The sequence below is a fragment of the Aptenodytes forsteri genome, unplaced genomic scaffold (assembly GCF_000699145.1).
Source record: "Aptenodytes forsteri isolate BGI_AS27 unplaced genomic scaffold, ASM69914v1 Scaffold346, whole genome shotgun sequence".
In the NCBI taxonomy this organism is placed as follows: Eukaryota; Metazoa; Chordata; class Aves; order Sphenisciformes; family Spheniscidae; genus Aptenodytes; species Aptenodytes forsteri.
Genome location: NW_008794078.1, coordinates 1,508,008 through 1,579,794, shown reverse-complemented (window position 1 = coordinate 1,579,794; position 71,787 = coordinate 1,508,008). Strand labels below are relative to the sequence as shown.

Here is a 71,787-nt window from a genome sequence, read left to right as displayed (position 1 = left end):
AACCCTCACTTCAAAGTTTTCTGTGCCACAGCAACTACAAACTGCAGTGGCATATTTTTGTATGAAGCAGCTGGGTTTTTTGCAATTAAAATAATATTAGTATGGAAACAGTGCTATTGGTACCTAGAAATATGTCTTATAAGCTAAATACAAGCAAGTCAGTTAAGGCTTCTTTAGAAAAGTATGGGATATAATAGGGAGCAAAGATAAGACGTTACTGTGCATACTTCCTCTGGGAAATACGTGGGAAAGGAGAAGATATGATGCTACTAATTTGAATGTGCAATGTTTGCATAACTAACTTTAATAAACAGATTGCTTCATCAGTGTGAAATGACTATACAAATTATGCATTAGTTGGTTGTATTTGTGTAAGAATGCATTACTGGGGTTTTTGGCTTGGGACTTTTGGCATGGAACAGACAAGGGTATATTTTATATTTAGATGTGTCTCTTCACACCCTACTGACATAGGCAATATGTAAACCATTGTTTCTTTTAATGTCTAGCGTGGAACTCCTAATCTCTTATTTGCTTTTGCTACTGTTCAGTATGCTTATTCACCACTCATTATTCCTTTTTTGGTATTGTGCACAGAAATTTGCAACATGCATGGAAAAATATTCTGCCAATCCCACCTACTACCCTTATGTGCTATTTTGCATCTCAGCCCTTAGAAATTAGTATTTGATAAAAGAATTTTGGAGGTGTCAGTGGAGAAACATCTGTACTTATAAAGGTCTTTGCAGTATCTAGCTGTAACAGGGTTTATTGGATATTTAAGGTTAATTGGAAAACTGAATTAATAAAGTTTATTTTGGAAAAGGTTTGGGATGGGCAACAGCCAAATTTAAATACTACGTGAAATATATTCTACTTCTCTCCTCTGTACCTGAAAATGATTCTAAAATGTGGGCATTGTTTAAGAACACAGTTGGACACAGGCTGGAGCAGTTCACTGTCATTCTTGAGGATTTTGGTGTTTAGAAAACTTTGCAAGCACTGATATGTTTCTATATTAAAATTTTACAGGATCTCATGGTTGGTGATGAAGCAAGTGAATTACGCTCAATGCTGGAAGTGAATTATCCAATGGAGAATGGCATAGTTCGGAACTGGGATGATATGAAGCACCTCTGGGATTACACGTTTGGACCAGAAAAACTTAATATTGACACAAAAAATTGTAAAATACTACTCACAGAACCTCCCATGAACCCAACTAAAAATAGGGAGAAGATTGTGGAGGTATGTCTGTCTAGTAGAAACTGATATATACTGTCATTGAAGCATCACTAAGAGATTTTAACTTCTTGGAACACCTGGTAACTGTCTGAGGCAAAGCAGTTCTCCTGTTTTCTAAGCAAAACTCATCCTCAGCCATAGTCATGAAGGCTACTGTGGTTAAATTCAAACAAGCTGATCTCATTCAAAAGCTAAAAGCAGACTTCTTGTCTCAAGCCATATCACCATTAAAACACAGAGTTGGAAATATATGTTTATCTTCATGTATCCAAGATATATTGATTACTAGCTATTGGACGAATGTTAATTGCTTTAAATGACTTGGACTTCTGTAAGCCAGTAATGCTTCAGAGGAGATTGAGGCTTGAGCAAGATGATGCTTACCAGATGGAGCAGTGTTGTTGGAGGTAGTTGAGACAAAGGTGTGATGACAACCAATTCACTAATCTTTGCTTAATGCTAGGGATTATCAATGAAAGCCTTCTAAGAAGGAAAGTCTGGTTCTTGGATCCTCGATCTCAGAGTGCTGCCCTGGGTGACCCACGCTCCGTCTGAACCTTGTGTTAACGTAGGTTGTCAGATGTATATTGTTTAGCTTAGAGCTAAAGTACCATGTGACAAAAGACTCGTTTTTGAAGAGCAGTAGTGGTTGATGAGAACAAAAAGTTCAGTTTCCCGTTTTGGTTTTTTTTTCTCAAGCATCACAGGTATTTTCAATTAATGTAAGTATTCAGTATAACAAAAATGTAGTTAAAAAAATGTGTTGTTAGAGTAGCTGATAGGGCAGGAAAAATGGATTCGAAGTCTGAAACCTTATCCGTTTATCAGAACTTTGAATATGAAAGCTTTTGTGTGTGTGTATATATATTTTTTTTTCTTCCCCCAAATCTGTTGCTTAGTCTAATAAGAATTTACCTTTATCATTACCTGCTGACCTTTCCTTTAAAATCCTTTTGTTGTCCCAGCTACAACAGTGCTTTCTGCAACGTGGCAGTGAATATATTTGCACTAATCTTTTTCAATGACTTGGGAGCAGGTGAAGTATAGCAAAGTCGGAAAAACTTCAGTGAAAAAAATCAAACTGCACAATCTAAATTCAGCATTTCTTAGCAATTGTGGACATTAGGGACCTATTACCCGAGTGTTATGTAACGCAACATTAGTAATACTGTCTATTGTATATCAGTCAGCTGTGGTGTGATAGACATAGCAGATTATTCTGGGTGGCCTCCATGTAGCAGGAATGGTTGAATTTCCTGTTCAGGCTTCTTTGCTTTTCAGCTGTCTACAATAGTGTTCTTGTTTCTGTTTTCCGGCTAAACACAAAAGGCTGGGTTTTAGTTATTCTGGGATTGAGTAATTTTATACCATAAACTGAAAAGCCTTGTATGGCTTCTGAAGTCTGATAAAATATTTTTATTGCCCCATTTGCTTTTTTAAACCACTGTAGAGATTGTAGATACTTAATCATGATCCAGAGGATTAGGGAGAACTAGAACTCATTTTTGTAAATTTAGATTTGAGTTAAACAGGAGTTCATTGTTTCTATTAATATTTTTAATGGATCACAGTGTTAGGAGGACTAGCAATATTTAATTTTTAACTGCAACGTATTTATACTCCTTTTTCTTCCATTTTTGACATGGACTCCTCCTTTTCAGGGAGGCTAGCCCAGTATGAAGCAGAGGACCGAATTAAGATTTTTCCTAAAGCCTGCAGTAAACATAATAATGTCTCTGCATTTTCTGATACAGTGCAGTGGCATTTTAAAAGAAAAGCTTAGTCATCTGGACCATATCGAGATGATAGATAATTATATACGCTGTACTTCATTCTACTTCCAGTAATTCTTTCCTCACCCCATCACTCCATCAAACTCAGCGACATAGTAACAGCAGCAAGTGTTCACGACAGCTATATTGTAAAATATGTATTTAAAAAGTGCTGCTTGTTTCATAGCATGTACAAGACACTGGTTGCTCCTCAGCTTAACTGAGTGTTTGCTGTTTGTTTGTCTCTAGTTATCTGCTGCATTCTCATTCTGTAATACTCTCAGGAGCAGCCAGACTGTAATGGCATCCTGTAGCTGTAGAGATACTCTAGCACAGTCACTTCTCCTCATCCCAAACTAGTATTCTTTATCTTTTTTCCCAATTTTTAGTTCTTTTTTTTCCTATGCCCAATTAGAACATCACTTTGTAGGTAATCCAAAAGCTGCTGTCATGAGAAGTATGTTTTCAGAACATTCTGCTCAGTGTTTACATCTTAAGATTCGTTAACATATACGTCCCATGTCAAGGCATTTTTCATGTCAAATAGAACAGACCTAGATGTCTTGAAAGAAAGAACAACAACCCCCCCAAAGGCCTGCACGTAGGTTATAAAAGGGTTTTGCAGTGGCTTCTAGGATTTAGTACAACATGTGAAGGTGGTAACTAATGCCATTGGAATATTCATTTTGTTGTATGAAGATGATAATTTAGATTTTTCTTAAATCAGTTTTTCATTTTGTAAGCACTTGGGTTGTTTGAAAGACTCGTCCATTGGAATAGTGCTGGTTTTAGACAATGACTATTCAAATGGAATCTCTTTTTGAGTTGCTGCCCTTTCAACTGTTCCTTTTCTGGCAGTCACTTCTGCTTCTTGTTTCTGAAGGTATTGTGAATGTGCTAAATTGTGGCCGTTACGGAAGTTACTAGCCAACCCTGTAATGTCTTGCTCATTCTTAGCCCATGCACCTGACTACTGTATTGAATTTCCTTTTATATTACCCAGTTCACATTGGGGGTTTATAAAAACCCAGAGCGCGATGTTCTCATGGCAGGGTGCTCTGCAACTCACCCCCTCTTGTGTTCCTTTCTGCTTGACTTCTGCTATACTGTGTGCTCACAGCAAGTATCCCAAGAAAGGTGGCATCAGTCTTCCCAGGGGTTTTGCGGTGTGTTCAGTACAGCTATGAAGTAATTAACTTGACTTCGCAAGGATCGGGTTTTTGATATGGGCCAGCCTTTTAAAATCACGCTGTTCTAACAGAGGAGGTTCTTTAAATAGTTCGGAATTCTAAAATTGTCAGGCATCAGCTTTTTTTCCTTAAAAATATTTAGATATCTTTTACTTGAGCTGTGGGAGTACCTAGGACTTAATCAGTTTCTAATCCTAGAAGTCGCAGAAGTGCTCAGGAGGCAGCAGAATAGCAAAAGCAAAACTTCTGTATCTGCTGTGGAATAATCAGAGTTCATCCGTTTTTCCTGGTAAAGCATTTTGAGGGGAAAACTGCTGTACAGTATGATTTGTTTACTTGGCCTTTTCTGTGTTTATAGAGAAGACAAGATCCTATAAACTCTACATCCTTTAATCTTAGACTCTTTCTTCACTGAAACTAGTTTAGTGGTTAGGGGAACCTAGTCTACAAGACAGGCAGTCACTTTTCATGTTTCAATAAGAGTTCTGCAATCCTGTGGTTTTCTGTATGTAGTAACAGAGTTAGCCTTACCCGTACTATTTCAATTGTAGTGGATTTTGCACTAATTCTAGAAGTTTGTCATCAGTTGTGCTTTAAAGAAGGATAGAAGGCGGCCCAGATGCAGAGAACAACCTGTGACACTGCACTTATTCTAGACCCATATGCATAGGAGTCTGTTTGTTTGGTCTTTACTTGACATAGTCTGCAGTTGTACAAAGTCTGTAGGGCTTGATATGAAGAATAAAAAAACCCTCTGAACCTCATTAGATTTAGAGCATACACCTTTGACAAACATTTCATTCCCAAGTCACACTTCAGTAATGAAGTACCTGGCTGGTCTACAAGTACTGCCTCCCACTCATTAAGCACTTTGGAAAATGGCTTAGTAAAGCTGCAGAAATTGGTGTGCGGGTTTCTTGTAAGTATTCACTTTCATTGCTAAAGGGATGTGGAATATTTCATATGGCTTGTCTTGTGTGAACAGGTAAGGTATAGAACTGAATGTACTACTTACTGCCATAAAGCAAGTAGGTTTCTCATGTTTGTGTAGAATCTGTGTGATGAAACTTCTTGGAAAGTGTTTTTGATTAGCAAAAATACAGAATTCTAGAAATACAGTTTTCAGGACATCTATGAAATTTCTTTTAAGTATTTGGCCTGTTTTGGACGTTAATTTTTGCTTTCGTCTTACAGGTTATGTTTGAGACATACCAGTTTTCTGGCGTGTATGTAGCCATTCAGGCTGTTCTTACTTTGTATGCTCAAGGTAGGCAAAGATCACTTAAAATCTGTTTAGTTTATAAATGTGTTGCTGAGCCAAAGTACTAATACGGTATTAATGGGTCTTGGGCTTAATTCAACGCTGTTGTAAGTAAGCTCAGCTCTGACTTACAGGCTTGCTTTTGTTTTGAGGAACTATTGATAGGTACCGCTGCCGGTGTTATTTTCATGAACCAACTGTGGAGACATGCTTGTAAATGCAAAAACCTGGTTTATCAAAACTGTCATTGTTTCAGGGTGTAGACATTTAGCCTTTGGCATCAAGTCTTAATGACATGCTTTTGATTTTCTGATAACGGAAAAATTTATTACCATAAGTGAATTTCAAGAAGATGACTAGGTGACTTTTGCACTATTTTCAGTTAAAAAAAAAAAGTTGATTCTTTTGCTGTAGATAAACTAGAATAAATGATGCTCAGCCTGAGGAGAAAATAATGGATTCACTGAACTCAATAGAAATTCTACCATTGGCTGCAATTCATCTAGGATTTTAAGAAGCTACTCAAGCACATCAGTTCTAATAACATGACTCCTTATATCTGCTTACTAGTGGCTTGGTGTATTTAGCTGTCACATAGCAGGACATAAATATCCTTGTCCATTAACACGTCACCATAGTTTCTATGTCTAAGAGCAAAAGTGATGTGGTACTGGAAGGGTGGTTCTGTTATGCAACTCATCAAAACTAGTTGAACCAAAACCACTTTTACAGACCTGGATATTAATTTTATTTGCTGCAATCTGTGCTATTACTTCCCTTCCCCCTTGTTTTTTCTTTGGTTTAATTCCTTATAAGTATTTAATTGACTAACATACATAGTATTAAATTCTGCTGTAATTGTACACGTATTTTACTGTATAGTGCTCAATTACTTTGTGAATAACAAAATGTGAAACAACTTAGAGCAGTCCACAGTGTTTCTACATACTATCATCTAAAACAAAGTTGAAGACCACCTAAGATATAAAAACCAAGTGGCACATAAACAGAACATTTGCTTTTGAAAGTAAAAAAAAAAAAGCCCTTTAAAACATCCTACTTATTTATATTACATTAAAGATTAAAGTAGTGGCTAAAATTACATACAGAGACATGCCTCGTTTCAGTGCACCACAGTTTGTTGCTGCTGTTAAAACTCTTTTAAGACCAATTGTTGCTTTTACCTGGAATTCTGTGTGCTCGTGTGCCTTTTAAAGGCAAAGGGGTTTATATATCAAAACCTAGTTCTAATTAGGAAATTGTTTAGCAATTCCTCACAATAGTCTTCTGGAGTTAGGTGTAGTCCCTTGTGACTGACTATTTCCTTTCTTACTGCGTGTGTCCGATCGCAAGACTTGTTGTGTTTGCATAGCGGTTATTCCAGTTCACTAGTAAATCTGAAGATCTGATCGCACAACTGAACCAAGGTGTGTTCTTTGGTTCATTCGAGGCAAATAACCAATTTGTTTGCCTTCTGTTTACAAAGCTTGAGCAAATTACACTAGCCAAACCAATGCACCTTGCCATTACATATTAAATATTCCTTCATTATTTTAACATCTCCCCTTAAAATACACTTTCTTGCTTTAGGTAGCTTGTGAGAAACTATAAAACTGTTTTCTAATCAACTTTCACCATTAATTCTGCTTCTTGTTTATTTTGTTAGTGAAGTATAGAAACTTCTGTTTCTACATGCTTATGATATCTCAGTTGTCTGCACCTTAGAATTTAACGGGTTTATGGTAAACTTTTTTCACCGGCGTTAATTTCTTTAGTCTATGAAAGTGGATCTGATTCAGCCTAATGCTATTTCTGTGGGGGGAAAAAATGAGGTGTGCTGTATAGTCCAAATACTTTCTACCTTATGAAAGCGTTGTTTTGGTTTTTTTGAATACCAGTCAAAATCAACAAGTCCTAATCATTGTAACAAGTTTACCTTGTGGCCTGAATACCTCTAGGTTTTTTCATATTTGAGAAATTAATATAAGGTTGCACATATACAGCTGAATCTGAGGAGGAATTTGTGCCCCAACAAGCATTTAATGATCTTAGACATTCTCTTTAATTAAAGTGCAATTTAAGATGTCAAAACACCAGATAAAATTGTGAACAGTAGAGTTATAAGCATCTAGAGAAAAGCAGAGGTAATACTTTTAAAAAATGTATATCAAAGCATTTGTTACTATGAAAACCTTAAGTTTAAAATCCAGCTGAATGGACATAACTGAATTTTAAATTGTGACTACTTTTCCCAAAACAATGACTGGGGGAATAGGGGTTGTATACTGGGGAAACAGAGGTTGTGTTAAGATTACAATGAAAAATCCTATCTTAAACTCACTACTATTCTGCTCTATTTATGAAGGTGCTAATAAAAGTTGTACACCACCCCCCCCCCATTCTTTTAGGTTTGTTGACTGGTGTTGTTGTGGACTCTGGAGATGGTGTAACTCATATTTGCCCAGTTTATGAAGGTTTCTCTCTCCCTCATCTCACCAGACGGTTAGATATCGCTGGGAGGGATATCACTAGGTACCTCATTAAGGTAAGGTGGAAAGAATTGGTAAGGTTGAAGCTGGTATCTGTGGTACATTGGTTCAAGTTAAAATCCCTTGATAGCAAGAAACCACTATACGTTTTTCCCTTTATTATTCATATGTTAATTACATAAAGAACTCCTATATTCTCTGTATTGCTTCAGTCTATCCTTATTATGTTTCCTCATCTAAATCACATGTGATTTTATTATTCAGAGATTTCACATTTTCTTAGTGGCAGTCTCGTAGGAAGGGCTTTTATTCCATATTTGGGAAGGAAAAACTCAAAAGTTGGCTTTCTTGATACATAAAATGAAAACAAAATTGTATTCTATCAGTTCTACTCATCTGTTTTCAGAAAGACTTTTTCTTACAGTGTGGAAAATAGTGTAGTGATTCTTCCCCGATCATTAAATAAGACAGTATGTTTTATAGACTGTTGGTTGTTTTTTTAATTAAATATAAGCAACATTGTGGATTGACAAATCTTACGGTTAAACTGAAATACTGGAGTGTTCTGAAGTGAAGTCCTAAATATAAGAATTATTTTGGTTATCTTTCGCTTGTCGTTGTAATGGTTACACTGAAAGTTGTAATGACAAAGAGAATTTCCCACTTGGAGTAATGCTGCTGCTATTCTACTTTTCTGGTAATAATGGATACACTGTGACAGATTTGACTTAATACTAAATTTGCAGTTAGAGAGAGATGAACTTTTAAAGATACGTGTTTGAATGTACCCATCTACTGATAAAGAGATCTGGACTGTTCCTCTCGTTTACTGCTAACCTAGTATGTTCCCTCTAGCTCCTCTTACTGCGAGGGTATGCTTTCAACCATTCTGCTGATTTTGAGACTGTTCGCATGATCAAGGAAAAGCTATGTTATGTGGGATACAACATTGAACAGGAGCAGAAACTGGCATTAGAGACCACAGTACTAGTTGAATCCTACACGGTGAGTGTTTTGAGACAGCTTTTCTTGTCCTAAACTTCATAGGCTTAAATTCAGGTAGCATTTAGCTTTGATTCCTTCTAAATTTTTCTTGGGAGTAGCTCACTTCCCAGACATAGGAGTCTGTAGAATCGAATTACTTGGTTTGGGAAAACTTTTGAAAGCTTTTTTTTTTCTTTTCAGGTTTTCCATAAGACTCTGTACTCATTTTTTTCATTGTAGATCCTTGAAATTTGAGTCTTATAGTACAGGAACTTGTAGAGAAAGTGGACTTACTCTAGCACATCAGATTTTCAGCTTCATCCATCTAGCAGTACATGTATGAGACTGATGACTGATTACCATTCTTGTCACCAAGAATGGTAAACTTGCTCTTAGTGGAAACTTCCTGTGATCACACACAGAAGGAAAGAACTTGCAGGAAAGCATTACTCTTGCTGTAAGATCATCTTTTAAATCAATAGTAGGAGCTGTGTTGCAAGGAAATGTTTGGTACGTCAGTATCGATGTATCTGGTCCCTGATGTCTCTAAGTAAATTGCATAATGGTTGAAGAATTTGTATCTTCTTTCAGTAGTACTGAATGACTTGCAGTGGTGACAATTATCAACAATTTCCTGTTTTAAAACATTAGGGAACAACGTAGGTCATTTCCTCTTGGTTTGTTTAGTGTCCAAGTGGCTAAAAGTAGTCTTCTAAATGGTGTTTTTGATTCACTAGCTCCCAGATGGCAGGATTATCAAAGTTGGTGGAGAACGGTTTGAGGCACCAGAGGCTCTCTTCCAGCCTCATTTAATCAATGTAGAGGGAGTTGGTGTGGCTGAACTGCTGTTTAACACCATCCAGGCTGCTGACATTGATACCAGGTAAGAGCAGAACACTTAAAATCCTCTGTCAGGGTGCAGGGGTGATGTGAGAACTGCATTCAAACAAAATAACATCTTTTGCTTTAGACACTAATATGTGCACTGCTGGGGAGGGTGTATATTGGGCGTGGGGCTCAGTCTGAGATCTTGGAGCTTAACGGGTTGTCTGGAGACTTGACTATTTTGGTATGAATGAGCAAGGATAAAATCTCGAAAGCAGAATATTTTTTTACTGCTGCTTTCTGGGATGCCTGGAAAAGCATGAGCAAGTCTGCCAAACTCGTGCAGTCTGTCTTTGTGTAGTGACAGTTTTTTAGATTTGTATTTACTCCCCTGTACGTACAGGTACCTACTTGTACTACAGAGTATACTATACAACACTAGAAAGACTATTTTCTTGGTCAGGTCTGAATTCTACAAGCACATTGTGCTGTCTGGAGGGTCTACCATGTACCCCGGGCTGCCTTCGCGACTGGAGAGGGAACTGAAACAGCTCTACCTGGAACGAGTTCTGAAAGGAGATGTGGAAAAACTCTCGGTAGGTACCGAGTCGCTGCTTTATTTATGTGGGCCCGAGGTTTATCCTGAATCCCCACTAGAGGGAACCAAGTAGTCAGAAATGACAGAAGCTGCCCTCCATGTAACTTGCAAAATTGCTGCCTCTCGGTTCTTCACACCCCTGCGTTTCGTATAGGTGGCTTGTGTGTATATACTTGCAATAAAGCCACCTTCTAGTCGGTGCTAATAGCAAGTAATTCCTGAAGTCTTGGGTTAGTTTGAATGTAAAACGGGCTGATAAATGCTAGGACACAACTTGTAATGCAGGTTAAACGAAGCTAATGAGTTTTTGTGTCTTAAAGTAATCATTGAGCAAAAATGATTTTTTTTTTTGATCTGTGAAAGTTTTGGTACATGCTGTAAATGAAATACTCAAAAGTAAGAGGCTAGAGTTCTCACACACCTTCAAATGGAATAAATTTCCCTTGTTCATTGGTTACTGTGATAAGCAGACAACAACCACACACGTTACAGAGGTAACGCTGCATTGTAATGCTATCTGCTTTTTAAGGAGGAGATATTTACAGAGAAAATTCCTTTGAGTGGAGTTTCTAATGTTGAACTGAATTGAACTTCCCTGCTTCTGTAATACAGTGTTCTCTAAAGATCTTTTGCAGCTATATGGAATGACTCAATTGTACAGGATGTTTTAAGTCTAAGACAATATTTCACACATAGTTTTGACTGTACTCATTTTAGCTCTTGAAGTTAGAGCTTTAGCATCGAAGAATTTAAGGGAATATTAATTCGTTACGCTGGTCTAGATTGTGTAAATTTAAAATCTGTTCCATCTGCCTTTCTAAAACTTGGTATAGTTCTAAAATATTTTGTGATTTGATGATCTGGTAACTTCTGATCATTTAGCCATCGAAGCTTAGGAAGTATTTCACTCTTTACGGTGTTCATGAAATGCAGAAATACAGTCTTTAATTTTGTGTTCTGAGTCCTGTGCTTTTTGTGGATACACTGAAAGTATAATTTTGGGGAAAGTATCGATAGCTGTCTCTAATTTCCAGTACAAAGTAGTTATTTTACTTTGGTTGTGCAAGCGGGAAGCTCACACGGAGTGCCCTATGCTAGCATTTCAGTTTTTTGGTTGCATTTTTCTCACTAAACAGTGTCCGTTTCATTGTTCTGGTGGAAAGCACAATTTTATTTTGAAAGGCTTTGTTTCAAGAATCCTAGTAACAGTTTCTTTTCTTTTTCTTAGAAATTTAAGATCCGAATTGAAGATCCACCTCGTCGAAAGCACATGGTGTTTTTGGGTGGCGCGGTTCTAGCAGACATCATGAAAGACAAAGACAACTTCTGGATGACCCGACAAGAATACCAAGAAAAGGGAGTGCGTGTGCTGGAGAAGCTTGGTGTGACTGTTCGATAAATCCCAAAGCTTGTTCCCATCACATGTCTAAAGCTTTTCTTCTTTCATTGCCAATCTCTGAACACTCTCAGCTACATGCTATGGAAAGGCCTGTCTGTGGCCTTTTGACCCAAAGGTCAGGTTTTGTTCTGGTTTCTTGGGGTAGCTTTTGTTAAATGTTTCTTAATGTGGCTAAATTTGACTATTAAATTTTGACCACTTCCCTGCAAACAAAACAGAGCAAGAGCAGCCTGTCTACTTCATTGTTCCTTCCCAGTAGGCAATTGGGTAATTCTGGTAGGCTTTTTCTTCTGGGTTTATTGCTGTAGTACTGCTAGCTTTTGTCTCTAGTTCACAAGGGGTTTGTGCCTTTTTTAGCATAAGAAAACCTTTAAACAGGAGTTTTTGCTGTTGGATCATTGTGGTGGTTATCTTTGCATCTTTTTGCTTCTCTCTACATTAAGATTATTTTTTTTCTTTCCTGCAATTAGGAATTTTGATTAAACATTGTTAGAAACTAGTTTAACTAGCTGGAATGGCTTTAACACACTGTTTCGATGTAATGTGGTTCCATACGCACTGCTGCCTAAACTGGCTTCTGAGGTGGTTTGTCCTTAAAGGTGGCAGTGGGTCTTTCATACTGTATTTCTCTAAGTGGGCATGTACACAGTTGCCACAAACAGAGAAACACCTGATATTCTGGCAAATGTAAATTTGTGGCCTTAGGTATCTCTTTCTGGAGGGAGGAGACAGGTTTGAGCTGTATTGCTTTTCTGTTAAGGGACAGTTGGGGGTCAGTCTGACCAAAAATGCCTCTTTTTATAGCTAAATTTTGGTACCGTGTTGTCTCAGCATAGGGAGCAAGAATGTTAAATTAGCTATTCTGTAATTGTTGAGAAACTTAAGATATGCCCAGACATGAGCCTCTAAACTTCCGAAGAGATTTAATACTTTCAGAAACGCTTGTGAAAACTGTAACTATAGATATTAAAACCCCCAAAACTAAGTTTTAAAAGTCTGGTGTTTTAAGTGCTTGTATGTACATCAGAAGCACTTCCATTAAACTTTACAAGTATATTAACCTAGTGCCAAGTAGTTACTGCAAATGAATATTTCAATGACCAATGTTTATTGCAGCAAGTAGATATTTATAAACAACCACTGGCAGTAGGTTATAAAGAATGACCTATATTTGTTCCAGTTAAAAATAACATTGGAATATGAGATGATGTTGGTTGGTAAATATCCACAATTCATTTTGTCCAGTCTTGAGTTTTTGATACTTAACGTGGGATGGGGAAGGAAGTGAAAACCAGTGATGAAAATGCTGTTTCCAGAAAGTACATTAAAGCTGAGTTGTTCTGAAAAATAGAAGTTGTCACTAGTAATTATCAGTCATCTTCTCTGAGTATAGTTGCCTGTATTTTCTTCCTACTAGCAGACCGGTAACTATCTTTGCAATAAAATCTGCCTTACATAAAGCATAGCAAAAACTGCTTGCATACGAATGCCAGTTAGATTTAGTTCTACTTTGCTTTTCGTGGAAATACTATATTGCTGCTTACTGGTTTTCCAAGCCTACCATAACACTTAAGCAAAAGGAAGTTAAGATCTGCTTCTGACTCCCAGACCTTGGAATGTATGAGATATGCTTTCATGTACTTGCCATTTGTCTACATCTTTACATTAATAATTGACCCCAGGAACATGGAAATATTAAACTCCCTTGGATTCTTAAAATTCGCTTTCTTTCTAAATCAAGCAGACAGCTTCCTTTTGGCTGAGCAAGCCAAACAGGCAGAAACCATGTCTGCATTTCTTTAATAACAAGACAGTCGCTATAGTATTGCTAGTAATGACCATTTAATTATAGGTGGGTGGGGTTTTTTGCAGCTATATTTACTCTTAACTTGAAAATATGAATTTACAGGCATGCCGGTCATGCCTCAGTGCATGCACTTAAGCAGTTACTAGATTTTTGGGGACATGAATGTAAGGGGTACTCTGAATTCGTGTAGTCTTCTGAACATTTAATACACAAGATTTAAAAATGCTGTGGGCTTGCTTTAGAGCTATGGTTTCTCATGCGACTGTCTCTGGGCTTTTCGGACAGTGTTGAGAATCATGGAAATAAACCAAAGAACGACTTAAAAAACTTTTTTGAATGACAATCTGTCATGTGATTCCCCCCCCCCCCAAATCTAGACCTTGACCCTGCAACCCCTTTCTAAACCATCTTCTCCCCTGTTAATTGGCTTCAGTTAGGTATGTGCATGTTTGAGTAAAGGTTTTGGAATTTGGCCCTTTCACTAGAGAACTTCACAGCACCATGAGTAATAAATGTCAGTTGATTGTGCAGAATCTTGGGTTTCCATGGAAACCGTGTATATATTTTAAAAAAAAAAGGCAACTAGCATTTTAAATTACAGCTATCATGGATTCAGAAGAACGCATATGTAATCCAAATACTGAATGGGGTGTTCCAGTTGTGCTCAGTGTGGTTCTCCATGTGTGTGTTTGCACACACGAGAGTGTATGTGTGTGTTCTCTCAGCTGACAGCTTCAATATTGCTATGAAAGCAATCTGGTTTTAAAGTTGGTTTGTTTCTTTTTTTTAAGACCAAATAACTTGAGTTGTATTTGCAATATGCTTCAGCTCCTATAAAATTAGAATAGAAGATGCCGCAGCAGTTGTAAGTTTTTTGGGAACATCCTATTTTTAATGTTAAGCTGCCTTCAACCTGCCCCCCCCCCAGTGTTCTAGGATGTTAACCAATGTAACACAAATGGCTTTTTATACAGTTCTGAATAATGTTAACACACAACACTGGTTGAGACCATGAATGGAAATAAACATCTATTTAAATTGACAGGTCTTTTCAATACAAAAATAAAATCAGATTTTTTTCAAAGTAGATTATGTTTGCTTTGTTTCCTTTGGGAAATCACAGTTCTGTCAGTTTTTCTGTAACTTAACTTCTATCACAAAAGTATCACGAGCTGCTTATGCTAAGGAAATCTGACATGACAAAATAACACATTCCCTATTGATTGCTGTCCTAGAGTGAGAAAAGCACTCCTACTCCATTCTCTAGCCAAGACTCCACTTCCTCCATCCTAGTTTCTTTAAAAAGAAAATAAAATCCTTATCCTTGGACAGGAATCTTTTCTAGTTCAAGCTCTAAGCTCAGTATTGCAAAATGGGAAGAGCCCTCAACTTGTATTGACTTCAGCATCCCTGGCTAAGCTCAGAAGCCATGTAATGATGCTGTGTTTAGGAAAAATCTTGGCATTGCGACCTCATGTGCTACTTCACCTGCATCCTTCATTTTAACTGACAGAAGAACTGTATGAAGGGTTAGCGTGTAGCGTTCAGAAAGATGCAGTGGTTTGAAGCAGCTCTTGCATCTGAAATTTTGTAATTCTTAACTTGCTGTGTGGATTAGTGGCTGGCCCACTAATCGCGATGCATTTATCTGGCTTTTGAAATGAGCTCAACCAGCCTCTTTACCCCAGCTCATTGTACATGCTGTTCTGTACGTATGTTCCCCAGGCATCGTGTCCCCAGTAGGATAATGGCTTTGGTTTTCTTAGAGTGAACCAGTATGTGCAGTTTGGCTCTGGGTGCGTCTGTCTCAGTGGCTAGGTCAAACTCATGCCATCTTAGGTACAGGTAGACAGGATTTTAATAGGAAAAAAAAAAAAAAAGCCCCCAAATCTTTATTCGATCACTGTGCATTCTTGGGGGAAAAAGATAAATAAATCAGGCTTTACCTCTGCTCAGTAATAATTCATGTTCCCCACTCCTCCTCTTTGGCTCGCTTTGCCTGACATGGCTTTTGTGTGGAGAGGACTAAATACAGCTCAGTCAACATTTGCTAGTCAACTTTTTCAATAGTGAATTCCTCCCTGCGGGCACTTCATCTGTTTTCCACAAACAAGCTTCATTAGCTGTTTCCATACTGTGAAAAATCAAGTTTTGGGGTTGGGGTTTTTTTTGCCTTTTTTTTTAATCCAAATATATCTCTTCCTGTGTTCTAGCAACCAGGAGAATGGTGTAAGAAAAAATTGTTTTGGACCTTTTCAGCAAGTATTAAAATCTAAACTAAAATTTTGCTTTATTTGAGCCCTGCCAAGTCATAGTTGTTCCTCTCTAATGGGTTGGTTTGTTGTCCTGGTGGTATAAGTCACTGTCACTTTGCCATTATAGGCCTCAAGAAAAAAAAAAATCTTCCATTCAGAGTAGGCTGCTGATTTTGCCTCTTACCTTCACTGCATTACAACATTAAGATCAGCTTTAAGTAACATCCTCCGGATAAATATAGCCTACCTTTCTGTAACCTGTTGGTGCAACCTATTGTCACAGCTAACAAATGCATAAAACAAGATTGCAGTGCACATCTACTTATCACCCAGACAGCTGGAGAAGGGCTTCTTGCCTTCCTTGTGCCAAGTTCTGCTCTGGTGCTGCTGAAACAAGGAGGAGAAGTTCAGGGAGGAGAGGAGGCGTAGGGCTTTGCCTCTCAAATTTTTTTTTTTCCCCCCTTTGAAAGCAATTCCTTAACATTAAAGATTAGGGAAACAGTTTCTATTCTGGGTGATGAGTAAAGCATATTAAGAGTCTTAGAAGAGGATGATGCTAAGGGGCATCTTCCAACTGCAGAACTTGTGTTCCTTGACATACCTTTTTAAAAAAAAAAAAAAAAAAAAATCTCTGTTCCCCAAAGCACAGGAATGGTAATTAAATTGTAGCTGCAGGAATAATGACAGATATGGGCCCCTTGCCTACACCTTTTCATCACCGCGCCCATCTCCCATCTGTTTTTTGTTTGCCCTAAAGCTTAAGTGGTTTCAAGATCTTCCTCTTGCACGCATGTTCTCACCATGTGCCCATTTTAAATTTCTCCAGGTATTTTAACGAATTAATTAATTGCCAGTTGCTGACCTCAACACAAGTACATCCTGTAAGTCCTGACTTGCATCAGGCGCTTTTCTTAGCACAGCAGCCCTTCTGGGGGCTACTCCAAATCTAAACCTTTGTGTTGTCCAATAACTTTCCGTTCTAAACCACTCTGTGTAACCCTGATGTTGGCTTTCCCTGCCAAAGCAGGAAAAGCAAGGGTGGCATTAAGGACACGAAAGGCAGTATTTTGGGAAGCACCCAACCACATAATCTCCTTGGAATATTTTAGGGTTTTCCCATTGTAGTGAGTATCAACACTACTTCAAACTACCATGGGGCAAGTCCAGTAGGAGCAGGTGGGATTTATGTTAGCGCCTGTAATACTAGTAGATTGTCCCCTCTAAGAAAGCCGCCTTGTAAAGGGGGTGCTAGTACTTCCCATAGCGTTACTGAGTAATAATCTGGAACACGAGCCCTTGAAACGTGGTCAGTGCTGGAATCCATGTATTTCCATGTGAGAACAAAACGCTGTAATGATAATTGCTCATTATCTAATTATACAAGAACTTACAGCCCCGGAGGGTGAACAACTAATTAGATGGTTATCCGCTTTTAAAATGGCAACAAAGAAATGAGGAATATTCGTTCTTTTGGCTCTTGTTCCAGTACTGTCAGCAAAGTCACGTGTTCCTTTAAAGGTGAATGAGGCAGTCCAGGACGGACAGAGCTCTCCCCATCCTGATGCTCTGACTGCCGCAGGGGGTTACTGAGGCAGGGAACTTGCTTTTAGGAGAGTAGACTGCTTACTCAAAAGCAACTCAACTTTTGAGCTGCAACTCAACTTTTGAGCTGCAACTCAAAATTAAGGAGGACTCACTGACCCGGGTTATCCAGGAAGGCAGCTGATGCTGGCCTTCAGAGTAGTATGGGTCACCTTTTACGTTCAAGGATTTGCTTGTGCAGAATTTTAAAGAGAATCTATCTGGAGCACTTGGTCCCTTGGTATGGATGCAATGTGCTGGGGACAGGCCTTGGTTTTACCCCATGTTGTGGCATGCTGTTACCACCTAGGAAAAGAGCTGACTCAAAAAAAAAGCAGTGGCGTTTCTCTGTATGATGAAAGACCCTGCAGCTTTTGCACCAGCAGTAGTAGACCTCTATAAAACTTTTATCCTGAGTGCTCAATCCACCAATGGTTAGCACCCTAGGCTCTAATTTAACTTTCCAAAAAGTACCACGTAGCTTCTACCTCATCTTGAGGCACATGCCTGCCTTCAGAGCCCTCATTCCTGCCCCTCAGCATTTGTACGCTATTGCCTCACTTGCAAAACTACCAAGCACCTCACTGCTTAAACCAGGCCCCCAAAATACAAGGGACATGCCAGCCTTTTCAGAGCAGAGCAAACACCCCTGTCCTGCTGTTCTTCACTGTTGTGGGATGAAGGCAGGCAGTAAGCGTGGCTTGGCAGGTATCAGCAGGATGATACACTTCTCCCTGTGTCATAGTGGTGCTCCAGCAAGCGACCAGTGCTGCTCTTCCGTGGGATTTGGAAACGAAGCGTTCCTCTGCCTGTCCTGCCTATGAAACCCAATACTGTAGGCATTCTCAAAGCACAGCCTGTAGGCTATAAAACAACTGCGCAGTTGTGGTGCTCCCTGGTAGCTCACAGCTCGCACCTGGGACACAGCAGACAGTGGTTTAGAGCTGCTGGCTTTGGAGCGGGCTGCAAAGCCCAGATATCTACCCCACCAGAAAAGCCCCCTCAAACATAACCACCAAACACGGAAAGCAGAACTTGTGCCCTTTCCAGACCCAGGGACTAACGATTTTAATCAGAAAGGCATAATTGCAACTGGGAATGAAATGGCAGCGACCGCAGTGACACCCAGGCAGTTTCTGGGGAGCAGCTGATGCACTCTTGTCCACATTCTTGCAGTAACGAGGGTGCGTACATTTTTGGGTTGCTGTTGATTACAGAGCTGTTAGCTGGATGTCTTTTATATTCAAGCTGGCTTTTTCCCCACTTTCCCCAAATACATGGTGCAAGTTTCTGCTGTTAAAAGGGGGTACTAACTTGGGGGGTAGGTGGGTCCCTTACAAATCAGAACGCTTGCTATTTTTGGAGGTTTTCTTAAGGAGTGGCGTGGGTCAGAAGGAAGTGACTCCTTTTTTTTAATTCCCCATCCCCCCTGACATTGTAACACAGTTGTTGCTTTCAAGAATATGCATGGTCTGTTTTCTTCAGACTGTTGGCTCGTCTGGTAAAATAATTAGCTGTTAGGCAGACAGAGGGAAAGGATCACATCTGCACAAGACAGGAAGACTGGGACAGTAGAAAGGGGAAAAAAAAAATCCCTGCTTGAATCACAGCTGCCCACCATGCATAGTAAGAGAGCTCGCCAAGAATATTCAAATTGATTTAGGGAAAAAGGCTGAGGAAACCGTTTAACCCCAGCCTTCTTGGATCCGTGACAGTATCTCTATGGGCTGCTCCGCTCCCACTTTGGGCCGAAAGAAGGGTTTTCAAGCTGTGTGTTTCACCAACTGTCCATCCTCCATCCCCCTTCCTCTTTTGCAACAGGAACACAAAACACAGACTAATTGCCAGGCATGAGGCTGTGAGCAGCTTTCCACACCAAGAAAATAACCAAAGGTGGGAACATTTATTTCATATTGATGGGATTAAGTTGTAATTGGATCATGTGATTAAAACCAAGAGCCAGGCAAATTATTTGTGACTAATTTCGGGCAATGGGAACCTTTTTCTGCCTGCCATACACTCTGAATTAGGCCCCTTCTCAACAGAAGTGGTCGGCATGTGCATCGTCTGCAAACAACCTTTTCAAGTGTGTGAATCCAAAATTACTTGCTCAAGAGTTTCCGAGCACACACATCCGTTGCAGATTGTTCGCAAGCAGTTGTGAGGGTTTTGCATCAAAAAATATGAGTAGCAATTAGTTTGGACATGCGAGTCATACGACAAATCCCTTTCCCTACTTAAATAAATCTAAATCTGTAAGGATATGCTCATTTAATGATTAAAAAATAGGGTGTTGGGAGTATTTGTTCTCAGAACCTGTTGTCTCTGGGACTGTCTTTTCCTGCAGGAGCCCCAGGCTCAGGCCCAGCAATCTCTTTGGGATAAATCCATGAAAAGATAAATGTAGAAAAGCACAGAACCGTATCCAAATAAAATAAAAGGGCTATAATGCAGGTGTTTCAATACTTGATTTCAGGTGCTGGTGCTTAGGTTGAAATCTGGAGCCCTAAATGCCACCTAAGCTTTGGCTGGGCCTTCCTCGCCAGCTGGAGCAGCAAACTCCAGCGTTCAGCCCCCCCAAACCTCTGCTTAGCTGCAACCTCGCTTACAAGGGGAGGCCTTTGGCACATAAGCTTTTTTCAAGTTAAAACACAAGTTCCCTGGGTACCTAAATGTCTGCTGTGAGGCAAATGCAGATCTGCTGAGACCCTGACAGCACTGAGCAGCTATGTGCTGCGTCCATGCCTAAACCACAACAGGCCTTACCAGCAAAGCATTCTCCATCAAGCTCGCCTGCGGAGCCAGGCTGGAAGATGTGTGCGCAAGATGTTTTTGGATCAGGTCTCACACAAAAACAGCTGTGGGAGGAAATGGGCCCAGTAGTCAGACCACATTCACCATTAATATTCATTTATGCACAAATACTAACACAATCACAGATGACTTCTAAAGGAATGGGCCTAAATACCTCCAGGAAGAGACAGTTCTCTGCTCTGGACAAATGATTTAGAGGCCACTGAGAGGAAATCCAAACCCTCTTCCTCTTTTTCATGAGAAGGGCCTCTCTTGCAAAGAGTTCCTGCCCAGGCATCCTGATGAGGAGGAGACATCTCCTTATAACACAGGATTAAGCACCTGAATGACTTCGAGGGGCCGCAGCAGTGTCCTCAGCCTCTCCTATTTGCCAGGTTTTGGCAGCTCCTTACACACAGCTGACCAACTCTTGGGGTTCCTCTGCACACCCTCCCACATGCATCAGCATAAAACAGGGTACCTGACAGCCCCTAGCACTGGCAGCTCCCCCAGGCTGCAGGAGAGCCACATCCTTGCATAGATTCAGGTCTCCAACTGCTCTGTAGCTCCTGAGGGAGAGAGATGATACTCCCCTCCTGCAGCACAGGAGCACTAAGCAGGTATCGGATATAAATGTACGTTGCAGAAGGCTCAGATACAGGAGTAAAGCAGGCTGTATCTGTAGTTAGGTGGATATGTTTGAGGGGACATGCTTGTAGTGTAGTAATAAAAGGAGGAAAGAGGTGTAAAACAGAATTACATATTTTTAATTTTGAATGTGGTTAACTGGAAGCCCTGAAATGACATCCCTGAGCAGGCAGGATTAAGCACGGCAACATCCCAAAGAATGACAGAGATCTAGTGCCCCAAACTTACAGCAGCGAGTCAAGTCATCAGCTCATGGCAAGACAGAAATAGAATAAGGTAAATGCAACTCAGGAAAAGAAAACCAAACATATTGGGAGAGAGACAGAGAGAGGGAAAGAGGAACAACAGAGAGGACCAGGGTAGGTGGAAAGAAGGAAGGAAGGCAATGAGATGGATACCACTGGCTTACTAACCATAATTACACTGTCAAGACCACTGCCACAGACACATTTGCTGGCCCTTGCTGGTGACCATGCAATCAAGCATGGCCCAAGGATGCCCTTCAGAGGACGTGGTCTGTCCCCCCTCATTTTGTGCAAGGTGACAACAGTCAATGTGCAAACGTGTGGCACTTTTCCCAATGTTTAGAGTAGAGCCGGTGCTCACCCCTGGCCAGACTCCTTCTGAAGTCAATGAAATAAGCCCTGGATGGAGTAAGAGAGGTGTTGAACAGTGCTCTAGGGGTCCAAGGAAAATTTTTACTTGTTCTAGCACTGTATTTTTATTTAAAGTACTTGATGCATCAAGGATTACACCCTGCTGGAACCAGCTATTTCACAGGGAGCACAGCAAAGATGGAAGTTTGGATTTTCCTCAAGGACACAGCTCCGCTTTAAGGGGCAAAACCTAGAAAAGTGCACAAGAGGGAGGCACAAGAGGGAGGAGACATAGGAACCTTTCTCCCCAAGGTTTGCTCAAGTTCCCCACTCATGCAGAGAAGTTATTAAAAGGGTAGGGAGTGTAAATCCACTAACACCAGGAATCCATTTTCTTTCAAACCAAATTCTTCTGTGAATCACTGTGAAGGAGCAAACACACAAGACCAAATCCAAAAACCATGTCGCTGCCTCTTTAGGAGCCTCAGATAGATGTTTAAGCATCACCTTACACTGATGGTCCATCTGATTTCCAGTATCTGCACGCATAAGACAGTGCCTGCCAACTTCAAGGGAGATATTCATGTGCACAACAGGCAGGATGAAGCCTTAAAACCACTAGTAGTTACACTTTTACTGCCAGAAGCAACATTTTAATCTAAGTATTGGCTCCTGACAGAGGCTGTATTCTGAGGCACTCCAACATCTTTGCTCCATCTGAATAATTGCAAATGCCTGTCTTTAATCTATTTTCAAGGATTGTTGGGTTTGGGTTTTTTTTTTTTTAAGTACAAAAGAAAATGTTTCTGTGTATACATTCATGGCAACAGAGCTACACAGAGACATAAACTAATGGAAGGTCCATATGTCGAGAGAATATCATATGTAATGAGAACTGCTGCATTTTTGTAAAATGTAATGGGACAGATACGCAGCAGCTGTGGGTTACTCAAGAAGCAGCTAATTTAGCAAGCTGAATTCAAGGATATTTCCCAGATCTCCCAAACAATGAATAGCAGTGTTGTTTAAGATTACCATTATGCCTTACATCCTCCTTTGACTGGAAGCAGGGGGAGGAAGCCTCTATCTGTGCTTCTGGGGCAGAAGTACATGATTAGTGCCTAGCTATCATAGGAAGCCCCAGGGGAGCAAGGGGGTCTGGACTTGAAGGAAGGAAGGAAATTGTGTAGGATAAACAAAAAAGAGCCTCAGGAAAGCGGTCGAGATGGGCAAGACTTGGTGAAAAATAGAAAATAGAAAGAAAAAAGGAAATGCTGAAGGGATCTATTTGAGTTCTAGCTAATATTAAACTTTAAAACAAAGATGCCCTCTCCTAAAATAGCATTAGAAATTTAGCAGGTTCGTATTTCTATACATTTAGGTTTTTCTAAGGCAAGGTATTACTCATTTCAAATATACAAATAGCAGAATTTTTAAGGCTTGATTACCCTTAGATTTTACTTTTCCAGGGATTTTACTCCCCCTCCCCCCTAAAAAAAAAAAAAAAAAAAAAAAAAAAAAAAAAAAAAAAAAAAAAAAAAAAAAAAAAAAAAAAAAAAAAAAAAAAAAAAAAAAAAAAAAAAAAAAAAAAAAAAAAAAAAAAAAAAAAAAAAAAAAAAAAAAAAAGGAAAATACAGACAACCTGGATGTAGCAGATGCAATCACAGCTCCATTTCACCATTCACTACTAGATTCACTCAGGAGATGGGACTGGTGTGATCTGTTCTCCCAAGGTGGCCAATTTGCCAGCAGCCCAGGTACCCTGCAGCCACCCCAGAGAGCCACAAACTCATTGCAGCTGTGGCTGCCCTGGCCCACAGCACAGCCCACTAGCCCCAGCTGTGCTGAATTCCCACTGCAGCTGGAGCCAAGTGCCTCATATTGGAAAGGTAGATAATCAGGGAACCCACACCAGGATCTGCTAATTCATATGTTAAAACAGATTATACCTCCTGCTTAAAAAAAAAAAAAAAAAGAGGAAAAATTAAAAATGGGTTAATTCAAACTCTGGCTCCCTACAAAATCTCCAAACTCTATTTTTTGTGGGAAGGTCTCTGCGGTGACAATGCCAGTGCTGCCAAAAGCAAACTGCGGCAGTTTGCAGCCACCCTTCTGCAGCTGGGAGGCAGAGGGGGAGGATAGAGACCAGCTAATCTGGAATCCAAATTTGTTGCAGGTTTTACACATGTAAACAAAAGCGGCCAGGCCCTCAGCAAATTAAGAGATTACCTGAGTGAATAGAGTTTGCAAAGAATTTTCAGATACTACTACTTGGTAGTAGTAACTGAAAAGGAGATTGTTGCATTGAGACAGATTCCATTTATCTGGTTCCTGGATCATGATGTTAGAATTTCCTCTTGCTGTACCATTGAGATAACTGAAGGCTCTATCTCTCTATAAAAGAACACTTGATTATCTGGTTCCTGGATCATGATGTTAGAATTTCCTCTTGCTGTACCATTGAGATAACTGAAGGCTCTATCTCTCTATAAAAGAAAAACACTTGATTTCCACACAAATGGAATGAGTTACACAAGAGAAGTACCAGGAAAGTCCACCTCTCCTGGCCAAGCTCTTCTCTCTGCTCTGCTGGTGGAAATCAGGAGTAAATGCCTGAAGCTCCGAGACTTGCTGTGCACTCCTGCGGGCAGAGCAGAGCAGAGCAGAGGCTCCTGCTTTGCTGACAGAGTCATTCCTACAAGCCCAGCTTTAGAAATTCATTATAGCAACAGGCTCAAGCCAAACCTTTTTCTTAGTTACACAGAGAAGGGATCGCTCCTTCTGTTGAAATCAACGTTAAAACCACTGAGGGCTTATGTAATGAAGCATCGGGCCTCCAAAGTGTTTTATTGCAGAGCACATCTGGAGTCAGCAAAAGGCTATCTCAGGCCAAGGACTTTGCTCTTTACCGTATATGATCTACACATGCAAGTCTGGGGTGTAATTCTGCTCCTTGAGTCACAGCTGAAGTGAGATAACAGAGCTAAAAGAAATAATAATGGAAAAACCTGAAATAATTACATTTTAAAATAGACATTTTTTTGTCTTAAAACTTTTTGAGCTGACCCTTTATGTTTAATAATAAACAAATACTACTCTGCTCTCATATCAGAACAAGGTTCCCAGAGCTGTTCGTTCCTTTGCACAAGGACAAAAGCACAGCCCCTCAGCAAGAGGAGCCTGAATTTATTCAGGAGTCCATAGGAAACAGCTGTTGCTTTCAACCCAGCCTCTCCTTTATCTCCTTTATTGTTTATTCATGTCTCAGCTAATACTAGCCACTGTGAGCAGGTCAGGACTCTGCACTCCAAAAAGCTCCTCAGAAGCTAATGGAACTCAGCCCAGTGCCAGTAGGATGGAGGAGCTGGGTTTTACATTATTCAGTTCCCAGGTGGTGACAGAGGTAAATTCCTGACTTTGTTAGCTAATAGTGCAGACAAGAGCCAGGCCTTTGCCCCGGATTTTTGCAGAGGGGGACAAACAGTCAGTCAGTTGCATGAAGGAAACCCAAATGCAACAAGCCGAAAATGGAACAAGCCTTTGGACATTTCTCCCCTTCTTCTCTGAGTTTGTTGACAATTCCTTTGTACTGTAAAGGATGTTTACTCCCTCTCTCTTCTGTAATGATATAGTGAGCAGGATTATGTTCAAAAACCTTCAAGTGTTTATCTGTAAAGACTGTGCTGTGGTGTCACGTCATGCAGAAGTGGTCCAGAGCCCAAATAGACTGGGGATATTTCTACAGAGAAGCAGGGAAAAGGCACAGAGTGATGACCCCAACGGGTATTTGCTGGAGATATGCTACCAGGCAGGGGGAGAGACAGCAGTAATGAGCCCAGTGTGAAGAACAGGAAAATGGAAGGCAGGGCTCCCATGTCCTCCTTCTAACTGCCTTCCTTTGTCTCTGTTTCCCAGCCAAAACGTGGGTGTAATTGTTCAGGCATAGCATGAAGCTTTAAAGACTCACAGTGGATACGGCATAGCAGGAGGACAGCATGATGTCAGCAAGAAGTGAGTTGTTTTCCTCAGCAGTGGAAGAATTAGCGAGCTAGAAATCCAGGGATGTCAGGACTTTAGTCCAAATTGGAAACAGCATTTGAGCTCACCAGATTGGCAGGGGACAGAGGGACAACCCTATGTCTCCCCTTGCAGAAAGGCTTGTTGATTTTCCTGAGTTACAAACCATCGAGAGCTGTACATATCACTCACACTCCTTAAAGTGCTGCAAAACCCAAAGCAGCGTCCCCATGGGGAGAGAAGCAACATGAGTTGCCACAGAGAAGGGGAGAGGAGAGGTGAATGCCTGCTCATAGAGCAGACCTCTTTTCATTTAACAGCAGATGACAGTGTCACTTATTTTCACAGACAGCTATTTAATAGTCTACATAAGGAAGCATCATGAATAGAGAACAGCAGACGAGGCATAAATTATACAGCTATCTAAAGAATATGGTTCCTACTATACTTTAAAAGGCAGGCCAGATGTCTTCAGATACAGTCGACTGTTAGTTGGCGTGGTGAAACCCTTTCAAGACCAGCTAACTCAAGTCACAATGTGCGCTTGATTCGCTTGGCTGAACGGGGTTCTTCCTGGGCTGTGAGCAGGATCTATGCGCAGCTGAAAATACGGTGGGAATGAGTCAGTTCCTTGGAGCTTGTGTGGGAGGCAAAGACAGAACTGTGGGTGGCTTCAAAGTGTTAAACAGCCTTTTAAATTCAGGCCCAGTTTCTCAGAGGAATAAGGAAACAGAGATATTCACCCAGCCTGGATTTAGTTCCATGCCTTGGGTCAGCCTTGAGAATATTGCTCTCTGATAGTAACAGCCACTTCCCAGGCATGCAGGTCTACTTGCTCCCAAGCCAGTTCAGCTTCAGATGTAATTCTGTGGAGTTTAACAGCAACCCAGTTAGTCCCTCACCCATAGCAAGGCAGCAGCAGCAGCTGGCCCTTCTCTCCTGACATCTGCAGGCTGCCTCCAAGGCAAGGCAGAGCCTCACCAGCTCCAGGTCAGGCGTTCGTCTGTCCATCTCTGCTCCCTGCATCTCACCCGTTTTGCTCGAGCTGCCTGGATAACAACTCTGCCAACACAGGCATCTCGGGTACCCACTCCCTGCGATGACGGAGAGCTGCTTCAACCTTTCCAGCTCTGTATTGGCAGGGAGTTTCTCCGCCCCGCAGTCTATCATTCCACCTCTGGCGCCAAGAGCTTTGGGATGTGGTCCTACCCACAACCGGTCTGCACATATGGGGGAAAGGGGATGCTGTGGGTTAAATTACCTGGCGCATTGGAAATTCAGGCCCCCATCCAGTTACCTCCTGCCAACTGTTTGCCATTCAGCCCCATTCTCCTATAGTGCAACCGGAGTCTGGTCAGCTCTAAAGAGGATTTATTGCTTTTACTGGATCAGGCTCACCCTTCCATTTAAGTGGATTAATGTGGGTTAGCTCTAACTTAGCCCCACACAGCATTAGCCAAGTCAACATAAAGTTCCCTACTACTGGCAATGTTTTTGTTTTTTCCTTGTCACGATGAATTTTTAATGGTCTTTATGTGCAAAAGCAGCTTTGCAAAATCTTAGCCTCCTGCTTGCCAACTTAGATGATTTGGCATGTGAAGAATGCAATGAATATTTAAACCTGTAGTTTGGCATAGCCTGCACAGAGCAGCTAGAAACCTAGCCCTGGTCTTTCGGGGACTGGCCAGCAACCATGCAAAACCCCCAGCCCGGAGGAACAGCACAGGGAGCTTGTGAGGATACATCAATCTATCTTCAGCGCTCAGCCAAAATCACCCTAACCCCATCATTCTTTAGATTCTTTTAATTAACCTCAGGATTCATATGGAGGAGCTGTACGCGGGTGGAGCTGTGGGTTATTTGATAGATGACTCAGATCACTCTGCCGGTCGTATTTTATTCACGTAAGAGTAACTGTTGAAGGCTCTTATTTACCGCTGGGACCAGGGTCCCCATCCCAGTAGACAATGTGCAACCATGTGGTAACAATCTCTGCCTGGAAGATCTTACAATCAAACCAGATTAGACAAAAGGGTCAAAAAGGAGGGGACCCCTCTTTTGCCCTCATCGTACAGATGGGTGAACTAAGGGCTCACACAGACATTCAAGCAGCCACCAATTAAGAGTTTACTGTAACCCCTTTGTACGCAATTTAGCCCACAGCAAAATCAAGGCAAATCGACTTAGCTTTATCGGCTGTAAAAGGGCACCCGGTTCAGGAGCCATCACAAGAAAACCTCCATCATCCGCTTGAACACACAAGGATAGATGCTGGAATTCAGCCAAGACAACGTGGCTTTCATCTTTTACATGAAAGGGGGCTCCCTTTGACATTTTGAGGCCCACTTTTTTAAGAGCTGTTATGCAAACTTCGGCTCACATGAGCTTGAACAATACAGAGATGCGTACAACCGAAACTTCCAAAGTAAGCAACATTTCCATATGCTGGACCCTATTCTGCAAAGATGTATGCAGAACAATCCCATTGATGTCGGCTGAACAACTCCAACAGGTATCAGTTTGCAACCACCAGCCATAAAGGACCGCAGCTGACAGACATTTATTTCTGGTATCAATGTCCCCTGAGCCATGGTTTCAGTTTAGATATTAGCACGGAAAGATGCACGTTTCTTCAGAAATCGCTGTTGCTCTTTATCTCAGTGTGGCTTTCTGGAAATCCCAGATCTAAATATTGGTGGTCTGTGCTATTTAATTTGTGAAGCCATCAAACCTCCTGCAGCCAGTGGCTGTCTTCACACGTGATCATATTTAGGAGGCTCCCTAAGCTGGTATGTCATTATCTCAGTGTGTTAATTGATTAAGTCTGGCCTACATACAGTCAGCTGGACTATTCCCTTTGGGATGTTATTATTAGCAAGACCCAGACGTTTTAAGCCTTTTGGAGCCCAGGAATCTCTCTCATCACGCAAGTAGAAGCCCAAGGAAATCTCTTGGAATCATTGACTTTCCATCTACAATAATTTAATTTCATAGATGGAAAGATACTCATATTGATGCACAAGCAAATGAGAAAAAAAAGGTGAAAGCAGACTTCAATCTGGTAACAAAAAAAAAAAAGCAAATCATCCACCTACAGCCCTTCAAAGATACAGCCAACACTCTCAGCTGCATTAAGAAATTGTGAAACAGACCCTTTAGCAGCTAGAGCCAGACTGAAAAAACACAGGGCATTACCTGACACATTTCTTTGCCCTGATTGGGAAAACATGTCACTTCCCTCCTAGATATCACTGGTATATGTTAAAACAAGTATTCCACAAGCGATGAAAACAGCAGCGCTTGGTTTCCAAAGGATGTGTCTGAGCATGACTGGCTGTTTAAGAGAGAGGTATGGTGTGAAAGTGCAGTTGCTCTTATGGGGTGGGTGTTTAGTGTCCAGTAGGGCATGACTGCCAGCTGAGTTTATCCACAGGTAGGGCATTCATAACAAGGCTTTTCCCACATTGTTTTCCTGGTGTCTAATCAGGGATGTGCTCAGCAAGAGTACTAACAGCTCTCCGTTTTACCCAGCTGCCTATTTTTATGAAGCCCGTAGGAAATTAATTTCTTCAAGACCTCAGTTTGGTTTTCACTGGCCATGTGGCTCAAAAACCATTACAGGAGTAGGACAAGCAGAAGATTAATGATGCAAATTCAAATCTATTAGAAACCAAGCCAAAGTTGAATTTGTGTGTGTCTTTTTACTCCAAGCTGTGGTTAAATTCAATGGGGTGCAGAGCCTTAGGACCCAAATCTTAAAAAAACCCATACCTACTATTTTCAGTGATCTGTGGCCTGATTTCTGGAGATGCTGATCACCTGTAGTTCATGTTGAAGCAATCAACAATTGCTAAACAATCAAATTAGAAGTCTCAAATTAGGATCCAAACATCAACCAATGAGTTTCTGCTTCAGAACCACTAAATTTCTACTATTTGGCTGAATTGCTCACCTGGCCAGGCCTTGTTTTAAGCAAAGCAGGTCTTTCACTTGTGTTGCTTGTGACTAAGACCGAATAGATGACCCTTAAATAGATTGTGATGGCAACTCAGGCTGCAGAATTTTTCTGTATTTCTTTATAGGGGATGGGAAAATGCATAGAAGAGCTTTGCACAAAGAAATAAAGACGAAGAGGCATTTTGGTATTGTTCTATGTATTAGCCAGGCTCTGAGAAAAATAGCTGCCAATAATTAGTCTCTTAACTCTCTATTTTGGGTGTGATTATTTATTACTGAAGCCAGTGGGAAGTTTGCCATTGACCTCAGTGGGGCCAATGTTTTACACCTACCCAGCTAGGAAATCTTATGGGTTTCAGGAAGAAATTAAGACATTCAACACCTCTCAGAGCAAAGCCACTTGTACTTAAGAGCATAAATATGGACTTTACACCTTCATCTCAGACACCCAGTTCATCCTAGTTTGTATTCACAGCTACAGCACAGCCGTCTTTGAAAGTATCTGAGTCCCAGAAAACAAATATTATAAATCCGGCTCAATGTCAGCAATCTGACAAATAAACAAAACAATAAATTTGCTGTCTTTTCACTACCCACCTCATATCCTCAATCTGTTTTGTGTCTTTTGACACATTGGAGGCTTCAGAGAAACTGTACAACAATAAGAACACAATATCATCCCAACAATAAGAAAATTAAGGTTAAAGGATCCATAAAAGGGGATTAAAAACACTTGCCAGGAGAAGGATTTGCAGGAGGAGACACTGGCATTTGCAAAATGGCTGCTATAGGGCCGCAGGTCCTGAACATCATCGCAGGGCTATCTGTATAAAAACTGGCTGGGAAAAAAACTTAGACTATCACTTCAACACTAGAAAAATCTCCAGAGAAAACGGTAGAAGGGTTGTTATGGTATTTCAGAGAAATCAAATACTTTTCAAATAAAAATTTGTTAGGCTTAATGAATAAACTCACATCGCTGTTACATTCAATTGGATTTTTTTTTTTGAGGCACATAAACTTTCCTGTTTGAGGGGATAAATCAATGACAAATTGTCTGATGTTGGGAAGAAGTTTCCTCTGCTAGCAGATGATTCCAATACAGAGTTTCTTGTATTCTCTCCCTTTGAAGTATCTGGTACAGGCTGTGGTTAGAGACAGGATATCAGCCTGACGAACCCCAAAGACATTTTCTTGTAGCTCAAAGTTCAGATGGTCACAAACAGCAGTTGTTCTGGTTAGAAAAAAGTATCACGCATTTGCTCTAAGTTCAAAAGCTCTCTGCTCAGCACCTGGATTTTCTGCTCTTCGTGCCACATCTTTACAACCACTTCCTTCAGGAACTGGCCATAAAATGTGCTCTGATGGTGACAGCTCTTAAAATGTTATGTATGTGAGTGGGTTTGAAAACACAGTCCTTTCAGGGGTGCTTCTTTGTTACAGGACCTTTTTCTCATGTATGTTAGTTAGTACATAGGCACTGTTTCAGCCTTTTAATCTTTGATTGGAAATTCAACCTAATATCGGAAAGAATTGCTGCCAGCTCGAAACCCTGCAAGCTGTCAAAAATGAGTGAAAGGTGGCTGAGGGAATGTCCCTGCCAATTTGTCACTTTTTAAGTCAAAACTGCTTACTCTTCCTAGATACATTTGTTTCTTTTCCAAGCTGGTTTGTGAAGGATCAAGTGAATGAAATGACTTGGCAATTGGGCACAGGAAAAAAGGTGACGAGCTAAGGTGCTAAGGTTAAAACCAGTGATCCTGGGGTCCCATAAAGCCCTTCCTCGACTGTCAGCAGGACGCTCTCGCTCCTCACTCACCCACTTGTAACTTTGCAGGAGCAGAAAGTGGCTCCCCTTTCAAACACAGCCCTTTAAAGACAGAACTGGGTACACTGTGTAGGATAAGAAATCCATTTTTATGGACTTAGGCTGTCATTGTACCTAGTGTGCCTTAGGAGAATTGGGGAGAAGACCATGGAAAGTTCACCTCAGGGATTTGCCAGTGGAGGGGGTACTTTGGGTGCAAAACCTTGAGATACTGGCATCCAAATCCTGCAGACCCCAGGAGACAAATCCTGGCTTCACTTAAGTGTATGGGATTTTTGCGACTGACTTAAGTGGAGTCAGGATTTTACCCCAGGGAACTGGGGAACGCAATCTCCTGCCATTGAACGGTCTGTTCTTCTCCAGTCTACCTGATGCTGGAAGAAGTCCATTTGTTCAAAGTCTAGGGAAGCACAAATGCGGGAAATAGCATTGCATATGTGGTGGGTGCTAGAGTTTTGAAATTAAATGTATGTGGTACTTCTTGCTACCTCTCTGAGACATTACAGCCCTTCAAATCTCTCTGCAAAGACAGGGGTAAGTGTGAAGACTTTGCTCACCCAGCAGCCTGCTCCAGGCCTGTGGCACTTCTGGCCACACATGGAAGTACAACTATGTCTCAGCCCTGTGGCAGACGGCAGAAACCATGTTTAAACTGTGGTACTGGCATCATTGCAAAGGCTGCCTTGCTCTGGCCAAATGGTTTGCACCAAACCCCTTCATTTCAGGCAGATGAATGAATGCACAGGCTTTCCTACTCGCCAAAATGCCCATGGTTTCCCCACAGCCCAGTCACTGGCCCCAGAGAAACAGAGCCACTGACCGTTCAGCAAATAACCTTCAAGTCACAGCAAAGCAGGTAACTCCTCTGAGGAGAACACATCTCTCTGCTTCATCCTACTGCTATTTCACTTTCTACTTTGGAAGCCTTCCCAATTCTGTGGCTGGCTCAACCACTTAATGGGGTTCTGGGGTTTTCCCCAAGATGAGGATGTTCACTGAGGTCTATTCACTAAGCGAACAGAGAAATCCTGCAGCGATACCCAATACTTGGGGCCACTGCACAGAAAACCCTATTCATTGTTGCCAAGCCACCAGGGTCAGCCACACAGCTGGAGTTTTACCTGTTTATTTATTTATTTAAAGGGTAACTATCACTTGGGTTTTAGCTCATGTTGGTAATTTCAGATTTCTGCTCCAAAAGGATACGCGCGTGCACACACACACGCATATATATGTGTATATACATTTACTGCTTGGCAGCCTGAGCCGCAGTGCTGTCTGAACGCTCCTCTCAGAGGCACAGACCATCTGCCCTTTCCGGCAGGAACACATGGAAACTGCTGGAGGTACTTTAGCTTGAACATCAGGCCCGATACCACTACATTACTGTGACACTGGGAGATTCATTTTAGGTACCCCTCAAAAAAAAAGGACTGTATTTCTCCTTATATTTCATATCTGGGATGAACCATATAACCTGCATCTGCATTCAGTCCTAGCTTCTACTCTGTCTTTTTTAGCTGCTCAGAGTTTTCTGAAACAAATTTATTGGGATTTGAATTTTGCAATGTTCAGACTCATGAACAAGACCAGCAGAGTGCTGCTTCTTTTGGCTGCGCACATCAAAATGCTCTCTGTTTTAAGTTGTGGCCAGCACTTTTGCAAAATGTGGTTGAAAGTTATACTTTCTAACCTGGCTTTTATCATTGTTCTCAGGAAGTTGTAAAGAGTAAGCACTTTTAAAGTGAAATCACTTGAGTTCAGTCGTTCTGGAATTGGGCTTTTAAGGTTGGAAATGGCCCTCTGGGGCACAAGGACATTAATGCTTCAAATTTTAGAAGTGGCTGAGCTTTTAGTTTCTGAATCAGGAGAAACATAAACTGAATACCAGAAATCTCAGATTAGAAGATAGGGTACATCTGGGAACTTAATCAGATTTGATACTTCAACATCAAGGATCTCACTGTTTGCACTGACAAGTTCCCTATCCCTGTTCTTTTTTTCATAAGATTGAAATCTCACATCAAGAGCTTAAACAGTTAAAAGCTAACATTGGCACAACACTGAAACAGAGAAATCGAGAGTGTCAAAATCAGAAAAATGCTTGCTCAAAGTGGTAAGCCTGATACTAGTCCTGTCAGTTCCCTTAAAACAGATATCGGCCAATTCTGCAGCTCATCGTGACATAACCTTAGAAGATGCAGAAAAAGAAATGTCAGTTCATATTACACTCTCTATATAATTAAGAATAATTAAGAATTCTAGATAAGAATTAAGTTTAAGGCTGTGGTGTAACTTCGTAATATCTTAGCCATCCCAAAGTATGCATTAATTCTAGCTCCCCCATGCAATGATATGTATTCTTAACATCAGTGACTCCTTAGGTCATTACATGAATTATATTAAGTCTGGAAATGACTTTGTACTTTCCTTGCCACCTCAGGGTACACATCAGTGCACAGAGCTGTGATTGTGCATGCAGAGAGTTTGGGTGTGTTACAGTCCTCGGAAACCTTTCTCTTTACAACCACTCAGAGTGCTGCTGTGAGATCCTGTCTCACACAGCATTAGGCAGTAGGCTTGAAATCTAGCAGAAGCCAAACCAAAGTCTGTCAACTCTTCCTAAATGAATTTACAAGTGGGGAGTGGGGGAATGAGATGAATGGCATGGAATGGTTGCGCATGAGTGCAGGGAAGCAACTAAAAATATTTGTAGAGATCTAAGTACACCACCCCAAAAATACACACATACTTTCCACCATTTAAATATCTTGTCTCTGGGTTGAAGCCAAACATTTTTCTATTTATTTCCACGTATGCCACCAAGATACTAAGGAATTCAATTGCCTAATTCAAAATGTTAAGAAAATACCAGAAGGCTGAACATCCTGGAAGAGGACAAGGTGTTAGGAGGATGTTAACTCATCTAGCATCGTGTGCTGAAGAAAGGAAAGCGTTTCCGGTTGCTAGTGCTGCAAGCTCGCTCTCGAATGATTTGTGAAAAAGGCTGCATTCGGTCTGTATGAGAAGCCAAGTTCTGCCTGTGATAAGCATTGGGAACACATGCAATGATACCTCGTTTCCAGGCATCCTGACAGCTACTTCCAATTTGCATTTCTAAGTGGAATTAGCAGAGAAAAGAGATTTACACATGCTGATTGGGCCGATTGGTTTGGTTTGTGCTCCATGCAGCGAGGCTCCTGTAGAAGCCCAAATCTCCCAGTTAATCTTCAGACAGAGTGACAGGAGAGACGACCTTTGGATGGAGGTGGTGGACTTGGACTCACAATACTTGTACTGCAAATTCCCCATGTGACATTACGCAAGTCATTCAAACTCTCTTGGACTTACCCCTGTTGTGAAAATGAGTAAGTCAATTTTGCCTATTTAAATTACAGCTCTCTGAGCAGAGTGAGAAAAACTTTTTATTGCTGAGTGATTAAAGGAGGCCGGGTGAACCCTTCTCATGCAAAACTTCTGCCCCTGAAGGTAACGCTGGGCAGCTGCAGTCACTCCTGAGAAATGCTTGACACTGTTATCACGGTGCCTTGCAGGAAAACAGAGCTGTTGAGAGACCCACACTGGTTATCCCTCGTCACTCCTGAGAAATGCTTGACACTGTTATCGCGGTGCCTTGCAGGAAAACAGAGCTGTTGTAGCTGGAGAGACCCACACTGGTTATCCCTCGCGGTTGCCCTCCATTCCCCCTGCAATTCCTGACCTGACACTGCTTTTATGAGGAGAGACTTGTTGGAAGTATTTGCAGGTTTCCTGAGTGAGCACAGCCAAGAAAATCCTCTCCTTGCCCTCTGTCTCTTCAGTTTCATAGGCTACAAGTAGAAAAGTTCACACAGGTGGGACTGCTGTGGTAACATTTGTCTGAACCCAAGGATGCCTTCCCAGGAGAAAGGCCTGGGGGTGAACTGGGTTGGCACTGCTCCTGCTGCCAAAGTGGGAAAAGGAGAGGCCAGGAGAGCCATTTTGACCCAGGCAACAGTAGCAGCACATTTGGTGTCAAGTCTCTTTGCTATAAAATACCAAGCTGCATTTGTCAGTGCCTAAAACTCAGCCTGGGTGAAAGGACATTATTCTAAAATGCAATTTGTATTACATTTACTAGTGAAATAGATTTTTTTTTTTTAAAGCCATAAAATATTCAACCTTGTTTCATATGGTTGCAAGCTTACAATATCTGTGTCCTCTCCAAACTCCATCTCCTTGATTGCATCTTGCCAAGAGGACAGTACCCGTCCCAGACGATCAGCAGGAGTAAGCCCGGGATCTCCGCATTGATTAGGCTGCAGAAGGTTGATTGCCTTTCGTGGTGCCTTGTATCTTGGTGGTGTTTGCATTTTCCATGGATCCAGGGTCCAAACGTGGCATTTACTGGTTCAGTTTAGAAATCTCCAAGCATAAGCAACCCCTTTGATTCACAGGCGAAAGCAAGAGGACATTGCAGGCTGCAAGAAGATTCACGGCTTAGCCAGGCCTTCTGCGGGACAAGCTGAATTCTAATGGCCAGGGAAGAGTGCTGAAGTTTTCCTGCCATAATTAGTCAAGAGAGTATGATGAACTGTAAGCAACAGGCCGTCAGAGTCCCTTTGCACTCGGCTTAGCCACGGACGGAGCGAACACCAATGCAGATTGAAGGATTTTGTGTGCAACGAGTCCTCCTGAACACAACACTTGAACCACAGTGCATGTGCTTCTCACGAGGTCTGCAAAATCTCTTTTTTTTTTTAATTTATAACAAATATACACGTATCATAAACAGACACCTGTGTTTATATGAGCATACAATATTTCTAGAAATACATGAATACAATATGAACTAACAAAAAGTGAACGTGGACTCAGGATCTCAGCAAAGCTGTGACAAATTAAACCATCGAGGTTATTTATGCAACTGGCATGTCACCCCCTGTGCTGGGTGGGTGCAGATGATGCAAAGCACCACCATTTCAGGGAGCAAACCTTTTATCTGAGAAGGACATGTATAGTTTGGCACCTGTTCTCTTTGCCTCCCCTCTTACATGCCACTCAAGGCAGCTTTGTTATTCAGCAGCGAAACAAGGGGCAGCACATAGAAAAAAAGGAGCAATGGCTTGGTTGTGTCATCACCTTGGTTGTGTTACCACTTACCTGCAGAAAAATAAAACTGGGCTTTTCAGAAGCATATGGTGTTGGCCTGACTAGCTCCCATTGGAAATAACTGTAAAAATTCAGATATACTCACTGGTTTTCCTCTGGTTTCCTCAGTCGATCGGCCTCAGCCTGGTGTCCGTTTTAACTGGGTTATTCCTCTTTCATCTTCCACATTAAACCTCTCCGAGCAGGGATGGTACCGCCAGCCACCCCAGGCATCTCTCCTCAGCGGCGGCGGCGGCAGCCGGCCAGCCCTGCAAACTCCCACCACACGCCCTCAAAAAGCAAGGTGGCCCTTGCTCAGCAGCCATGTCTGCCAGCCTTTCTCTCTGCTTTCCCCTTTTCTTTGGGGCCGCTCTGCTTGGGTGGAAACAAAATAAAATAAAAGAGTCCCCGTGGCGTATTTAACCCAACCCAAAGCAGTGCATGAGATGAGAGCCCGGGGAGAAGAGAAGGGAGAGCAGGAGGGGAATCTCGGCCGCTGTCATGGCTGCCAGGGCCTCCTGGGGCGCAGTGCCACCAGGCCGGGCTGCCCTGGGGGTGTCCTCCCCCAAAACATGCGAAACCTCTGAAAACCACCTAAAACACACTTGAAAAAACACCTGCCCCCATGCTCCCCGCTCTGTTTGGGCGAGTATGGCCCGTGCCCAAGGCTAGCAGCATACACCAAAATGTAAAATAAATCCATTTTTTTTTCCTCAGAAACCCCAGGGTCTTGGGGAGGTGGCTCTGGCGATGGCCCCGTGTTTCCCGGCACCGTTTCATTTTCCCCTCATTTTTCAGCCAGCCAAATAACAATAAATTGTGTCATTTTGATATGATGTATTTATATTTACATGGTACATTTTAAAGCAATAGCTACACTGATCATACATATTAGAAACAATAAAAAAAGAAGTTAAGAACTAAAATGTACATCATACACTTGTATATATATTTTTTTTTTTTTACACAGAGGTAAAAAGGCTTATAAAAATCAATACAACAGGGTTTTAACTTTTAGTATATAGATACAATAATGATGAGGCTTCAGGCACTTTAATTTGTTAACGTGAGCGATAGCTTGGAAAAAACAACAACAAAAAAAACTTTCCACAACAGAAAAAAAAATTTGGTTAATGTTTTGTTACCACAGATACAAAAATAAAATCTGAATAATTTCTCTCAAATGATTGATGTCAGTATTGCAAAGCTGACTGGGAGAACGCTACACACTGTTCAGCAGCAGTGTGGAAATTAAGGAGAAATATTTACAAAAAAACACCCATTTCTATCATTGTGCCCTTACACCACTGCCTTCACAAACCAAATAACACACGCAGCAAAATCTACAAGTATTACAAAAACCCAAGAGAAAGAAGAAGGAAGGAGGGGAAGAAAAAAATTTAAAAAAAAAAGAGGGATTTTTTTTTTTTTAAACTTTTATTTCCAGACATACAGAAAGGCTTGGAGTATGTCTACTTTACTTAAATAAATAGGGGCACTTCAAGACCGGACAAAAAGCTGTAAGATCTTTTTGTAGTGTTGTGCTTTATAGAGAGAAGATCTTACAGATGTTTGTTTACATGAAACAACTTTGAGAACAGAAATAAAAGGAAAAGGTTGTTCCATTAATTTTATTTTTGTTGAGGCTGGCTTGATGTTTACTAGACACCATTGAGAGATTTGTCAACTGCTATTAGGCACAAAATATTTATATTTCATTCAGCAAACCCAGACACATCACCCAGAGTGTAACACTCCATCCCTTTTCCACTATCATTCTTTTTTTTTTCCCCAACCGAAAAGATCCCCAGCAACTGCTACGAATTAAGCCTACCGAACTCTATAGTGTATAAGCACATTGCATACTTAATTCATCGTTGACTAAAAAGCTGTGATTAACTCTCAGAGGAACCGTTGGGACATTCCACCAAGAAAGAATGGCAAGCGTTCCTTTTAAATTTATTTGGCAAATTAATATAAAAAAAAAAAATTCCTCTCTTTTTAAGACTGATGTCAATGTGCAATAGAGGGAGGGAAAGGACATGCGCCCACTGGCAATTTACTGCCTGCAGAAAGAATTTCTGGCAGGAACAGCAGTGCCAGCTTTGACAAGCCAATCCCTAGCTGCCTCAAAGTATTCAGATTGTACTATGCTAGTTAGAGCTCACTACGCTAAATCTTTTTTTTTTTTTTAATAAAAATTATTTGGCTATTCCTTGTAATATATTAGAAAAATACTCTTTTTCCAAGCTAATTACAAGCCTTGTACACAAGACAACATGACATTTAAAAAAAAAAAATTAAAGTAATCTTATCCTGCTGTATGCACCTTATGCATCCACTTGATAAATCTGGGTGGTGAACTGGGGAGGGGAAAGCCAGGGAGACGCTTCGGTCTGGCTCCTGCAAAGATTCACATGCTTAATCCTACACACAGACTCACAGAAACGCCAGTTGCACGCGCGATATGTTGAGACATGTGTAAGCATCTGGAGGATTGGGACCGCAGGTCAGGAAATGGAAGCGGTGGTTAACATCCTGGCTTTTGATTTTAAATACCTGTTTAGATTGCTAAATGTAGTTTCTACCGTGGACGCATATGTTCTCATGCTCATGTATCATACAGAAAACAAACAAACAAATACGATTTTCCATATAATCCACCACTTAATGCAGCATTTCCCCAGAATTGCCATAATAGTGCTTTTGACATTGCATTGTTAGTAATTCTTTGCATAACAACAATTGTCCTCATCTGGAACCTTAGTGTTTTATTCACAGATCATTACATGGCTGGCTAATGAAGAAGTTCCCTTTCTTTTGGGCAGAACTCTGAAAACACAGTTGTTTTTTTTCCAATGTTATTTAGGGAAAAAAGAAAACCCTAAAATTTAAGTTTCCCTTTCAAGTAGTGGTCTGAAATGATTACAGGTAAGGAGAACTACCAGATTCTCAATGGTTATGTGACTATGGTAACTGAGCCTTGCTTTCTGTTCACAGAGCTTTAGGAACAGAGAAATAATTTAAGATGTTTGCTGAAGGAAATGACGATGGACTCTAGAAGAGAAACTGCAGCTTAGATGGCTATTTTGGCTTTGGAAAACAGAACAAAAAACCCAAAGAAAACCAGTGACAGAAATACTGTGTTGTGGTACAAGTTTGTTACTAGCACACCTTCTATACACACCCAATAACTTGACGGCAAGTTAAAATACCTTCCAAGTGAGATTTCATTCACTACACCACCCCGTTTCTAGAAATGCCAAAGCTTGCTAACACGCTGATGGTACCACACAAGCAGAGGCAAGACTGACACAACCTGGAGATGTTCTACAATCCACCACCATTTAAAGCAGTTCTTTTCTCAAACTCATTTTAACTGGAAAAAAAAAAATATATAAACATGTACAAGACAGTCTGTTTTGATTACAGATTAATAATACAAAAGTCTATGCTGTAGGTTAGTTAGTTAGAACACTTGATGAGCAAATCAATGCAGTGTGAACCCCAGACGACCAAATGTAAAGTGATCCAAACTGGTGGTTTCTGGATGCTGTTGGGCACAGTGGCTGCATCAAAGTGAGTGATCTCAATGCTCCAAAACCAAAGTGTTCCTTGAACTACAGGAAAAACGTAACACTTTGAATGCATCTGTAGTCATCCAGCAGCTTTGTGTTTTCCACCACAGCACCTGCACATGACCCCACAGTGGTAACAAGCCCGAAGCGGCAAGTAACAGCACATACATGGAGCAATGAAAGACAAGGCGATAAGGGCCATCCACCGGAGGCAAAACATTTCATCACTGGTGTCGCACGAGCAAGGATCTGTGTAGTCTCCTTCTGGGTCGGACATACAGTGATAGAGCATAGTGTCTGCGCACCACATACAGCTCACTCGATGGATGCAAGTCTTGACGCGGTCTGGAGCATCCTGGCATTGACCCCGTTTGTTCTCCTCATGGTTGAACATGTCCCTGCAGTACACGCACCGCGACCTCTCACCATCTTCCTTCCGCCTGGGCTTGAATTTGACAGGTTGAGTCTTTATCACAGCACCCTTGATATCTTCACCCAGGTCAAAGTCCGAGTTGTCTACATAAGGATAAGTGTATTCGTGTTTTGAGGCCTCGCTTTTGGCAAAACGTACGTAGGAGTCCATGTCATCAGGATCAAAATTCTTTCCTCGTGCTGGGGCATGGCGATAGTCCTCGTATCCAGTCATCCAAATCTTTTCCCGAGGATTGATGCGCACTATCTCCTCATCATCGTCTGGAAAGTTGACGTGCCGGTAGGATCGCGGTACTGACTGTGGAAGTAGGAATGCAGATGAAGAGGGAGAAAAGATAAATAAGCTCACTTTGCTATCAGCAATCACTGTCTCCTTGCTTAGTGAAAAGCCAGTATTTAACAATTTTGTCTTTCCTTCTTTGTACGTCCTTCACCATGACCCATCACAGAGTTTCAGCCTTTGGCTCAGGAATGAGTACAACTGTCACAGACCCACAATGGTCTGTGTGCACATGGTACAACATAACGTATTAAATCACAGTACAACCCCCCCCTTTTTTTTTATAATTGGAAGCCATTTAAAGCTAACTGAGAAGGAAAGGGGGAGAAAGGAAGAGGGGGGTCTTTCAGGGATGTGGGGGAAAACCAAACACCAGTCTTAGTTATAGCAGACACAGCCCTTTAGGTGGCAACACTGGGAAGAAACCTTACTTGTTCTAGATGGTAGTGGTCAGAGCTATAATGGTCGTGAAGGTGTCCACGAGTGCAAATTCTTCGATGTTCGCAGGATGCAGGAGAAGCCAGAGTTCGCACAGGCTGTTCCCTTTTTTGAGAGGAGTTAGAGGAGCTATCTGTAGCATTCTGTTTTAAATGGAAAGGGGGGAAAAAAATCGTCATACATTCAGCTGTTACTGCACACGGTATTAAAAGAGATGTTTTGCCACTCACTGACTTTGCACACACCTGCAATATTGGCAACACCTGACAGCAGGCAGCTTCATAAAGTTTCACATAAAATACTTGAAAGAGGCAGATCTGTTGCCAGGCCATAAAAGCTGTCGCCACACACATGGAAAAATAATATGCCATAGCCTACCCGTGACATATTCACCAACACCACTCATATTCGCTTGGCATGTTATTTGTTATACTGGGCATTGCCGGTTGATGAGTGTTCACACTAGAAGCTACCTCTGAAGAGCAAAGTTAAACTCCCTCAAATGATGCAATCGTGTAAGTCCTGCGGGCAGAGTCAGACAGAGCATCTGTGTGCCCAGGCTGTACCCCCACTAGTTACTCAGACTACAAAAATACTGGCAATTTTGTTAACCTGCAGGCATCCTATTAAGCCAAAAACTCCTTTACACGTTCTTCTCCAAACACTCACTGAATTCCAGTTCATCACAGGCTACTTGAATAATCAGCTTTCCTTTAAAAACTTCAGTTTTTTTTTCCTCGTTTTGTCCCTAATCTCTAATGTGCAATGAATGTTACCTTGTGTTTTTATACATTCCTGGCTCACGGTGAGCACTTTCTTTAGGTTAATTAGTTACTTCATTACACAACAATGATCATGAAAGGGTGAAATATCACACAATAACACGCTGTTGCCAATACCCGCAGCTTCTTAATATACGTATTTCACCTCCTGGAGAAATACACAGTGGGGTACCAGTCTTAGCCATCCTCTCTCCATAGCCCTTCCTTGGTTAAAATAGTTTTCATACAGTATCTAGACATTCAGGATTTTGCCCATTAATTCTTTTCATAGATTGGTTGGGCTTTTTCATATTACCATGAATATCAGAGGACAGCTGTTAAATGCAGTCACAGATCAGGAGCAGGAAAAAGAGTCTCCATGCACAACGGTCAGAAGAACTGTAACATTGCACGTGCCTAAAATATTGGTGCTTTAAACTACGAAAAATCTCCATCCCCCTCCAACTAACAAGCTGTGCTGCAGCTACGACGAGTCCAAGGGAAAGGTTTCCATTTGCCACAACAGTTAACTAGAGACACAACCTCAAGAGTGGAGAAGAGTTGTATCGGTAGTGGGAGAAGACTGGTTTTACCTGAAAAACCTTCTCTCCTTGTCAAGAATGCACTCTCTAAATATTATTTTCCAATGAATCGTACTAGACACGTCTCTTACTCCAAGAATACAAGAACACTCATTGTGGATATTTGTTTATTCTGAAAACAACACTCTGCAAGACTCTGTCCAAAGGTGAGCACACCTTAAAGCATTACAACACAAAATAGATGTTGATCCTCTTTAACCGGTGTAGCACTTAGAAGCACTGAACTCCCAACTTACTTTGTTGAAAGCAAATACACAGATCTGTTTGCAGTGTGATGTCAAGCCAGGCTGGGTCATCTGAGAGGTACAACAAGCAGGATGAGTTTTGAATGGCTGACCCACCCATTAGGAACAGACTTTTAATGCATGTGTTTGTTTTGGTGTTGTTTTTTTTTTTTTAAACAAGTACCTAGAAGCAGAACAACTCTTCAGATAGTTAACACTTCTAAAATGTAACTGCACTGATATTCAGGCTCTTTTTAAAAAGTGGTTTCATCAGCCCAGTCTTCATAACTTATTAGACAAAGGCACTTCACATCTGGGGTATAAACCCTTCAAAGCTAATTCTTGTGCCTGTAACTTTAGGTCCTACAATATCTACCACATTTTGGGAACATTTCAAAAGAAAATGAGCGGCTTCTACAAGCAAGTACTTCATAATAACATTAAGCTTCCAACCTATTTGGAAAACCTGAGAAGAATTAGGGTTTAGTTACAACAGCTGCCTCATACGAGTACCTTTTTGCAGTGCTGTATGCGGTGCAGACCCAGATGCCGTAATTTAAGTTTCTCGGAACAACAACAGAAAGGCACACACCCCATAGTCTGGGCAGCCTCAGCCTGCAGCATGCTCTCAAAGTTAAACTTTGACTGGCATGAACCAAAAAGGAGGCAGGGCCTTAACACGGTGCCGTGCCAGCCAGCAGGACCCTTCACCTTCACTGGAACCGCGGCCGAGCCCTGCTGGGACAAGCCTTTCGTGGATATGCTCCGAAAACATCGTGGGTGCTCGTGGTCAAAATAACGAAGCCTGGGAAAATTACCCAACTGGAGGAGATTGCACATACTGGCCTGCAACCCCCTCACCCTCCTAGATGAAAATAAAAATCCCAAACTGGATATAACTGCTAGATAATCTCAGCGGGGCAGCTGGGAGCTATAACCAGCCCTCCGAACAGTGTGCTATTTGCTGCCTCTCGGGGAAGGCAGTATTTCTGCAACAGGCAATTGGAAAAGAGGCTGTAGTGATTTTTATCTTGCCTGATTCTTAACTACCCTTGCTTTCCTCCACACCTTATTCTCCTTCAGACCCGGCAGGGCAACCGAGCCTCTCCTCCACATGTGTTGACATGGCTACAAAACCTGTTTGCAGCATACCACAGAGGCTGCAGCTCTGGCCTCTGCTTTCACCTTATTAAAAATTGCTGCATTTCCACGTTCAATGTCCTCAGATTAGAGGGGCAGTTTGCCAACACAAACACTTATTCTAAGCACCCAGAAAGGGAGAAAGCAAGCTATCCGAGACCAGGTCTCCGCTCACTCGTCCATAAAAAAGTTCACGCTGCCTCCTGGTTGGCGACGCTAAAGGCAGCTGGTTGACAAATGCAGTGTCTGCAGGGTTACCTTGCTGACCATCAGCTGGGATAAGAACTTTTACTTTCCAACAAGGTCCCCCATCAAAGCTTCAAACTTCTGTAGGAGAAGAGAGAAGGCTCCCGACACATAGGAATGAATGGTTTGAAGATTGGGAAAAAAAGGTAGAAAATACACCCCCCTCCCAAGCAAAGGTCACCAATGAACCCCACAGGCTTGTGCGGGTTGGGAACCTGTGCATACTCATCAATGATCTGAAGAGACGAGTGAACAACAAGATGACACAGTTTTCTGATGAAACTTAAGTTATTCAAGGGATTAAAAATGAAAGCTGACCGTGAAAACTTGCTTAAGAATCTCGTAATGCTGAGAGACTGGATTTAAAAAAAAAAAAATAATTACCCCTAAAGTGCAAAGTGACGGAAACACCTTGATCTGACATGTACAATGATGCACTCTAAGCCAGCTATCGCTGCTCAGGAAAGAGGTCTTGGGGTTAAAACAGACAGCCCTGTGACAGTTTCAGCTTGGTGGCTCAGCAACAGATAAAAAAAAAAAGCAGCGGCAACAAAGGTGATCATCAAGGCACTGCATGTATCTGCTGTGCTTCCCCAGCCTGTCTGCAGTTCTGCCCCACCCTGTGTCAGTAAGGGTTTTTCCACCATGGCAAACTCACAGGTCAGGACAATCGAGGACACGGGACGGCTTCTCAACAACAGCTAACTAAATAGTCTGGGTCTCTCCAGCCTGGAAGAGAGATGATGGAAGGGACCATGAAGATGGGAAAAGAAGTAGTCTACTGAATCGTGAGTCCCATGGGAACGTGAGTAGGAAGAGATTATTCTTCTGGTATCCTTCAGAAGAGAAGATCGCGAGGCATTCGCTGGAACAGGCTCAGATAAGGTTCAAACAGAAGGAGGTACTTCTGGCAGAGCCCACAGTTAAAATGTGGTTCAAGAAGCCATACGGAAACCCTCAGAAGAAAATAAGTGACTGAGGATCAAAGGCATGATGATGCTCAGGCCTTCAAAAGCGTACTGTTCTCTCAGTACCACTCCACTGAGACTGAACCCGGACTTGGTGACTTGCGAAAATCAGGCATGTTCTCAAAGAAAAGGCACTCTCTCAGCCAAGTGCCACTACGAACAAATGATGGCAAGACTTCATCAGTGATGGAAGCAGGGAACAACAACTGTCTTCCATGACAAGACTGGGTCTTGGCTGGGATTTTCTACCACCAGCATAGCAGTGAAAATTTTGGGAAGGATGGTGGAAGCGGGAGACGTGAGAGGTTTGTTGCAGGTCACCCAAATACAACACACTCACCTACAGCAATACATCTAGAAAGGACGTGGTCTCCAGAGCCAGGCTATTTCACCAATGGAAAAACATGTCCCAAACCATCGAGCCACCGGTCTGTCAGAGAAACACTGTCTTCCTATGAAGCTGTTGAAACCATTCCAGCTCCAGTATTTGTTTTTGAGGGGAAACGATTGAAAACATGCCCAGTAGCCACATAAGAGAAATGAACCCAGAACTAAAGTTGTTGGAACAGGGAGTCCAGTAAGAAACTCTGTTTTAACACGCCCTCAAATGCTCAATTACAGAAATTTGTGCCGCACGTACTAGAGTTTTGCGATTGTTATGGCGGTTGCGAAGTCTTGTGGTTTCACTGCTCGGATAACAAAATCATCAATCACGACCATAATAGTAATTTTATAAAACCTGTACAACACATTTCCTTTTGCAAGTGAGCTGTACGTATCTGAGCGAGCACACGTACCGCATGTTAGATATGGCTGCTTTGAGAAACAACACCGGGCTTCTACATGCAAATGATTGCACTGTGATCATTTTAAATAAAAAAAGTGTCTCTGTTTCCCCCTCAGACTTTCAGAAGTGACTCATTAAATTAAAAAACCCTAGTCATTAGTAAAGAAGATTATGTTAATCATTTACCGCAGTTTACTTCTCATTGAAATGGATTTGTTACACAAGAACGGCCGGCTAATCAGGTGCCTAAGTCATATTCTGAGATAAGCATCTATCATAAAAACCAATGAGAAAAAGAAGCCTGCTCCTGAACTGGACTGATCACCTTGCCTCTAATGGCTTTACAGAATAGGTTCACCCCGTGTGATACAACATCCAAGGGTGACTACGAAAAAGAAGAAAGATTCATCTCAAAATTATGAAGCAATACAATCTGTGGCAGCTTGTCAGAAATCACTTGCCAGAGGGAAATTATGGAGCTCTGTCACTTGTAACTTCCAGAAGTGCTCTGAGCCAGCTGAAGCATTCGTAAGTTTGCTGTCAAAAATAATTGTGGGTCACGCAAGACAAGATGGGTTTTTTTCCCCTCTAGGATTTTAATGGTTACATGAGGTGGAGAGGACAAGGGAGAATAGAAGTATCATGATGTTGAACAAGTAGTTTCTCAAGGAGTTTCAGTCCTAAAGGAATCGAAAACCCGTGCCAGCCTGGCCTTTGCAAAGCACAAGCCCTCTACAAGCCGACCTGCTCTCTATTGCCACGCTCCGCTTTGCTCATCTCCCACTGCCCTGCAAGCCCGCTCACTGCATCACCTGTATCTGAGGGGGACTGTCAACACACAGCATGGAAATGCAAAACTTGGTGGGGGCTCAATGTCTCATCTTCACCAAGGCAGCCTTCTGCAACAGCCAAACCTCTTCTCAGCAGCTCCTGTGTTCACTTCAGGAAGCCTGGACATTAGTTAAAGAGGAGCCCATCGCCATCTCGTCATCTGAAAAGACATCGCCGCTGTCCCCAGGACAAGAAACCCAGCTCCCTCACCAATTCATGGCTTGAGGATGAGCCTGGAACAATGACAGCCAGCAAGCTGCATCCTCCCCCTGGCCAGAGCTCCACCACCTCCAGCTGAGACCCGCGCGATGAGCTCCCCACAGGCAGCCAGAGCCCTTTGTTTGTGTGCTCTGCCCAGGTGCAATCCCTTGGGAGCCCCGGCACAAGCCAGTTCTTCTTTGCTTGGCCCTTTTCATTTGCTGGAATAAGGGAAAACACAGCTGTGCTATCAATACGGAAAGGAAAAATGATAAAGTCGGTGAAACAGTACAGCAAGCGAGCAATACTGAGCTAAGCTCCAATCTGAAGTTTATCTGTAGAGCCTCCGCTGTTTATGAACTTCACAAAGAGGAAGTCTGAGAGTTATTTCGGACGCATGGCAAAGAAACTTCCACCTTTCCAAAGAAATTAAGATAAAATATAGTCTCCCAGAACTCCCTCAGCTTAATCTTGCCAGAACAAGTCCTTCCTTTCCCCCCCAGCTTTTTTTTTTTTTAAAGCCTAAAGAGATATAGCACTTTTGAATTTCACAGAGAGGGGAACAGCAAAAATCCTAAATTTTGTCTCAAAACACCTTTTTCTCTCTACTCAAGAAAATTAGAAAAAGAAACAGTTGACATTTTCCATCTACCTCTACGTGTGCCCCGTGTACTCAGGACAGCCCACTTCAAAGGGGGCTTAGATTATCTAAGTATTAAAAAAAAGCTTCAGTGTGGAAAAATCTTTTAAGATTTGAGACTCCTGTCTCCTGAACACAAGCTTTTAATTTGTTATGGCAATATAAAGCCACGGAAGAAAATGCTTTTGTCAAATTTCTGTTTGTTTCCTATCACTGAAGACAAGATAGAAATGCATTGAAGAAAATCGCTTCCATACACTTTTGAAACGTTTTGACACTCTCATCCACTGAGGACTGCCGGAGCTGAATCTATTCTCTAGCAGAGAGTCTGAAGGAAAAGCTTTGTGTTAGATCATATTCCAGTACAGTTCAAAGAACAATTGGCTGTACACAACCATTACAATAAGCATGGATTCAGATTTTTCTAAAACCAGAACAGGGCTATAATTTCTCAAATGTTTGGACTGTTTCCTAGTCACCACTTACACAAATACCAATATGAAGTGCAGAAAGCCAGCTAGTTTTACTGCTACCTTTTTTATTTTTAAGTTTTGTGGTTACAGCTTTTAGTGCCAGAAAGATGCTGGTGGCTGTGCTGTCTTAAGTCAGCAAAACTTAAGTAATGTTTACAAGGACTCGGTGCACAAGATCATCTCCATTAAGCTAATGCTAAACCCGATTCTGGCATCATCAGTCAGTTCTGCATGGACCACAGATGTGGCTTAATGGCTCACTTCAAGGAGTAAAAAGAATATATGAGAATCGGACACAGTTAAATGATACGGCAAACGCTCAGATGTGGTAAGGGGGAAACCTCAATGAGATTTTCCTGTTTCCCTACTTGCCAGTGATGCAAGGTGTCAGACGCATCTCTGCAAAAGCAGGCATTTGAACAGATACAAAGAGAAATGCCTGCAAAAGTCAGAGGAGGACTGAAGTAAGACAGTACCCCATTTTGCTCAGACTCAGCCCAGGACCAGAGGCTGTGAGCGGGTCCACACAACATTTCCTTCCCATATGATACCCCTCGCCTTGCCCTTACTGCACCACTCGGCTAGAGCACCGCTTCAATGGAAGGAAAAGTCTGTGCATCAGGTACTTATAAGGGAAAACCAGAACGTTGTAAGGGTAAAAACCCCAGACCACAAGCCCCAGTTACTGGGGCTGCTCCCCAGGCAGCAGAGCAATCCCACGGTACAGTGGTGAGAGTGGGAGGCGCTCGCATCCTCGTCAATCTGGAGAGCCTCTCCTTACCAGGACTCCTATGTTTCCGTCTCCACTCCTGTAACTCCTCCTTGCTGTGGCCTGACTGGATTTCTCCACACTGAGATGAACTATGTTACTTCAGCGGGATCTTTTTACCTAAACCTGGGAACTGTTTAAACCAACCAATTGCTTAAAACCATCTAGGGACAGAGGGAGGCTTTTCCTTTTTGCATAAAGGGCTCCGTTAATCTGTTTATGCCTTGGAAATGACATCTTGGTGCGGACTACAGCATTGTCGGGATGATCAGCTGCCCAATATTTGTGTTTGTACAGCTCCGTGAAGATTAGCAAAGCCTCCCTCCTCTAACAAGTAATATTAGCCACGTTACCACAGCTGTCCTCTGCTAAGGCCATGAGAGACGGCCACCGAGGTCCGTACCGCCACGGGGAGGTGATGGTCCCTGCTTCTCCCTCCCACTGGTCCCACCACCTGCTCAGTGCGCGTGCTTGGGTGGAGGACCACAGGAATCCAGCCCAAAATCATTTTCGTATCAGCTCCCTGACCCCAGTTGACCACCCATTGAGGCTTGTGCCCTCGTGGCACAGGAGGGTCTCCAGGCGAAGCAGGGGGCAGAGACGGGGGAGTCTAGAGAGGGAGGTGGGTGCCAGCTCCTCTTTAAAGTCTTCCATCTTTGACCCACTTGTCATCAGCATAGCTGCAATTAATTTAGAAAGCTCTAGCTCCTAATTTTAAGGTGCTAACAGGCAACTTAGCACATCCAAAGCTGCCGAGAAGCTTTCCTTTTGGAAGACGGGTAGGGATGCTAGGAAATAAAGGAGCGAAGCTCAGCTGGGGGGTGTTAAACACTGGACGTGCACAGGGGATGGCAGGAGCCTGCACTGCTGCTGAGTGCAGCCGGGAACAGATGGCTCCACATAACTCACCACTGAATCTCAGCTCTTCTATATAGAAATTTCCAAGGGGGCGAGGTGGGGTGGGGTAGGGGGGGAAATAAGACTCCAGGGGAAGAAAAATGCTAATGAAAATTAGATTAGCTAAGCTAAAAGAATCAGTGCACCTAATTCATCATTAATGTCTTTGCTATGTACAAATTCAACACTTCAGCCTCTAAATTCAGCAGCGTGCTCCTCCTATATAATACACCAGGTTACAAACGGAGGGGAAAAAAAACAGTTAAATGCAGACTTCCCACAGCAGACTGATATGATATTTTAAGAAGTCAGTTAGGGGTCATTTATTCACACAGTTAAGAGCATCCACGTTATTTTAGCTGGAATTCATCACCAAAATAGAATCCAACAGCTGATGCAAACTTTTAAAATACCCTCTTCACATGCACTGCAAATATGTCAGGCTCCGCTTAAAAATGCAATGGTACTTACTTACTTCTGCCTTTCCTTCTCCTTTTGCAGACAAAACCAGAGACAGATGAACTGCTCCCTATAATCACTTCTGATTTAATTTTCGTAAAATATTTACAAGATACAGGGCAAGCAGACCCTTGGCAAAACACATTAGGCAGGTGAGGGAAGGAAACAGGGCTGTTTAGATGCAGTTGTTTATAATGCATTTCTGTACTGGGCAGAGGTCCATTTTGAGCTCCCCGGACTCACGTATTCTGTTGTTTGTCCTCAGTTACAACCAAACACATGCCTGGGGGTAGGGGGGGTGGGGGAGTACCATCCTGCAGTATTTTGCCAGAGGGCTTTTTTTCTTTCTTTAAATGGGTGAAAGGGGGAGCCTACCACTTTAAAGGAAAATCATTCTTGAAGCCTCATTCATTGTTTAGCTTTACCAAACTCCTCCTTTTCCTTTCCAAACTCTCCAAAAAAAGAAACCCCAAACAAAAAAAAAAAACCCAAACATTTGAGAGGATGCAACCAAATTATGGTCAGACTAGCAAAACTCGGGCACGCGCTCCAAACGGCCTGAACTCTCTGTGTTTTGGTTTTTTACTTTTCTACCTGTTACATGAGACAACAGATTCAGACTAGATTTGCCAGTGTTTAAACAGCATGTGGAAATTATAGGCTCCCTCAGGAAGAGCAGGGCAACATAGTCGTTTGCCCCACGGTTCCGACTCAGCCTCCTTCATATCACCGCCATGACGGATGCTCCAGCTCGGCACCAGGAGCCAAATACTTTCCCCCCCTCTAAATTACGCAGAGAGGCTGGGATGCCGGGGCTGAGCACGGCTTTGCCCGCTCGCTCCAGACCTGCATCCCTCCGGCCTCACCAGCGCTGCCAGGTTATGTGCCGGGCAGCAATTCCCTAATCCTTTCTGCTGCAGCACGGGAAGTTGTCAATCATCGCTCTGTCCCCCGGCCAAGGCTGCCTCTTTCCAACCGTGTTTACACCCCGCGTGGGGTCCACTCTGCCTGTCACCTTCAGAGGCGGCGCCCGGGGCTGGGTGAGACACTCTGAATCTGGCCAGGGTCCCCGGTGCCTCCTACCGCAAGCACCACAGGACAAAGTGTTTTGTTTGAACACAGCAGCAGGAGAGATTGCAGCTTACAAATATAGCTGCTTGCGGAAAGCGACTTCCTTAGGTTGTATATGAAAATAACAGAAAAGGCCATTTTCTGTCTTTGCAAAGTTTTCAAGCACCCTGCGGCCAAAAAAGCTAACTGCATAGCCCGGATTAAAGAAGGAACCTAATGGAAAACTATAGTAATACCAACTATGTATCTTCAAGGTAAGAGCAGAACATTTGGCCATAACACATGCCCATCAACACCTCCTCAGCTATCCTGTCGTCTCCTTCTTGTCTCAATTGAAGGATTAATGTGGCAGTGGCAATATGAAGGAGGAAGATGCCATAAATACTATGCCAGGCTCAGCCACACGTGCAAGAACCACCTCACTTGTACCACTGGCACAAGCACAGCAAAGGTCTGCAGCGAAGCTGTCTTGCAGAAGGTGGTGTATCCACGGCCAGGGGGTACATGATGAATTTCGGGCAGCATGATGAGTATTAGCAGGGTGGCAAAGGTTTTTTGCTGCCCACTTAGCCGATCACTCCTACAGTCTCCCTTGAGCCAGCACTTCTGTTTCTCCGGCCGTACAGCGAGCTGGCTTGAGGAGCTAAACCACCGGAAAAGTATTCACTTTCTTTTATAGGGCTAGTTTTTGGTTCACTTCCCCGGGCTGGCTCAGCGCGGGGTCAGCCGTGCTGGTAAAAGGGGGACGGCAGGAGCCCCTCTCCGCTCCGCTGGCTCTCAGCAGCACCGAGGCTGAGAATGCATCAGTCAAGTTGCATCCCTCGGCTGTGGTTTCACATACGGCACTAAAACAACCCCTGCAACCTCATTCCTGCTCCCCCACGCCAGCTCCGCTCTTGGCACGGCTGGGCTGCAAAAGCAAGGTGGGGGGAACCGAGTTGGCTGGAAAATAACTTGCTTTGCACAGGCGTCTTGCCTCAATTAAATCAGGTCCCCCTTACATAATGCTGAAGAAATGCCTGGGGAACCACAGCTGAACAAAAGCAAGCCCAAAACGAGAAGGCCACAAACCCAGTCTGCGAAGCTCCATTGACAAGCCGAGGTAGGCAAAACCGCCGCGCTGCAAACACGGAAAAGACAAGTTGTACTTACAAACGCTCCTCCTGGCTGAGGGCGAGGGATCAGAGCTATGCAAGGGAAATAGCAAGGGCCACGGTGACTGCTTTTGGGGAGGAACAGCAAAGCCCACCTGCAGCAAGGGGTCCCATGGATGGCTTTGTTGGCAGCCAGCAATTCGGGCTCCTCCTCTGGATGCTCACCCCCCCGCATCCCCCCTTTATCTGGGCTGCTGCTGCTGCCTGCGGGGCCATGCGCTAAGTCCAACTAGTAAGCCGATCCATGTTAAAAAAATAATCCTTTAAAAAAAAAAAAGTAAAAAAAGAAAAAAATCTCTTCCCCCTCCGTTTTACTGTACATTAAGAAAGGGCAATTTCATCTTGGCTATGTTTTGTTTCTGACACATTTGTGCCTTAAGCACACAAATGCACTAAAGCATTCAGCTCCAGATGAATTAAAAGGGAACATGCTCATAAACAGCTTCACACTTTAACTCATCACATAGTTTAAGTACATTACTACACAGCCAAATTATTTTTTCGGAAGACAAACATGCAGCTAGCTGGCTGCAAGTGTGAAATGGTGCTACAACGCATGCAGATCACAAATTCATCAGCAGGGAATCCTACAGGCAGGTTTGCTGGTGACCCTTCTCATCCCGAAGCCTCAGGTGACTGCGTATTACAAGAAAACAGGCTTTCAGTAATCTGAAGATTACTTAAAAACCTGACAAAAATCTCCTTTGAACTGCTGGGGCAAACTGAACAAAACCTAATACTTAACTGGTGCACAAATTACAACACTTACAAGTTCTGGCAAGATACAGCTATAAGGAAACTTCCATCACAGCAGAATATCATATTTCAGTTTCCTGCAGGATATATCCCAATCCCAGTGCAGGACCAACTGTGTTTGTATGTGGGAACGGTACAGAGCCAGAAAATACACTACAAAACCAGTCTTGAGCGGAAGAATTGTGACAAGAGAAATTGCTTACCCTCAGCAAAGTAGCTTGACATATCCAAGTCACTGCTATAATTAGCTACATAAAAATTACATGACAGTGAGGCTTGGAATAACTGATAGCAATACAGATATTTTCTGCTTAATAATTTGTTACCGAACAAGAGATGCTCCTTGCCTTGTCTTCACACAGACACCCCAAACGCCCCAAGCTCTCCGTAGGCTGGTATCTATAGCAAAGGACCGCTGCCTGTATATGGGCTATGGTGGTGGTGGTGGAAATCACATCCTTTCCTTTGGGTCTGGTTTTGTGACAGCAAACGCTTTTCTGCCTCCTCCACAAAGTGCACACGGGTGCCTGTGACCCACCAAATTTCCGACCGCATTCCCATCATCTCCCTGCCAGCGCGGTGGCAACTGCCGGACCCTAGGGAAGCGCTGCAGTACTGGTTGGGTGATCCCGTCCTTGCCAGGGACTCAGGAGTTTGAAGACTCTGTGTGGTAAAACAACCAGACTGATACAGTTTGGTTTAAAAAAGAAAAAAAAAAAAAAAGGTTTTATTGTTTTAAAGCCTTAGACTGAAATAGTGCCAAAGCAACTGAAGTTCAGTGTAGCAAGAAAAGCCTGCTTTGCCCACCAGAGATTGACCCGAAAGCAAAAAAAAAAAAAAAAAGATAAATACAATAAAGCAATACATAAATTGTGCAAGACCTCTACTTCACCCTCCTTTCTTTTAAAGCAAGCAAATAAAGCTTCAAATCTACCCCATGGTTCTCTCTCCTATCAGTTCCCCTTAGCTCTTCACTTGATTTACATCTCATGAATCTGTTGTATACATAAGAATAAACAGATTATATGTACTGCGTACCTCCACACCACAGTAATTTTCCTATTTCCTTCTGCCCAGATGACAGGCTGCGAGTGAGCAAGGACAATCTACAGGCTGAAGCAGATAGTAATTGCCCCTACAGTTTTGAAGGACTTAAAGAAAAGAGCAGCTGCCACCCCAGATCACAGCAGCGATACCTCCATCTCAGTGACAATCATATTAAATTATCAGAGTGCTAATGTAATTATTAAATTAGCGTGCTTGTAGTGGTAGAAAGAGTAAGAAAATAAATGGGTTAATTTCCAGCATCACTTAAAAGAAACAGGAGGTCCTGAAGGAAAGGGAGAAACACAACACTATAAAAAAGCCTGACAGCCAGAGAAAAACTTTCCACTCGACTTTCCCTACTGAAAAATCTCTTTGAGCATCGGTATCCATTCCCATTGAGTGACATGAATTTGTTGTAGGCAAAGTTAACCTGAAGAAAGGCCAAAAAAAGAGGAATAAAAAGAAGCTAGCCTTAAAATAGCTGGATATTCAGGACCTTTTCACTGTTTTAGTGGCACCTGTCCTGCCTCCTGACCCCTGGCATAAAAGCAGGAAAAATTCCACCGAGAAGCTGATATACCCTGGTATTAATCGGAGGAAGAAAAAAACCAGTTAAACTACAGATAAACCAATTACTTCAGACTCTGGGACTACCTTGGTAGTCAGTCTGCTGGAACAAATCAAGGCAGATTTCACAGCACTGAAGTGCGAAGAGCAAAAGCTGTGTTCAGACATGACGAGCGATTGCTAAGTTGGTGTGGCACTGACTGTTCAAGTGTAGGATGGGGATGCCCAGAGCACTCTGTGTATAACTTGAGAGACCCAACTATAAAAAATATGAATAAATCTTAGTCCGGTTCATTGCTCAAAGCCAGGAAAGGCTTTTTTCTTTTTTTTTTTTTTTTGGAGGGAAGGATTTGAGCCTCCTGGTTTCTGTGCGTGAATTTCTCTCTTCTTGGCAAGTACTTTTTTTTCTTTTAAAATCTGAATTAGAATAGCTGTGGTTTACAATGCAAGCCTAAAATCCAGACATCAAGAGGATGTGGCTAGCAGCAATGAACCCTTCGGCCATACATGCACAGCACAGCTGGCTGCTGAGCAGGAAGAATAACAGGTAAGGCTATCTAGTCCTATCGCTGTGACAATCCCCTAATCGCTTTGCTCAGCCTCAGAGAGCAAACAAAGTGGATTTGCTCGTGGTGACAACCTAAGCACTGCACCCCCCCACCCCCATACAGAGCTCTGCTCCTCCAAAAGGCATTTTTCCTTTCTGTTACTCTAGCTTAGCCTTAAGAAGAAGGAAATTGCAGGCTCTTGCGGCTCCTCAATCCCCGAGCGCAACTTGTGAAAGAAATAAATCTTGCAACTCAGTGCTTCTCTACTCTCGGCAACATCATTTTCCATGGAGGGGTGGGATGAGAGGTGCTCCAGCATCACACAGAACTTACAAATATATTCCAAAGTAATTGGACTGGGTTTCTACACATCTACTTTAAAGAAAAAGAGCTCCAGTGGTTCTTTAAAAGAACCATCTGAACATGAAACGACAAAGCCAGCAAGAAAAATTAGATTTAGTGTTTATCTAACTAACATAAATCTTATAAATTTTAATAGTGAGGCTGTAACACGCTTGAGGCCCACATGGGAGATGAAAGTAGGGAAAAGGTTTCATGGAAAGGCAGCAGGGAGAAATCTGTTTTTTTAATTAAGGAACCAGAGGAGATGTAAGGAGGGCTGTAATGTTAACATCTGCCACAATCTGCACCGCTACGGTGGAGAATGGGTAATTGTGTCTGTCTCTTAAACGACTGTCAGCAGCGTCCAAGCCACATGACAAACTTCCTAACTTGAACATCCCCGAGCACAGGAGTACGCGTTCATGCTAAGAAAAAGGCATGAGGGGTGCCGGATCGCTCCAAACACGCAACTTTGTGGTGTAAACATGAGTCTGAAGACTTCTGCTGGAAGCCCGAGAAGAAAAGTGGCGGCGGCAGTGGCAGTGGCAGCAAGATCTGTCCACATCACCTTAGTGAAGCAGGAGAATATTTTCCTCATCTTGTAGTTGGGGGACCAAGGCAAACAAGCGTTTAGCCAGGAGTCAGCAAGAGAAGTGATGGATCAAGTCTAGGTGTCTTGAAATGCAACCCTGTAGCTCAGCCATGCCCCTCTAGATCATGCCTGCTCTACCTGCAAAATTCTGCAAGTCTCACTTTGCACAAAAACTAGGATTTTTTTAAATTATTACTGATTACATGAAACAGCTATGATTGTAGCATGCATATCAAACTTAGTAAGGTTGAGTTTTGTTGTTTTCTCCTTTACGTTCCCGTTAACCCAGAAGGGGACTGAAGTAATTTTCAGGTTCACAAACCAGAACTGACATGGGAGCTGTTGCTCCTCCTGCCAGTGGGTGTCTTTTCTTTAGCACTAAAGCAGGCACAAGGCTGCGGATTTATCTGAAAAACACGAGCGGCGTTTCAGCTGAACTGGTCATAAGATTTCGGAACAAACACCTCTGCTTTTTCAGATGGGTTGCTAAAAGAGACCATTTCAGGCACTCTGCAGACTCTGGAAGACATTGACCTTTCTTTCCTTGGACTCAATTCACATTTTTCACTTCATGGTCATGTGGGATTATTATCTGTAATTGAAAGTAAAAGTGTAGATTAAGGAAAAAATTTTGCACAAGAACTCAATTATATGGCAAATTCCGTGGCTGAGGAACTACAGAATATATTCAGTCCTTATTAAATGTTATTTCTGAAATGAATGTTAATTAAAGAAGGCTGAAGATGCAGGCTGGATGGATGAAGACAAACAGAACAATCTCAGACCGCTGCAATGACAATGTTTCCCCCAACGGAGACAGAACGGATGGCTAGTCTTACTCAGATTGCATCTCTTGAGAGGACGATTTATAATGTACAAGACAGGAGAAATTTATTTGCTAACATATGGAAAACATTTATGGGCTCTACTGAGGATCTGGAATTAAAGAAACACAACTACATATTGTTAAAACTTCTAAATGGAGACTTCATTTTAGAAATAAACATTTTTCCCCTCAAGTCAGTGACATTTATTTCTACATACTTTTGCTTTTTGCCCTGTCAGGTATGAATTTCAGAACAGGGGTTTGTATCAGTTCATCTAGTTGCTGTAGGTCTAATCCACAGGAAAATTATTAGATGGCAAAGTCCTGTTTTTAAAGATACAACCCATGCTTCAGAATGATGGATGGGGAGCATACGCCGTAAGGATGGGGCAAGGTATGCTGCCCAAGTTATTGTCCTGGCACCGCAAGTTACAGTGATGGGAAGAGATAAGGCTACTGACACCAGCGATGCTTCCCAAGCAAATGCTCATGCAGCCACAGCTGCAGATAATTCACCCCCTTAAAAAACAAAAAAAAACCACCTTCCGGTACAAGAAAATGATCCTCCATTAAGCCACACAAGATCATAACCTCAGGGAGAGCTCTACCTCTGGGGCAAACCTTCTCTTCCCCATGAAAATAACTTGCTGGATGCCCGGAAGGGTTGTGAGCTGGCTGACGAATAAACAAAATGTATGATGTACGAGCTGCACACACAAAAATATGCACGAAGTCATCATCCCACGGAGCGGTATTGAAGCTAACAGGATCGGGGACAGTATAAAAGCCCTGTGTCAATCAATATCCAACAGCCGTATCAGAGTCAGTGCTTATATGTAATGAGGGTGGTTGTTTTAAAGCCGGTACCATTACATTGGTGCAAACATCGGTACTGATGTGCAAGATAAAGCTGGTGTGGCCATCTGTAAAGCAGCGTAAGAAATGCGAAGTTTTGGACCGCTGTGGTTGAACAGATTGAAACATCTTCAAGGAGGGGCAGGACCTCAGGCCAAATATTTGAGGCAGCAGCGCAGCAGCGACGGCTGGGATTTTCAGAGATGGGTAAATGACTGATTAAATGACTCAATCATGCAGATGCTTTTGAAAATTCTGCCGCACGCAGTTAAGTTTATTCATGCATGTGTGGGAGAGGGGGAGGACTGTGAAGATTTTAATAACTACCTTAGGAAATAAAAAAGAAGAACAAATGTACTTTCTCTTTAAAACAGAGCAAAAAAACCCCAAAGCTGAAAAATCCACTTCTGTGGCTGGGGAAAAGAGTTTACAGGAAAGTTGTAAAGAAGTTTTGTGTGCCAGGATGACCAAATGGACTATGACACGCAAGTCAAAAAGAAGTGCAAAGAAAGAACGAAACAGAAGGGTAAAAATAAAACGTATCACAGCCCTATCCATTTCTTTCAGTCTAAAACCCCTCCATGCTTCAGTCTGTTATTTCTGGCTTATGCAGACTTCATACCCCACCATCACCTACCAGACAAATGGGAAGTTGAGAGATTCAAAGAGCTTAAGGGCTGCAGGAAAAGAAGAGACTTCATCCTGGGAAAGCAAAGAAGAAATATTCGGGAAAAAGATGCTTCTAAAGCCTGATTTTTGGAGTATGACAACACACCCGCCCCAATGTGACAGCTTGACCAACAGCACCACACGAGCTACCACCATCGGTGTAGTCCCTCTCACTACTCTGGAGATCACGCAACATGCGGAGAGAGCTGCCAGGCAGGGCACAACCCCGGTGTGAATGTCCCCCTGGATCCCAACAAGGTGCCAACTGCAGCTGAGGTTTCCCTCCTTGCTAATGCTATCAAGTAGCTTGCTCCTCCTTCTCTGCGGAGCATCCTACCCATAAATATCTGCACGGTGGGGGGTTATCTGTCACCTCCCCAGGGTCAAGCAGGGGGGAAAATCTCTCACAGTTTTGGCTCTTCACTTTGCCTGAGGGAGTTTGAGTGATTTTGATGCAGCTGGAGCACCATTTATCCAACTTTCCCAAAGTAAAGCAACACCTACTTAAAGGCAACAACTTCTTCCTCCCAGTAAAAAGCACCCTATGAGTTTAAAAATCAACACTCAACCACAAGATCGAGATTGTGGAGAAATACAGGAGCACTCCCAGGTCCCTAAATGTCAGCCGGTTCGATTTTAGCAAAAATATCCTTTCCCGTTTCCACAGGCTACTTTTCATTGCTTTAACACCGAGTATTTCCACATCCAACCCAGTGAGAGCGGCACACGCCCGCCCAAGGCACATTTCAACGGTCGTCCCCTTTCCAACGAGCACAGAAGAGCTGCAAGCAAGTCCAGTGCGACATCCAGCCCCAGCAGAGCACAGCTCACCCGTCGAATTTGGGGACAAAACAGCACAAATTGGTAAACCGCTCTGGCTCCAGGGGTGCCTCCCCCCCATCCCGTCCCACCCCAGTGCCTATAAATCACTTCTGGCAGGTAGTTGGGAAGCAGCTGCTAATGACAGTTTTGCTGCGGAGCGCAGGAAGTCACCTTTTAACCCTGCCTGCTGTTGTTTGTCTCCCGGAGCCGTGACAAAAGGACAGATGCAGACAACATGCCAGCCGCCGGGAGGATCTGGTCAAAACGCGGCAGGGAACCTGCCCTGGTCCCATACCGGTGAAACATCACCCTCAAAAACACCTTTCAGCTTCGGGTGCTTCCCGGTGCCCGTTTTCAAACGGCTTGATGCCGGTCCTCAGTTTTCCCTCATTCACCCTAAAGATGCAGGGAAGCATCCCAAAGGTGACTTTAATTGAGTTTGCTGCTGCTGCGCTGACGTCCCACCTTCCACCCTCCTGCCATCCAGTCCCCACCTGTGCCGTGGGACAAGGAGGGCAGTTATAATATAACTAACACACGTACACGTGTGTGTGGGGGTTTGCGATCAGAGCTGAGCAAATAAATTTAATAGACAAAGTATTCGTTGTGAGCGTCTTGTTTTCAGCCCATGGAATATCCATGATCAGATTACAATTTCATCCGACATAATTTTTTTTTTTCTCTTTTAAAGTGTGCAAGTGTAGCGGGGACAGTAGCAGCTTCTGTTTCAGAAAAGCTCCAAAACACATTTTAGACATTACCACAAATTAAATACAAGCAACTCACTCCTACTTAAGTCACCACTGGTTAGGTAGATGGCATGCTACTGTGCCTTCCTCCAGCTGAAAAACACTTGTTTGAACTTACTACATTTCATGCATAGGCGAAACACCTTTAAAGTTGGCTTTGTAACAATTTGCAACTCAAAAATCTCATTTCCGTGAGTATGCACCTGAGTAGCAGCCATCTACTCTAGCTTGTGGGAAGCTTCTTAAGGACAGAGAGAGAGGTATTAAGAGGTGTGCACACCACTCAGACCAAGGCACAGGAAATTTGAGAGTTATTATTCGCTCACTTCTAGCCCTGACAATATCTGCTCTGCCATGCTTTTCACGTGGCGACGGGAGGCCAAAATAAACCCAAGGCTTTACCTTCTGGAGAGGACATACTTCCATCAAATAAAACACACCCACTGGCCAAACACGATGACGGCTGGAAGACAATCCTGAGGCATAAAAAGAAAAACCCTTTCCAACCTGACCATGTAAACCAGAGCGTAAAGGAGAATGACCTCGGGTGAGATGTACTTACAGTGAAGACATCATCATCGCCAACCTCGGCCTCATTGTGAAGCGTTGACGAGGAAGTCGTAGACCCTAGAAAAAAAATAAACAGCTTTTTAAACACATGACATTTCTATGCAACTTTTTTTTTTTTATCAGGCTGGTAAACATTTGGATTTTCACAAACTTTCACAAGTTTGTATGTTGTAGATCTGTAAAGAGTGGCTCAAATTAAGGAAGAAAAACCCATCTACTGGTAGCTGGGTTGGAAAGATAAAATCTGAAAGTGTTTCTTGACACGCAACCGCATGGGTGCCAATGCTAATCAACTATGTTAAAAATAGCAGTTACCATTTCCATTTACAGAAGACTTTCATTTCTGAAGAACGGTAAAGCTACGTACTAATCAGTGCTCGAGACTAAATCCTCAGCTGTCAAGAAACTATATAAGTTATTCTTCACATATTCCCTAAATCTGGGGGAAAAACGACTTTTTATTTAAAAAAAATATACCTCACTTCGACAATGAAGAGTTAAGATTGGGTTTTTTTCTTCTTCTAATTTCAGAAGTTTTTACATATTGTAAAGGTCTTCTCTGTTATCAGCTGTTTCTCAGAGAACCACCTTTCCCCACGTAAGCGAAGTATTTGAAAGGAGCTGAAATGTATAAAACCATAGACAGGAGCAAAATACTGGGGTGCACTTCTCATTAGTTACATGGCAATCGTCTGGAAAAGTGGGAAATCATATTAAAAAAAAATCTTCTTCCAACCTCTTTCCCCACCCCACGGGTGTCCCCCTCCGGAGCCGCTCGAGAGCCTGGTCAGCTCCCACATCGCAGAAGGGCAGCGGGGAGGGTGGCACACGCCATCGCTGGACTTGGCAGTAAATTTATGCCGTGGCTAAAAAGGGGCGACCCCTCTCCGTACCCCCCGCCAAGGATCCCGGACCACCTTCCTGGCTGGTTTTGCCCCCCATGAGGCTGCCAAGGAGGGTGGGTGCAGCAAGATGCTCTGATGGGGGGAGAAACCCCAAGTCAAAGGCATTTTTTTTTTTTAATGTAAGGCCACTGTTATACTGAATTAGGGCCACATCGCATCCCTAACTAAAACAGTTGAACGATTTGTACCACCTTCATTCTGGAAATTTTTTAAAATAACATGCTTTATATAATGCTATCTGCACCAGCCTTGGCTGCTCTCAGTTGCATCATCACGAAGATGTGCAGAGCTAAGTGTGAAAGCCCACTTAAAACACTAAGTAACGTGAAAACATTTGTGCCATTTGCTACATTAGCTTTAAAAGTAAAGAGTCCAGACGCTCTACAGAGCTGCACAGGATTCCTGTACTTGTGCACAAAACTTCTGTACTTCTGATGCTACAGGGAACAAACTATCGGTTAAGTATTAATAATAAAGCAGCAATTTCATGAAGCGAAGTTTTGAATGCACATAGTTTGTTGTGCTTAATGTTACCTGCTAAATTTGATCAACTACATGAACAAAAAATGAACGATAAATGAAATCCACTGCCCAACACTGCGTGAGCACGAGCCAATTATTGTTTTTCATTTAGAAAGCCTTATTTGGAAGTTAAGGAGGAACACATTCATGAGGATCAGTCTGTGCTGTTAATGGGATAAATATAGATTTGCTGATTTTGAAGTATCTGAGATACAGCAGAACTTGATTCTAAATACCTCAACTGTAAAATGGATCAGAAAGAGCAGAACAGGAGTTGCCACATACTGGCATCTCCAAAATACTACTCAATACAGCTGAGTTACCATCTCCTTGAACTTTGCACAATCCCGTGCCACTTACATAAAACATCACTTTTATGACTCAAAATGCTTCCCAGTTTTAGCAAGCAAGAAGAAGAAAGCGGACAGCCTAGCTGTAACTTCTTCACGTTAATGGCACAGGAAAAAGCAAATTAATAACTAGCTGAGAAGATCCTTCCTCTTCCTGGTAAATACTGATGAGGTATTTACCAGGAAAGAGCCCTGGGGGATTAATTCTCTCCCAATATCTACCATGTCCACGTTAAAGCAAGGACAGGGCATCCAGAACGTTAAGCTCTCTTATGGAGCTAATGTCCTCAAAAAGAATACACATCTGTAGATATATATTTGAGCTAGTATCCTCAAAAAATAATACCATCCAGTTGGCGGCCGGTCACGAGCGGTGTTCCCCAGGGCTCAGTACTGGGGCCGGTCTTGTTTAATATCTTTATCGATGATCTGGATGAGGGGATTGAGTGCACCCTCAGTCAGTTTGCAGACGACACCAAGTTGGGCGGGAGTGTTGATCTGCTCGAGGGTAGGAAGGCTCTGCAGAGGGACCTGGACAGGCTGGATCGATGGGCCCAGACCAATTGTATGAGGTTCAACAAGGCCAAGTGCCGGGTCCTGCACTTCGGCCACAACAACCCCATGCAGCACTACAGGCTTGGGGAAGAGTGGCTGGAAAGCTGCCCAGCAGAAAAGGACCTGGGGGTGTTGGTCGACAGCCGGCTGAACATGAGCCGGCAGTGTGCCCAGGCGGCCAAGAAGGCCAATGGCATCCTGGCCTGTATCAGAAACAGTGTGGCCAGCAGGAGTAGGGAAGTGACCGTGCCCCTGTACTCGGCACTGGTGAGGCCACACCTCGAATACTGTGTTCAGTTTTGGGCCCCGCACTACAAGAAGGACGTTGAGGTGCTGGAGCGTGTCCAGAGAAGGGCAACAAAGCTGGTGAGGGGTCTGGAGTACCTGAAAGGAGGTTGTAGCGAGGTGGGTGTTGGTCTCTTCTCCCAAGTAACAAGCGATAGGATGAGAGGAAATGGCCTCAAGTTGTGCCAGGGGAGGTTTAGATTGGATGTAAGGAAAAATTTCTTTACTGAAAGAGTGGTTAAACATTGGACCAGGCTGCCCAGGGAAGTGGTGGAGTCCCCATCCCTGGAGGTATTTAAAAGACGAGTAGATGAGGCACTTAGGGACATGGTTTAGTGGGCATGGTGGTGTTGGGTCGATGGTTGGACTCGATGATCTTAGAGGTCTTTTCCAACCTCAATGATTCTATTCTATTCTATTCTATCTGTATATAAAAATATCCCTTTTACACCAGGTGAGAAGGAGAAAGGCTTTGGACCACCAAGTCCCTACATAAAGTGGCATGGTTAAAAAATAAAAATAAAAAAAATTAAAAAAATCAAGCAAAAACCCCATGAAGACTCAAATTTCATTAAAATAAAGTCCTATTGAATTATAGCTGTATTATGATTGCCTGATTGCAATGAAATGTGAAAAGGAAAAATTTATGACAACTTCAAAGCACAGGCAATTCAAACACATTTTTTACAGAACTAAAAAAACCCAAAAACACAACAAAGTCTTCAAGAACTACCATTCAACTAAGAGGACACAGACAAAACTAATTACTGCAAAAAAACCCCCAGAAACAAAACAAAGTTTTATTCAACTCCAGGCAGGAATTCATACTATGATTTAACAAAGACTCAGTAAGACGAGATTTGGCTGCATATAAAGAAGAGCCTGGGCTGTTTGAGTTGCCATCGCTAGCGTGAAACCCAAGCCTATCAAAAAAAAGCAGTAATAACAGACTCGATAATTAAGGGGGGAAGTCTGGACAGACTAGGCCAGATAGGATTGGAAGAATACTTGGACTGAAATCCCTTCTCTCCTTAAGGGATGAGAAAACTCAGTTCTTAAAAGTAAGCTGGGGCTTGCTCAGCGCAGGGTAAGCACCCAGCTACACTCGGACACGTGCACAAGAGACGGTCCAAGCCCAAGAACTGATTTTAAACCCATCCCTCTTCCCAGCTCCATGACTCAAACCCCCTTCCCCACTCTTCCAAGGGTCGAAGTGGCCGCCGCCATGCGCTGCGGTACCTTCTATGAGGTCCTCGATGGCTTTCCTCACTCCTCTGTCGAAGGCTCGAGCGTCGGCGGGGCTTTGAAAAGTGAGCCCGAACTTTCTGTTGTCGACTTTCCAGTGGTGGAAGGTGGGGTTTGCCTTCGTGTACACGAGGTCCTTCTTCACAAAGCACTCCAGCACCACCTGGGAGGGCGCGAGCCCCAAAAGAGGAGCAAAGTCACTTTTCCCACCCCAAGGACACAGCTGGCACCATCTCAGCCCGGACCCAAAAGCAAGCCAAGTCATGCCTTGCGTAGGGGAACATCCTTCCCTACCAAATGATGACTAATAAACACCAGACACTGTAATTATTCTTGTAACCATTGCACATTCATCTTTTGCTTGTGCTTTGAGTAGGTGCTTGCTCCCTACCCCAGGAACCTATTTCGGACCAGACCCAGCACGGCACAGGTTACAGCTGGTGGGGGCTCAGGTGGAGGGAGAAGCTCTTCCCTCAATAATTTTGCTCAACAGAAATTTTATTCACCAGCAGACTTAGGAGGTGCTGTAACACTCCCCTCACTTTTTTTCCTCCCTCACCCGCAGCCAGGCACTCATCTCAAGCTTTGTTGTGCCAAAAATCATCTCTAGGGTGATGCTCAGGGAGAACCGGAATGGCTTGTAAGTCTTACCCCATCCCCCAGAACCATAAGCATGGCTCCAAAACAGTGTCAAAAAAAGCATCCTAAGGAAAATAGTATTGCAAAAGACAAACTGTACTTGAAACAGCTTTAAAACGCCAGTCTTTTTGAAAGCAAGATCATTTCTGACTCAATGCATTTTTTTTCCCTAAACAGTGAGTTCGCAGAGCCTGTGCAGGGAGCATATTTTTAAGCTAGCCCATCTCTTCACAGGAGCGAATTTCAGGAGAATCATATATGTAGAAACGAGGTAACAAACTGTAACATCTAAAATGGACCCTGAAAATAGGGAAAAGGCTTTATTAATTTGATTTGTGCGGGGAAAGACGAGAGCTTCTTTTTAGATAAACAGCTACCAGGAGAAACCGAGTGCTTCAATTCATAAGAGACAACTTGTCTTCATATTCTCACTCTGCTCATTCAAACCTTGAGCGGCACACAGCATAAATAATTCATGGCCGTTTTAAAGGCTTGTACTGCATTACTCAGTGCAATGTGACTGGCTTCATGGGTTCTTTACACTTCAATTCACTTCTCACTTACCCCTGCTAGATCTTAGAAAAAAAACCCCACAGGCCCTTTTTCAGTCATCAAAGGGGGTCTTTGCACATGGATGTCCAAAATTTACCTGCTCCTTCCAGGTGGCAGCACGCCAACCTAGATAGCAAAAGATGGCAATTCTAGATGAGGATGGGTTTGTTTTGTCCAATCTGGTACTATTTGCACATGCTTGTTTTTTATGTTTTAAAAAAACTTGCACAAGAATACAATAGCAATAGATTTGGGATAATTCTCATTATAAGAACAGACAAAAGTTGAATTAGGGTCTATTACCAGTTTGTCTTTCTGCCTTTCACCATGGATTAGAAATCCACTTCTTCCATTGCCCTCCGGGTACGTGACCTTGCAGACGCCAACTCTACTGAGACCGCCTCCTTCTTGCGGCAACCATCCCCCACTGGAGTCATCTCGGGTCATAACCACAGCTTTGACTCGCACAATATAGCTGTCACTGCAATGGTAACAAAACAAAAAAACAAAACCTTTTGTGAGCATCACACAGTCCCATCAGAGCGTTTTTCTTGAGGGCGGTATTTAGACAGCACTGGTCTGGCCCCAACACAGAGTTTCTGCCCAGGATGGAAGTCCACATCTGTGATGGATGGCCTTGACCACTCAAGCCACCATAGGAAAGAGACCCATCAAACAGCAAGGAATGAACCCATTGGGTTTCCAGATATCAACATAGAGATCAAACAACCCATGGTCCTGGATACTCCTTCCCTCATGCAGCTGGGGACAGGGACCAAGAGAGCGGGGTGAGCCAGGCAGCACCCCAAGGCCACAACCCACAGGGGATGCATTGGGGCATCAGGTCTCCAAAGTGCTGGAAGAACGTGTGAAGCTCAAATAACCCATGAACAAAGTGTTTTAAGGTTTTTGTGATCAAACTAGTGAAGTGGGCTTTGGAAGACGACACTCAAATTCCTCCGCAACTGGGACAGCCTTATGGGAAAAAAAAACGCAAGTGTGGCTCCAGCTGGTACGGAAGGAGATGGGAACCATCTCGGCTCAGGTCATCAGGACCACACCATGTCCCTAAAACAGCTCCACCAGCATTTCAAGGGGCTTTCAAAGGCGACATGTCATACCCTCACAAGAAGCTATTCTGGAAGCACCTGAGATTTGGGGATAATCCAGGTGCCCATCGCAAGGAGTCAAAAAAGCCCTCACAGCAGGAGGCTCTGCTCCCCCAGGCCTCCTCCTGTACCCTTTCCACAGAGCAGTTCCTCCAGCATCTGCTGGGGACATCACCAGAGAGGGGGCCATTTGGGAGCAGAAAGGCCACTACACACCGTAAGCAAAAGCCGTGCACCTTGCATGGGACACGCAACAGACTCCAAGCTAAAACAGGTTGTCCCCACCCCATAGCTGCTGGGAAATACCCAAATTAGCTTCTCTGTCCTCATGCTGCTGCCAAGTCCTGGCTTGGTGCAACCCATCGTGTGTTAGACATCGATTAACCCAGTGACTGCTCAGCAACAGTGCTGATGGCTGTGACGCCCTCACAGGGAGGTCACCACAGCATGATTAGACGTCAACCATGCACAACCACGGCACTGTCAGCTGGAGAGCTACCGAGACACCCACCAGCACCCACAAAGGTGCCACAGCGCACTCAAACCTGGGCAAAACTGGGAACATCAACAGGGGCTAAGAAAAAGGACACGCAAAGAAAATTGCCCAGGAATTGTCCATCTCTAGGCCACCAGGTGAGCTCACCAGGAGGAGGAAGCTCAACCCATAGAAGGCTCCAAGAGGAGGCCTTTCAAAATGTCAGGTATCATCCTTTAGGGAAAGAAGTTCCTCCTTGAGGAATGCTCTGTATGTATCCAGACATTTTCCCAGCATCCTGTACAACATGACAAGAGAACGGGCCCTTTCTGTCCAAAATTACAAGCAGTGGTAGCTTTCTTCATCCTGCACCAGATAAAACTGCCTCGTGTTTTCAGACATTATTTTTGCATCACTTTTGTAATCCAAGTGCTAATACTTGAAGTCTGAGTTCCCCTTTCTCTAACACGACCAGATTTTATTCGGTACCTAAGTAAGCAGCCTCACGGATCCTACTTGAAGGCAGTTTTGAGGACAGACCAAGGGAGGCAGCGAGCATTTTCTGGGCAGAGGCACCTGGGACCTCTTCTGCAGCTAGACAGATCTCACAAAACACACACTGCAATTTTCCCTTCACCGGCTTTATTTTATGGATACAACAACTTTCTCACTGGACCTACACGATGAAGGCAGTACACAGATGCTTAAGGTTCATCCCCTATTGCTCTGAGGACTTTGCACTGGCTGATAAAAAGCCTTTCAGCATACTCAGATGCACGGCCCGTACCACAGCTGACACATGCAAGGCATTCACAGAACTGAGAAACAACATTTTTAAGAATATTTTTGCTCGAGTCCTTAAAGCAGCATCCTGGTACAGGAAACAGGGCAAGTGTGTCTATAAACAGATCCAGTTACTTTTTTACTTTCTAATGAAAACCCATTTCTAGAATTTACCCGTGGCAACTTTAATCTCTTTGCTTCCTGATACTCAGGAGTAAGCAAAATACTTCACCTAATTTCCTACTATGCAAAAATTGAGCTGCTTCCATCCAAGACAATTTTTGTTTTCTTCTCTGTACCTTTCCCATACAGTATATAAGGATTAGCAATTAACAGATAAAGAAAAAAGAAAGCCAACTATACGTTTCGATACAGTTCTCCTGTTCCCCAAGGATCCCTTCTGGTCTTATTTTTAACTCTTCTCACTTCTGGGGAACTCCCATTAAATTTCAAGCTCTCTTCTGAAGTCGGAGCCGCTCAAGACGACCTTCCTTCCCATCTCCCTGGCAAAAGTCATTCACACAAACTGCTGCTTCTCCTTCCACACCTGAAAACTGCCACTGGCAATATAGCTTCCTGCGGGATTTACCATTCACTTTTATGACAGCAGCCGGAACCTTCGGCTGTCCCAAAAGTAATATCGTCTTCAGTTACTTTGCTGCAGGAATCGTCCACTTAAAGGAAAATTAAGAAAGCAGCAGCTGCTCAGTACTTTGTGATTTCTACCAATTATGTGCATGTTTCCATCACCTCTCGGTGATTTCTCTAGGTTCATAATTACATTTGAATGCTAGTGGATGCCTACACATTAAATTTAGGTCCCCGGACTACTATCCCTGCCCACTATAATTACAATCTGGTGGGGCACAGAGCCGTACGGTTTCCATCTTCATAACCACACCGATACTGTGACTTACGGTTCTTACAACCTCTGCCACCGAGGGCACTGATTTCACCCACGTGCCAAGAGAGCTCCATATAAACTGCATTTCTCCTATCTTGAAGAGCTACCTCCTTAAATATATCAAGCCAGAAAACCTAGTTTCCAATCCCCCTACCATGGCAAGAAGACCTCTGCTCCCCTATTAGAAAAGGACCTTGTCCAGCAGAAGGGTTCACCTTTGGCAAGGTAAGCAGAGCTCTGGCTCCGCTCACGTAATCCCTTGGCACACTTTCCTGCACGATCAAAAGTCACCAGTGACGTCCCCATCCCCGCTCTCACAAGACTCCAGCCACAGGCGCACGTTTCCCAACACGCAACCTACACCAAGGGACTTAGGAAAAAAACAATGAAAAGAAAGAAAGGAGAAAAAAGGTGTTTAAGGCTTCTTAAGGCTTGACATCTTGGTTTAGTCACTGGGCTAGGACTCAGAAGCTGCACGTTGAGTTTTCAAGGCTACGCACCACTTCCTTCAGTTTTATATGTCAAAATCTTGCCTGCCGTTTCCATCCACAAGCCTAGAATAGGCAATACTTCTTTCCCTCATGCCAGTGTTGATAAATACTTGGGAGGTACTCAAATATTTCAGGTCCATATAAGGACCTTGCTTCCTTAGCGTAAAAGCTGTTTATTTTCTTTGCTATTTAATTTTACACGACTGCACCGAGGCTCTGGCTGGCTGCAAGCACTCAAAATCCTCCGGAGTGAAGGAGCAATCTGCAAATCCCATGTGCGTGTCACTGCTGAAACCTTGGTGCCCCGAAGCAGTGAAACAACCACGTTCAAGTCATCCACCTGCACTTTTATCATGGCAACTGTGCAATTTGACTATTCCAGGAGAAATGGTTAATGAGGTATGTGAAAATATTTGGTTCCTTACTATTAATGAGATACCGATTGCCGCTGAGGTTAGATAACGCAAGCCTTTCGTATAGTTAAAAATGAAACAGCTAAAAAAACCCACAGCAGCCTTAGTTCCCCTCATTTTATTAGCTTCTTAAACTCTAAGACCGCTCTAATTGTCGGGTTTATGGCCTACGCGCTACGCGTTTCATGCAAACTATTCTTAATTACGCTCTTAAAGGGAATACTTTGCTATCTTAACCCTACAGATTTGTCTTCAACAGCCTTAAAAGCTTGGGAAGAAAGTATCTGCAGGGATTAGCCAGCTGCATGGCAGCCGGCCAGCATGTTCCAGGGCTGCTTCAGGTTGTTCGCCCGCCCCACCCTGAGCAAAAAACCATAATGAACTTGGGGAGTAAAGGTAGCGCAGAAAACCACGTGCTGTTTTTAGTGGAAGGAAAAGAGCTTTAAAAATTATAGCTCGTGGGTGTGTGCATATATATATTAAAAAAAAAATCAGAAAAAGAGTGCGTGCATATATAATTGCTACTCTGAAGGATATCGAGAATTTTCCTAAACAAGAAGTGTGTGTCTAAGAGACAGGCGACATTTAAGGCAGATAAAAGTGCGTTCCTCTAGCATGCGCGAGCCACATTGTAACACGCAGCCAACACCATCCAGCGCTCTCTGACATGAGCCACATCACTTACAGCAACCGCACCGCAGCGAAACCAGCGGGGGGAAAAAGCCCTGAGCCTTGCTGTACGCCTGTCGTGGGCTTACGGCTGCAATCCCGCATCCAGGACTAAACGGCAAAGAATTCCTTCGTTAGTTAAGGCTTTGATTTTGCCAGTGTCTTTGTAAAAGGAGGGTCGAAGTACGCAGCTCCCTTCCACCAGCCGCTCTTCTTTTTCACTTCGCTTCAAATGCAACACCATGTCTGAGATGTCTTGCAGCTAAAAATCCTAAGGGGGGAGGGGAGAAGCCTAACCCACCACATTTACTACTTTCCTTTGAGTTACATTTAGCATCTAAACCACTTCCCAGACACCTTCCATAATTCAATGATCTTTTTCCAGACTAGTTGACCGAAATACAAACTTACAAACTTCCATGCAAATGCAGCCATATGGCACTTCAGTATTTTCCTCCCTTCTTGACTTTCCAGCTTACAAGGCCGGGAGAGATTCAGGTCTCGGACAGAAAGGTAATTGCATATAATGGGTTTCAAAAATATGGACTGCTGTCTTTAAAGCATCAACATTCCCAGATCCTGCATTTCAGGGAAGACCCAAAATAACAGCAGGAGGTTGCTAATGGAACGGCGGCAGAGGCTGGGCTGTTCAGCTGAACTGAACCGCAGACACTGAGTGCTTAAACACAATTTAAACTATTTGAATCCACGCAAATTTAACTTTATGATTACTGGGACATAACCTGTCTTTGGCTGAGCTGGATGTATTTCACGGTGTTCTTACTTTGCCTTCCATGGCCAGCAACTCCAACAGCTAGAGTTAAAGCCATCCAGTTCTGCCCTGGTGATCACTGGAAGTCATATTGCAAGGATCCTCTCTGGAGTTCATCCCGCAGCCGGAAAGCAGCAGCATTTTGATGGAAGTCATGAAAAACTGCTATTCCTGGAGTCCCGCCTTCTTGATCTGATGCTTGGTTCATGAACCTTCTAGCAAGGGTGAAATACCTGCAGATAACAACCAGCACTTTCTTCTTCAAAACCCTAACTTTGTTAGAAAGAAAACTTCTGAGTGCATGGAGCCATAGCAAAATAAAGTTGATATTTCGATACCATTTAGATTTCCAGCAGGTTTGAAGCTTTTTCATCAAACACCAGCAAGAAAAAAAAGCCATCTGCACTGCTCTGACCCAATGTTAAAATGGAGCCTGTATAAAACCATGGAAA

General features: G+C 42.9%; 2 protein-coding genes across 4 annotated transcripts in view; one reads left to right on the top strand and one right to left on the bottom strand.

The window, feature by feature from the left end:
• The window catches only part of ACTR2 (ARP2 actin related protein 2 homolog), a 19,450-nt gene extending 4,793 nt beyond the window's left edge, over positions 1-14,657 (top strand). For all 3 annotated transcript variants that reach the window (XM_019475012.1, XM_019475016.1, XM_019475009.1), the window contains 7 exons: positions 1,033-1,248; positions 5,402-5,474; positions 7,877-8,013; positions 8,813-8,962; positions 9,679-9,824; positions 10,230-10,362; positions 11,593-14,657. In XM_019475012.1, coding sequence (XP_019330557.1) covers positions 1,039-1,248; positions 5,402-5,474; positions 7,877-8,013; positions 8,813-8,962; positions 9,679-9,824; positions 10,230-10,362; positions 11,593-11,763 — 1,020 coding nt within the window. In that variant the 5' untranslated portion in view covers positions 1,033-1,038 and the 3' untranslated portion in view covers positions 11,764-14,657. The remainder of the gene's footprint in view (positions 1-1,032; positions 1,249-5,401; positions 5,475-7,876; positions 8,014-8,812; positions 8,963-9,678; positions 9,825-10,229; positions 10,363-11,592) is intronic.
• Positions 14,658-37,198: 22,541 nt separating this feature from the next.
• On the bottom strand, positions 37,199-66,193 carry SPRED2 (sprouty related EVH1 domain containing 2). Its single transcript, XM_009290845.2, has 5 exons — positions 66,023-66,193; positions 64,523-64,691; positions 60,659-60,723; positions 41,097-41,246; positions 37,199-40,683 (listed from the first exon to the last, which is right to left on the bottom strand). The coding sequence occupies exons 1-5, from the start codon at positions 66,164-66,166 to the stop codon at positions 40,033-40,035; spliced, it is 1,179 nt and encodes a 392-aa protein (XP_009289120.1). The 5' UTR covers positions 66,167-66,193; the 3' UTR covers positions 37,199-40,032.
• Positions 66,194-71,787: the final 5,594 nt, after the last annotated feature.

What these genes read in the sequence shown, in the direction of transcription:
- SPRED2 (XM_009290845.2), bottom strand. Translation starts at nt 66,166, where the DNA reads ATGACCCGAGATGACTCCAGTGGGGGATGGTTGCCGCAAGAAGGAGGC. An exon ending in AAAGGCAGAAAGACAAACTG is followed by an intron (nt 64,692 to 66,022) that starts GTAATAGACCCT and finishes GCGCCCTCCCAG; the next exon opens with GTGGTGCTGGAGTGCTTTGT. An exon ending in GCGATGATGATGTCTTCACT is followed by an intron (nt 41,247 to 60,658) that starts GTAAGTACATCT and finishes CATTTAAAACAG; the next exon opens with AATGCTACAGATAGCTCCTC.